The following is a 72089-nucleotide window of genomic DNA, read 5'->3' as shown; positions in this document are numbered from 1 at the left end:
CCCCTTGACTACTCACAAACTTCAGCTTAGCCTTCCTCAGTTTTTTCACAGTCTGCAGAATTCAAACAAAATACTCGGGGTCTGAAAGATTCACAAATAATAACCCTTACTCTGAGACAACTTATTCCTTAAACTGTTCTAAACAATCGCCTTTTCTGGAGAGACTGTGCTTAATTCTGAAGTCAATGCTTAACAAACAGAGCTTGCAGTACAGAAACAGGCTCATGATGTTATCTATGTTTCACACAAGACTCTTTCTACCCCTTTTTAACCCTACCATCCCCTTTACCTCATGTGCTCCTCTGGCTTCCTCTTAAAAGTATCTGTGCTATCATTTCAGCCACTCTTCCTGGTTCAAATTTTAACCACTTTCTGGGCAAAGTTGCTTCTCCTGAGTTTCCTGTTAGATTTATTAGTGGCTATGTAGCATCTATATTAATAAAACATTCTTCTATCTGGTCTCAAGAATGAAGCTCCAATAATAGAATTACGAGGTGTGAAGATTTGATAAGAGTATAAAACTTGTGCTCTTTCCCCAACATTTTCCACTGAGGAATGAACAAGGAGAGTTCAAGAGCATCCCTGTTACATCCATTGATCAGGAGACTAAAATATCCATTGAACATTCAGTCGGCATTCCACAGCAGTAACACTGATCATATTGTAGTATTCCTCAGAGAGTTTCATGACTGATTCACTGAGAAGCAATCTTGGCTGAGGTTTCTCAGTGGATATTATTCAGAATAAAGCAACATGTTGCCTTCGGCTGTATTGGAAAGCTGCTGGTAATGGAACTGTTGAAAGCATTCACACCTTTTCTGGATCCATCTTTTATTCCTGTACTTATCTCATTGCTACACTTTTTGTGCTTTACAAAAGCATTTCCTTTGTCATTTAAAACAATGCAGTCTCTGTCTCTGTAACTTCTATCTCTGTCTAATTTTACATTGTTGCATTTTTCTTGATTCATTCACAAGATGAGGGCGTCACGGGTCAGGCAGCATTTATTGCCCATCCCTTATTGCCCGGAGGGCACTTAAGAGTCAACCACATTGCTGTGGGTCTGGAGTCACATGTAGGGCAGACCAGGTAAGGAATGCAGTTTTCTTTCCTAAAGGACATCAGTGAACCTAGACAGGTTTTTCCAACAATCGACAATGGATTCACGGCCATCATTAGATTGTTAATTCCAAATATTTATTGAATTCAAATTCTACCATCTGCCGTGGTGGGTTTCGAACCCAGGTCCCCAAAACATTACTTGGGTTTCTGGATTAACAGTCCAGCGATAATATCACTAGACCATCACCCCTCCTCCAACTTTTAGCTGCCTAGGCCCGAATCTCTGGAATTCCCTTCCCATGCCCCTCCATTTTCACTCTTTCCTCCTGAAAGCTGCCTTTTTGGCAATACTTTATGTCACTTGTCCTAATAACTACCGATTTGTAATTAAATACACTCAGTGTGGATTTGTTCACGGGTGATCACGTCTGGGTAGTACAACAGCAAAATACTGCAAATGCTGGCAATCTAAAGTAAGACCAAAACACGCTGGAAATATTCAGCACAATGGACCTATCTTTGGACTTCTGATGGCAGGTTAATGAAACATTAATTCTGTTTCTCTGTCCACAGACGCTGCCAGACCTTCTGAGCAGTTCTGGGATTTTCTGATTTCATTTGTGTCTGATGAACTTGATTCTATATTTGAATTTCATGATTCATAGAATCCCTACAGGGTGCAAGCAGGCGATTCATCCCATCAAGTCAACACCAACCCTCCAAACAGCGTCCCAGCCAACACATCCCCTATCCTATCCCTGTAACCCTTCATCTCCAATGGCTAATCCACCTAATCTACACGTCCCTGCACACTATGGGTAATTTCGCATAGGCAATTTAGCATGGCCAATCCACCTACCCTCCACATCTTTGGACTGTGGAAGGAAGCCAGAGCACCTGGAGGAAGCCCACACAGACATGGTGAGAGTGTGCAAACTCCGCACAGACAGTCTCCTGAGGCTGGAATCAAACCCTGATCCCTGGTGCTGTGAGTCAGCAGTTCTAACCACAGAGTCACTATGCCGCACCAATTTGAATTGGTGTTAAAGAGGGTCAAGGAGAGTAGAGCATTTGATGCAGCTTACGGAGGTTTCAAGGTGGCTTTGGACTAGTTCACACATGATGAATTGGTCAAAACAGAAGGTGGTGATGGAATCTGAGGGAAAGTAGCAAATGGAACAAAATAAACTCAGTGACTGCAGACAAAGGGTAATGCTCACTGTAGTTGTAGTTGAAAGGTCATTTCTATTGGGATTCCACAGGGTTCAGTATTGGGTCCTTTCCCTTTCATGGTAGATAGCAAAGAAGCAAACTTAAGTGCAGGGGGCACCATTAAAAATTTGCAGATGATAGACTAAAAATGAGTGCATGGTTGATAAAGAGGAAGAAAGCTGCAGACTTGGAATAAAGTAACAATGGGCTGATCGGTTAACAGAAAGGGACAAATAGAATTTAATCTGCCGGAATGTGCAGTAAGGCATTTGGGGAGGGCAAACTAGTCAATAGGATACACAATAAATGATACAATAGTGATCAGCTTAGAGGCACAGCGTATGTTTCCAGATACTGGGGGGGAGCAATGAGCAGCACATGGTTTGCAACTCTATCAGCTACAAGTTTCCCCTCCAAGTCATACTCTCAACTCAACTGGGGTCAGAACCAAGTATAATCTATCCTAGAAATGGAGACTGTTCAGAGGGGCTAAGGAAATAAGCTATTTTTGTGGAAGGGTGTAGTTAGTGAAACTTCCAGAGCTGGAATGTCTGGGGAGAACCGTGTGGATTAGTAAAACACTGAGGAAGTCTAAACTCTCAGTTGTGTGAATGGTGAAGGAGGAAGACCCCACAATTTGAGGGACAGAAACTGAGCAGAAGCAGTTAAATCTAACATGCAGATTTGATAGAGAAAGAAAACCGCTCCAGATTGTTAAGTAACTGTAAAGTGACTGTTTTAGGGAGTACATGGGATGCTGTTTTGTTGTGTTTTGCAACCTTTCAAACTGTGTTATATAGTTAGTTTGGTTTGCTTTATTGTATTTTACTTTCTTTAGTGTAATGAACTGTTTTATTGTTAAAACCAAATGTGCAGCTTTGTGTGCTTATGTTTCAGTGAAAGGCTGCCACACTAAATTGAAGAAAAATTGATAATCAAGTCAGATTTCATTCTCGGATGTGGCCTGGCTTGTAACAACAGCAGCTGGAATCATAGCACCAGCAAAAGAAGAATAAATGAAAAAACTTTGTTGGGAGCAGACTGTATAGTTTTCGACATTGTAGAAGAGAAAGAGGACTAACAGAGGTGCTTCTGATCCGGAAGGGAAACAACCAATGATTCTGTTGTGCACATTATTTGCCCAAAGACAAGCATTGAATACAAGTTAATTGTGCCCTTGGACACAGCACTGTTTTAGTAGGATATGAAATTTCACTTTAGAATCCATTTTCACTCGCAAATATTGATGGGGAGCACTATTTAATAAAGTGAGTTTCTTCAACATCTTCAGAGCTGCATGTTTATCATTCGTATACATGGGAAATCTCAAATTCATTTTGCAGTTACATGAAAATAATGTACAAGGAAAGGAGTTTAAACTCAGTATTTTGCACTTCAATTGAGCACAGGCCTTACTCATAAAAATCTCATCTCCTGAATCCCTCTCCAGAATTGATTAACAATGGATACTATATTCATTACAGACAGTATAGGAGATTTTCCGTGTTGTAGCCCATTCCGAAATCTAGGCAAAGCTTCTTGGCGCCTCGCTGCAGGGGTTAAAGATCTGGGGAAATTGCTACATCTTACATCCCTGCCTAGGGGATGCTTCAACATCATTTCCTAAGATAACCACATGTCCATATACATGTTTTCATATTGGGGAGGTCTAAACAGGACACAAACACCTCCAAGGGTATGCCAGCTGACGCCTACATTGAAAGCGTAATACTGAGAATGCTGGAAATCTGAAATAACAGCAAGCGCTGGAGAAACTCAACAGGCCTGGCAGAATTTATGGAGAGAAAAAGGCCAAATTTTACTGTCAGCTATACATCAGTGACTAATACTATTTATTTCAGAGGAAAGGTGACCGGACCTGAAGCCTTAACTTTGATTTCTCTTCACAAATGCTGCCCAGACCGGCTGAGCTTTTTCAGCAACTTCTGTTTTTTGTCTCTTATTTACAGCATCCACAGTTCTTTTGGTTTTTAACACTATTTATTTCTTGAGTTGTAAGGTTTTTGGATTTAAGTTCTTGCCCACTGAGGTGAAAGCTATATCTAGCCCATGTAGTATGGTAGTAAAGGGATGGTGCACTGACTGTGGGGCTGCCTTATGGATGTGTGGTTAAACATTAAACATTCAGTCGGCATTCCACAGCAGTAACACTGATCATATTGTAGTATTCCTCAGAGTTTCATGACTGATTCACGGAGAAGCAATCTTGGCTGAGGTTTCAGAATAAAGCAACATGTTGCCTTCGGCTGTATTGGAAAGCTGCTGGTAATGGAACTGTTGAAAGCATTCACACCTTTTCTGGATCCATCTTTTATTCCTGTACTTATCTCATTGCTACACTTTTTGCGCTTTACAAAAGCATTTCCTTTGTCATTTAAAACAATGCAGTCTCTGTCTCTGTAACTTCTATCTCTTGTTTAGAACAGTTAAAGTATTTTGTTAGAATTCTGCAGACTATGAAAATACTGAGGAAGGCTAAGCTTTAAGTTTGAGAGTAGTCAAGGGGAAAGTTCTCATGGGTAACTTTCTTTTGCAATGTGTTCTGAAATTTTTGAAACTGCTATATTTGATATTTTGGTTTATTTTATTTCTTCAATGTAATAAACTTCTGTTTTATTGGTAAAATCTAATCTGTAGTCTGATGTGCTTATGTTTCAGTGAAAGACCACAAGGTTTGACAAAGGGGAAAAAGATCTAGCGAGGCAGGTTTTATTCTGGGGTTTGACTATTCCACTTGCTGAAGCAGCTGGAATCGTAACAATTCTCATTTCTTGTCCTGCTGTGCTGCATTGGTGATAAATCTGTACCTTTGTTTGCTCTCCCAGGTGGAAGTAAAAAAAATCACATGGTATTCTTTAGAGGAAAAACAGGTGAGATCTCACTGGAATCAACATTGCTAAAAGTGATTATCAGGTCATTATCACATTACAGTTTGTGGGAGCTCATGCAAGTAAATTTACTGTTTGTAGGAACTTATGTAAATACATTCTCTATGTTACAGCAGTGACTACACTTTGTCTGTTTCAAAGCACTTTGGTTTGTCCTTATTGGGGAATATCAATCAAGTCTGAATCCTATTTATGTGTGTTTGGAACTAGGTCAGTGAGTTATAAATGTTCAGTTTAATTTTATGCTTAAAGCAATAATTAATTAACTACCGGATTATCCATTCCCCTTTCCCAATTTAACATAGAAACAGAGAAAATTGGACTGGGAGTAGGCCATTCAGTTCTTGAGCCTGCTCCACCATAAAATATGAGCATGCCTGCTCATTGCTGTTCCTGCTTTCTCCCCATATTCTTTGATCTCTTTAGCTCGAAGAACAATATCTAACTCTGTCTTAAAAATATTCAATGATAGAAAATTCCACTGGCTCACCATTCTCTTGGCGAAGACATTTCTCCTCATCTTCGTTCTACTGTGCATCCTTAGTCTGTGACCTTTGGTTCTGCAATCTCCAGTCATGAGGAACACCCTTCTTCACTTACCCTCTCTGATACTCTCCAGCTGTGTGACTTGAATCCACAACCTTTTGACTCAATGGTGATATTTCTACTAAGCCAATACAGTAACAATGGAATCTGTCATGTACCTTCACATCACAGCTATTTCTTTTCTCCATGACTTCATCTTGATTGGCAGCTTGTAAACAGTCAGCACCATACAATACTAGCATAGTAAGTGGCTCCTTACACTCAGAATAGAGAATCTCGAATGAGGATGCAAGTAGATGCCTTAAAGTGGATGCTCCAACTGGAAGCTACAAGATACAGTGCAGTAACGCAACAACATTTCTTCAAAGGTTTCTCCAGAACCCACAACATCTACCAACCAGCAGGGCAAGGACAGCAGGCACATGGGGGCATCACTTCTCAGTTTCCCTCCAATCTTCGGATGTACACACAATCCTGACATGAAAATGTTGCCATTCCATCATCTTTACTGATTGAGAATTCTGCAGCTCCCTCCTTATCATCGCTTTGGGAATACTGTGGTTTTGGAAGGCAGCTCAGGAGCATCTGCTCATGAGCAATTAATGCTGGCCCCGTATCAGTGATGCCCACATTCAATAAATAAATAATATTTTAAAAAGAGGCATTCAGAATGAATCACCTCTCTTGCCACCCACTTTGCCAATTGTGTTTCTAGGCCAACCCAAGCAGCACAATGAAAGCAAGATGCTCTGAGGCAGGAGGAATGAAGTAGTTTAAAATGGGAAATATTTGCAGTGGTGCAGAGAAAAGACTGGCAAGTGGGGCAGATCAGAAATCTCTTTCCGCCAGTCAACCCAGGCATAATGGATTGAATGGACTCATTCTGTGCTGTACAATTTTATGATTTTAACCATTGTGGAAAGTGGATGGCAAAGCACAAAGCCATCTATACAAAGTCTAAGTGCTTCAACAAGCAGCTAGGCTGCCACGTTACTTTCTGATTTATTGTGCAATTCCATTTCTTTGGTTTAATAGCTTTTTAAAAAAATAAATCTGTATGTACTTACAATGTGTTCTGCAAAACCCACAGCAATTGCTATTCGCCTTCCTTGAAGTTATAAGCAGTTTTACGACAAGGTACGAGAGGCAAGCAAAATCAATAAGGCCATACAAAGCAACCAATTCTGTTCAGGCCAGCATTCATTTCCTCAATCTGAATACACCTTTTACTTTCCCTCACCATGATACAGTACATTCCACATGCACCCACAAAAAAACTATTCATTTCCTGAGTTAGATGCTATAACACTTAAAAGACACTTAGAATCGTACATGAACAGGAAAGATTTGGAGAGTTATGGACCAGGAGCAGGCAGGTGGGACTAGTTTAGCTCGAAAATATGTTTGGCACGGGCTGGTTTGACTGAAGAATCTGTTTCCATGCTGTATGATTCTATGACTCTGTTTCTCAAGCAGTTCTCAGAAATATTATAAAAAGATTGAATCTAAAATGAGAAGAACAAAAGGTACTCATATACTCCTTTTTCCTCTCTCCAAGTTGAATAAGTGACACCCAGAAAAAGAGAGTCACAATTTTGGCTATTTGATCTGAGCTTACAAGCTAAGAGATTCTGGACAGCAGCAGGAAGAGGGGTCAACCTATGTGCAGTTGGATGATGGATGTTAGAACGGAATATAGGAACATGTCATTTGAGAGCAACAGAAAGCCATTCAGCCCTTTAACTCTGCTCCACCATCCAGTGGCTGATCTGCTTGTGGACTCAAGCCCCTCTGTCCCTTTTCCCCAAGCCCTCGTCTCCCACATCTATCAAAAAACCATCTAACTCAACCTAGAATAAAGTCAATGGTACAGCCGCCAATACTTTTTGGGGAAGAGAATTCCACAGACCCATACCCCTCTGATGGAAATCCTCCTTGTCTCCATCATAGAAAGAAGACCTCCTGTTCTTAAATTGTACCCCCTTTTTTGAGATTCCCTCACGAGAGGAAACATTTTCCCTGTACACAATGTATCAAGTCCCCTCAGGATTTTATATATTGCCATAGGATCAATTCTCATTCTTCTAAGTTCCAACTGGTACAGATCCAACCTTTCCTCACAGGAGAACCCTATCTTCCCAGGAACAGGTCACAGAGTGGTGTCACAGAATGGCTGCCAACAAACCACAACCGATGTATGAGGGTGGCATAAGACAGACAGAATTGGCACACCATGACAGCAGGTCTCCTGGCAGGAGCGGCTACAAGCAGCAGCTTAATAAGAAGGTGCACTCACTATCTACTGGCAAGTTTCTGAAAATTTGCTCCGAGTGAGTGAATGAGAGCAGGCTGCACAGTGTGGTGTTTACACCATTTTCCTTTCACTCACTATACAGATCAATCATTGGATATGAACCCTTTGAAGAGCAGGTGTGCATGCTGGAATGGATAGAGATAGAGGAAGCTGATGTGCTGAAAATTTTGTCAAACATTAACATTGACAAGTCGCCAGGCCAGGACCAGATTTGTCCTCGGCTGCTTTGGGAAGCGAGAAATGCAATTGCCACTAGAATAAAGTCAATGGTACAAATGCCACTTGTGAAGATCTTTGCATCCTCGCTCTCCACTGGAGTCGTACCTGAGGACTGGAGAGAGGCAAATGTAATTCCTCTCTTCAAGAAAGGAAATAGGGAAATCCCCGGCAATTATAGACCAGTAAGTCTCACGTCTGTCGTCTGCAAGGTGTTAGAAAGGATTCTGAGGGATAAGATTTATGACCATCTGGAAGAGCATGGCTTGATCAAATACAGTCAACACGGCTTTGTGAGGGGTAGGTCATGCCTTACAAACCTTATCGAGTTTTTTGGGGATGTGACTAGAAAAGTTGATGAGGGTCGAGCTGTGGATGTGGTGTATATGGATTTCAGTAAGGCATTTGATAAGGTTCCCCATGGTAGGCTCATTCAGAAGGTCAGGAGGAATGGGATACAGGGGAACTTAGCTGCTTGGATACAGAATTGGCTGGCCAACAGAAGACAGCGAGTGGTAGTAGAAGGAAAAGATTCTGCCTGGAAGTCAGTGGTGAGTGGGGTTCCACAGGGCTCTGTCCTTGGGCCTCTACTGTTTGTAATTTTTATTCATGACTTGGATGAGGGGATTGAAGGATGGGTCAGCAAGTTTGCAGATGACACAAAGGTCGGAGGTGTCGTTGACAGTGTAGAGGGCTGTTGTAGGCTGCAGCGGGACATTGACAGGATGCAGAGATGGGCTGAGAGGTGGCAGATGGAGTTCAACCTGGATAAATGCGAGGTGATGCATTTTGGAAGGTCGAATTTGAAAGCTGAGTACAGGATTAACGATAGGATTCTTGGCAGTGTGGAGGAACAGAGGGATCTTGGTGTGCAGATACATAGATCCCTTAAAATGGCCACCCAAGTGGACAGGGTTGTGAAGAAAGCATATGGTGTTTTGGCTTTCATTAACAGGGGGATTGAGTTTAAGAGTCGTGAGATCTTGTTGCAGCTCTATAAAACTTTGGTTAGACCGCACTTGGAATACTGCGTCCAGTTCTGGGCGCCCTATTATAGGAAAGATGTGGACGCTTTGGAGAGGGTTCAGAGGAGGTTTACCAGGATGCTGCCTGGACTGGAGGGCTTATCTTATGAAGAGAGGTTGACTGAGCTCGGTCTCTTTTCATTGGAGAAAAGGAGGAGGAGAGGAGATCTAATTGAGGTATGCAAGATAATGAGAGGCATAGATAGAGTTGATAGCCAGAGGCTATTTCCCAGGGCAGAAATGGCTAGCACGAGGGGTCATAGTTTTAAGCTGGTTGGTGGAAAGTATAGAGGGGATGTCAGAGGCAGGTTCTTTCCGCAGAGAGTTGTGAGAGCATGGAATGCGTTGCCAGCAGCAGTTGTGGAAGCAAGGTCATTGGGGTCATTTAAGAGACTGCTGGACATGTATATGGTCACAGAAATTTGAGGGTGCATACATGAGGATCAATGGTCGGCACAACATTGTGGGCTGAAGGGCCTGTTCTGTGCTGTACTGTTCTATGTTCTATGTTCTATGTTCTATATTAGCTGCAGCTCAGTGGGTTTCACTCCAACCGTTAAGACAGAATGTCATTGTTCAAGTCAGGATCTATAGACCTGAGAAGAAAATCTAGGCTAACATACCCAGTGGTCCATTGTTGGAGGTGCTGACCTTTGGATGATACCATTCGAACCAACACTCTACCCATTGAAATTGTGGCTTCAGGTGTCTAGTTGTTAAATACTCGTATTCCCTCTCAGGTAATGTAATGCCTCTGTTGTCAAGCAGAGTTATCCTGGTGTTTTGGTCAATACTAAGCTCTGAACTGATATTACTGAAGGGGTTTTCTGGTCACTGTGATGTTGCCGTTTGTGAGATCTCACTGTGCACAAATGGACTGCCGTGTTTCCACATTACGACAGTGACTCCAATTCTCAACTATTCTCTTGGCCAGAAGTTGTTTGGGATATCCTAAAGCTGTGAAATGCACAATGTTAAGAAAGAAAGCCTTCTCTTTCTTCCCTTTCATGGCCTCAGGACATTCCAAAGCACTTTACAGCCAATGAAGTATTTTGGCAGTCATCAGTTGGTAATACAGAACTTGAAAAATATACATTTTGTTTATCCTTTTCATCTTGCACTTATTGGGGCAATTTGCAAGAAGTGAAGGGAAAAGCTGTACACAAAGAGAGTGCTGATTCATTTGGAAGTGGAACCACATCAATATTTAGGAACAGGTACAGCAAATGGTTGAAGTAAAGATGAATAAAGCAATTACAGTGGACTCTGAGGTGTTTCCACAGGGAAAACACCAGGACTCACTTCTTATTTACTATAATAGTTGATCCTTTTACATTGTATTTGATGTGAATTGTCCTGTTAAGTGCAAGTTGAAAAACTGGAGCAAAATATGCCTTTTCTCAGCAGTATTCATATTTTGGAAGTGTAGTCACTATTGCAATGTCAGGAAATGCAGCAGTCAATTTAGGCACAGCAAGCTGCTACAGTTAACAAAGCAACAGCGAGAAAAATTCATTCCCTCCACCAGTGATGGGAAGTAGCAGCTGTGCACATCATCTACAAAATCCCCTGCATAAATTCACCAAGGCTCTTTAGAAACCAACACTTTCATAAATACTACCATCTAGAAGGATAAGGGCAGCAAATTTATGGGAATACCACCACCTGCAAGTTGCCCTCCAAGCCATGGTTCAAGAAGGCAGCTCACCAACACCTTGTCAAGGGCAGCTATGAGTGGGCAATAAATACTGGCCAGCCAGCAGCAGCTCCATTCTAAGAATGAATACAAAAAAACCCCAGGTAATTTATTCAGTGCCAGTTCTTCCTTTCTTTAATGACTATTTAAAGTCTCTATTGATGGTATAACTAAAGCAGCACAAGCCCTTGTTTCCAACTGCTGCATCAAACACATAGATTTCAAAATGTGCAACCAGAATTAATGACTGAACAGGCAGCCAAGTCAATATTTAGGAATAGGTTAAGCAAGTGGTCAAAGTAAGGATGAATAAACCATTCACTGGAACAGAGTGGGCACATGGGATTAAAACTCATGTCCACGTAGAGGGTAAAATCTTTATACAAAAACGTTGGTTAGAGTGAGTGGCAACTGTTTGCCTTTATTCACGTCTTTAATGGATTCTAAGGCATGTCTCAGAAACTGATACTGCAATAACAAGTAGATAGTAGCAAGGGGAAGAGGTAGGTTTTCATCAGACTGATGCTCTATGTCATTAGCGAAACTTCTGGAAGAGCTTTACATTCTACTTCAATATTCAAAGGGGAGACCAAAACCTCTCCAAAGTAACGCCACTGATTATATCAAATGATTATATCAAATATCACAAGGTCCACACACACACACACACACACACACACACACACACAGTATCCATATTGTAATTTCCACGTCATTTTCATTGTGATTGTGTTGAAGGTCAAAAGGCATGGAATTGTCACAGCAAACCTCAAACTGCTGAAGTCTGGCAGAAATCCAAGAATCATCCCAACTGAAATAAAATGCACCTTTCAATCTGTAAAGACATGTTACAGCACAGGAGTTGACATAGGTGCAGTTGGAATTTTGAGTTTTATCATTAAGAGAATGAAAATGTCTCATCATTTTGATTTGTCATACCAACTTGCAGAGAAATCATGTACTACACATCTGGCACGATAGTAAAATAACAGTGGGACACATAGATGCTCTACAATAGCGATAACAAGGTGTACAGCTGGATGTACACAGCAGGCCAAGCAACATCAGAGGAGCAGGAAGGCTGATGTTTCAAGCCAAAACCCTTCTTCAGAAATCTTTGACATGATTTTGGAGTATCGTGGAAATTTGCAGCAATGGAAGGAGAGCATTTGGCCCAGCGCATCTTTGCCAGCCAAATTAAAACTATCAAGTTGAATCCTGTTTTCCAGCTCTTGGCCCTCTACATTAATGTTAGTTCAAATACAGATCCAAGTTATTTTTAAACTCTAGCAGCTTTTATGTCTTCAGTTGCAAAACTTTATGGACCCTCTCGACACTCTAAATATTTTGTCTCATCCTCTCCTAAAAACACTGCTTCGTGTTTTTGGCTGCCAACTAAGTGACCACAGTCTCAGCCAAGAAACCAATCAGTCAGTACCTTGTATTATCATGGGAGGTGGAGACAGAACACTGGGCTTAGCCAGGATCTGTACTTCCATTAGCATTGCACACACCACACAGAGTTCCCAATTTAATAAAGAAAAGTTCTAATTATGTGGATTATGCTGGCAAAGTCACCATTTTATTGCCCATTTTTATGAACTATTTGCTATACTACTTCAGAAGGCAAGTAAGGGTCAACTGCCTCAGGGCTGAATGACACAAGACTCTGGGTTCCCCACCTCTTTGACTAAAAGCACAGAGGTGGGGAAGTCTGCCAAGCTCTGCAACCATCTGATGGGTTGATTGCTCCGCTTATACATGAAGATGTCCTGCCTCAGAGAGATTCAGGCCAGTAAGAGATTGGCAGCATTCCAGCACTGTACCAGCAGCACCACCAGAAGACGTGATCATTACTGGTATTGCACTTGGGACTTAGACAATTGTTCCAGATTCAGCTCACCAAGTGAGAAGAATTGGTAGGCCCTAGTGAGGATATGTTGGGGAGTTGGGGTGTTGTCAGAATTTTGAAGACTGGTGATAAGCAAGGCATTACATATGATCCTCTAATGGGAGCATGGGCTAATTTAGAAGAGACAGTCACCATCTGCCACCCCACCCTCAAACCCAGCCCCAACACAGCTACCTGCTGGGTATTTGGCGTTAGGCCTCTCCAGCCATTTAAATCCCAATGATACCGCACCCTCCCACCTCGACTTATTGTCTAATAACAACAGCATGTATGCATCTTGCATTGCTAAAAGTAAAATGTCTCACAATATTTCATAGGAGGAATGATCTAATCAAACGTGACACTGGCGATATCAACACAGGTAACCGCTCTGGTATTTTAGAACCAATAATGTAAAGGAGAACATGGTCGGGGGGGGGGGGCGGTGGTAAAGGAGTGGTGAGGTTTATGGAAGAAATTCCAGAGCTTAAGGCATTGTCAGCTGAAGGCATGGTCACCAATTATGGAGCACCAATAGACACGAAGACAGACTTTGTGAAGCATGGAGATTTTCATTATCTGTCCCAAGGAAAATAGCATCACCATCACAGATATGATCATTATTGGTAAACATTGATACAGTGTTGCATTCAGTCAGTGAACTTAGAGAACCAATAGAGAGAAATCCAACAAATGCACAGGCCACGCATTCAAAATCTAAACTCAACAGGGATCATGAGGTCAAAGGGAGAGTCAACCCACAAAGGTTCTCAACACCAGAGAATAAGCCAGAAAATTACAAATCAAAGTACTGTGTGTGACATGATAAATCAGTAAGAAACTATTTTTAAAAGGGACATGGTGTCTTCTCCTGAAAGACTTCCACTGCATCCAACAATTGGAGTCTTGTAGAACACAACTACAGCAGCTCTTCATAACTGGATAGCAGAGCAGCGCATCTCCAGACTATGACAGAATCTCATCCTGGCAAATAATGCTTTTAGTTTATTCCATCATCCTTAATCACAATATGTTTTACTCATGTAGGAGCAAGTCACATCAAAATAAATTAACATTTTCCCACGATTTACTCACAGTGTACCCTTCAAATCCCATTATTCTTTTATTTTTAACAAAATATCTGGAGTGAAGCTTTAGGCAAATATAGAACTGAATAAGATTCCCCCTCCCACATTGTGGCGTACATTATCAAGTTTCCAGTTAAGCGATACATAAATGTTTCAGAAATCCTCACTGTGCCTTGTTCGGAAAGGGTTGCCTTTTCCTCCTCCTTGCAGCCAGGATAGCTGGGAGAGACATCACTCCTGCGTCTCAGACAATCTTTCCGAAAATACTGTTATTACTACATCATAGATCAGCCAGCTCGAGGTCTCCCCCGTTTAATCCTGGTTAATTTTAGAATTGAAATCTATCAATTAAAGCGTCTCCCAGCAAAACTGCTTCTAATTACCAGATCTGCAGCATCTATTGCTTTGTCATCAACAGGCACTTGTCAGCCCATCAATCAAGGGGTTAAATTTAAAATAGCCCCGGTTGTTTGGGGCGTGCGAGCCAGTGAGCATCCGGCAGTAAGGGAACAGCGTCAGAGGGCTGCAAGCTAACGGGGTCCGAATCATGTTGCCAAACCACTGCCCGGGTGTGGAGTCACTGCATTTGTCACATCCGAGTCCCCCCTCACGTCTCTAGGCTCTCTTTGCAACACAGCAACAACAACATGCACAGAGTGGGTCAAACAAGATCTCCAGTTTGCACTTCCTCAGAAGCGAGACTCTGAGCTATTACCTTCTTGACAGCTTTCCACTAGAATTAGCTGTTTAACCATCTTAGTCACTGGCCTGATATTCTCTGGTCGGGCACTTTTTTTGCCGAAACAGAACAGTGCAAACCTCCAGAACCACCTTTCCCCTTATACGAACTGATTCTGTGCGTTGTATCTCAACCGTGGATTCGCTACAAACCATCTGCAATCTCTTGCCCGGTTGATAGGGAATCTAGGATTCCCAGTATTGACCTTATCCTCAACGTCCAATCTGCGCTGTTAGGAGCAGAAAGCGCCGGCTTGTGAAGCTAAGGGATGCAGGGGAGCTGTCTGAGGGAGAGAGAACGCACTATTCAGGCTAATGCTACATTCCCACCGATTGCACTGTATCAAGAGTCACTAACAGCATCGGTCAAGATAGGAGAGCCCATATTGAACAACAGACCAAACTCCCTCCCCTCCTACTCCACAATAACAGGACATTTGCAAAACACACACACACAAAAAAACGCAGGCACATTCACATCAGCCAATGGAACGGTGTGTAAAGGGTACTCACTCGCTTTGCCTTGTTTCGGCCTTTGCAACAGCTTCTGCATTGCAGCTACATCTTCGGTTTTGACAGCTTGCAGTAATTCCTGATCTTTCTCCATGGCTTGTTGATGTGTGTGTGTGTGTTTATGTGCGTGTTTTTATATCCGATGCATCTTAGGTTTTAGGAGCTGAAGCGAGAGAGACACACACACACACACACACACACACACACACACACAGAGGGAGGAAGACTATGCCTGGCAGAGTGTGTGCATAGAGGCAGGGACAGGAGGAGAGCTACCGATGGGTGAAAGGCATAGACAGCCTCGTCTCTTGTATCACAAACCAAAACAGCTCTCTCTCTCCTAAAATAATAAAATGTGAGGCTGGATGAGCACAGCAGGCCAAGCAGCATTTCAGGAGCACAAAAGCTGACGTTTCGGGCCTAGACCCTTCATCAGAGAGGGGGACGGGGAGAGGGAACTGGAATAAATAGGGAGAGAGGGGGAGGCGGACCGAAGGTGGAGAGGAGAGAAAAGGTCAGTCCAGGGAAGACGGACAGGTCAAGGAGGTGGGATGAGGTTAGTAGGTAGCTGGGGGTGCGGCTTGGGGTGGGAGGAAGGGATGGCTGAGAGGAAGAACAGGTTAGGGAGGCAGAGACAGGTTGGACTGGTTTTGGGATGCAGTGGGTGGAGGGGAAGAGCTGGGCTGGTTGTGTGGTGCAGTGGGGGGAGGGGACGAACTGGGCTGGTTTAGGGATGCGGTGGGGGAAGGGGAGATTTAGCATCCCTAAACCAGCCCAGTTCGTCCCCTCCCCCCACTGCACCTCACAACCAGCCCAGCTCTTCCCCCCCACCCACTGCATCCCAAAACCAGTCCAACCTGTCTCTGCCTCCCTAACCGGTTCTTCCTCTCACCCATCCCTTCCTCCCCCCGACAAGCCGCACCTCCATCGACCTACTAACCTCATCCCACCTCCTTGACCTGTCCGTCTTCCCTGGACTGACCTATCCCCTCCCTACCTCCCCACCTATACTCTCCTCCCCACCTATCTTCTTTACTCTCCATCTTCGGTCCGCCTCCCCCTCTCTCCCTGTTTATTCCAGTTCCCTCTCCCCATCCCCCTCTCTGATGAAGGGTCTAGGCCCGAAACGTCAGCTTTTGTGCTCCTGAGATGCTGCTTGGCCTGCTGTGTTCATCCAGCCTCACATTTTATTATCTTGGAATTCTCCAGCATCTGCAGTTCCCATTATCTCAGCTCTCTCTCCCCTTCCCCACCCCGGATTATTGCAAATAAAAAGGACAACACAAAATTCTCCTTGCTGTCCTCCCCCGAGAGCCTGGTGGCTGCACTAAGTACACAGCGGCGATGCCATGGTTCTTCAGTCCGTCCTCACCCCCATCGCGTTTCGCAGCCGCTGCCTCACGCTCTCTCTCTCTCCACAAGAGCTGAGATCTGCTTTCAATGCTCCGACCCTGCCGCATGGCGGAGGAAGATTGTACAGGAGCCAAATCATCACATCCCTCTCATACCAAATAGGACAGATCCTGGGCCAAGGCAGGTTTATTTCTGGAAGCGCTCTTAAAGGAAACCCCTACCAAAGAGTGCGTGTTGGGAGTGGGGTGGGGTGGGAAAGGGGTGGAACTAATCCTTTTAAAATCTCTGGTTTGTAACCATTTTCTGAAAATAACACCGCTTTGCTTTCTAACATCCCGCTAATCCTTCCCACCATTGCAATATCTGTATTTATTGGTCGATAGACAAGAATTGAACAGGTGAAACTGCACATTTAAACATTATGCTCGTCACAATATTAACTGATGGAAATGGATGCTGTAACTTCAACTTGGCCGGGACTGTTCCAAACTCTCTATCATCCTGGATTAAGAACTGCAAGGTGATGCAGCGTTGGTACCTGGTCCCTTTTCACTGGGGGTTGCCAACCTGCTGTCTCAGGAGTCAGCATAACATTTGGCGATTGCAATTTTACGCTGCAAATAGCGCCAATTTGAAAATAATACCGGCGTCTCCGGAAGTGAATTAAACTTGGACAAGAAGCAAATGCGGCTTCCATCAATCATTCCACCCGCCACCACAGCCCTCTCCCACTTCTTACGCCCCTTCAATTATACTTAACACACAAATACAGCTCAATTCCGATTAGCACGTCTCGTTATTTTTTCACTCCCTTCCCCGCCATGTTAACCAGTTATCACTGAGCACCCTGGCTGGTTCCTTATCTGGTCAATCCATAATTGTACATCCCATCTATGGTCTGGGATCAAGCTAGTTATTTGGGAATTATCTCCACACCTGTCTGAAAGGCAGTGTCTTGTTCTCCCTGGGTTATTTTTAATCTGGAAGCAATGCTAATGATGCTGTCTGACTTGGGGTCATGCTTGTCATCAAGATTTGTATGTGCACTCTGCGCAGGGTGGCAATTAACTCGGAAATGTTTTCACCTAGCGGCTGAATGGCTCTAAGTGTCTGCACCCCTCTCATGTGCGTAAATTATCACCGACATGTAAATCTCTGATGGTTCTAATTTGGGATACCACATTATCAATGAGTTATTTTCCGTGTCTTAAGATCCAATAACGTCAGTATCCACTTGCCCACATCATTTGGATGCTTGAGATAGTCGCAGGTAACAGAGAAGGTTGAAAAGGACAAAGATGCTGTTGTGCTGTGCATGGGCTATCCAAAAGCATTTTGTACAATTTTTGAAGAAAATCTCAGAATGAAAGGGATCCAAAATTGTCTGAGGGATAAGAAAGAGAGTGTAATATAACAAAGTGTGTAGCTGGATGAACACAGCAGGCCAAGCAGCATCTCAGGAGCACCAAAGCTGACGTCAGCTGCTGTGCTCCTGAGATGCTGCTCAGCCTGCTGTGTTCATCCAGCTACACACTTTGTTATCCTGGATTCTCCAGCATCTGCAGTTCCCATTATCTCTGATCACAAGAAAGAGAGTGTGATGGGTGTTTTTCTGATTGAGAGGATGTTTGTTGTGGAGTTCCCCTGAGGCTGGTATTGAGACCCTTGCTTTCCTGATACGGACATAAATGATCTAGGCTTGGGTGTGCAGGGGACAACATTGTACTGTGCAGATGACACAAAACTCCAATGTACTGCGACCTGTTATGAGACATAGAGTCATAGAAATGTACAGCACAGTCGTTGGTCCATTTCATGGGCGCCATTAGACTTTCATTCCTGGGTGTTGTTTTTAAATTGAAATTGGATTCAAACATGCGTCATGGTGAAAGTTGATTCTGATTACCTGAATCTCCGGATTACTAGTCCAGTGATGTTGTCACAACGCCTCCATTTATGAGAATGATTCTCAGGGATGAGAAACTCAATTATGAGGATTTTTTCAAGGTACTGGGACTGCTTTCCTTGGAAACTTGATAGAAACTTTCCAAAACCATGAGTGCTCAGGAGAAAGCAGATAGGAATAAAATGCTTCAGAGATAGTAGGAACTGCAGATGCTGGGGAATCTGAGATAACAAGGTGCTGAGCTGGATGAACGCAGCAGGCCCAGCTGCATCAGAGGAGCAGGAAGGCTGACATTTCAGGCCTAGACCCTTCTTCATTTTTCTGACGAAAGTTCAGAAAGCTCTTCATCCAGTTCTACACCTTGTTATCTAGGAATAAAATGTTCCCACTCCTAAAATGAATCTAGAACCAGAGGGCACAGTTTCAAAGATGCTAACAAAAGAAGCAAATGGGCAGTGAGAAAAAATACTTTATTCAGCCAGTGAGTGATCTGGGCCTGGAATCCACTGCCCGGAAATGTGGTGGTGGCAGATTTGGCGAAGGCACGCAAGAGGGATGGTTACTTAAACAGAAAAAAAAATACATGCAGGGTTTTTGGAAAAAGGTAGAAGATTGGCCTTAAATTAGAGTGCTCAGAGAGCTTGGCAAGTATGATGGGCTGAATGTCTTCCTTCTGCGTTGTAGCAATTCTGCGTTTCTGCCAGGTTCACTCTTCTGTTGTGGGCAGTGATGGATGGCATTTTTGCAGGCAATCACGTAGGTGCTGGATTTTGTACATGACGGGTAGAATTTAACACCCCTCTCTTTATGCGGGGTTTGAGCTGGAGAGTGTAAGTACGGACCTGACTGTCTTTCAAGTTTTACCCTGATGCAGTCTCGATTGGGAAGGCTGGTAAATGGTCTTTACTCCCCTGAGTGGGCAATTAATAACTGAGGCTGAACAAATATCACACAGAAAGTTTGAGAAGTAAAACTCTTAATTATAGAATCCCTACAGTGTACAATCAGACCCTTTGACCCAACATTGACCTTTGCAGCATTCCACCCACACCCATTCCACTATAACCCACCTAACCCACACATACCTGGACACTCTTAGCAACTTAGCATGGCCAAGCCATCTAACCTGCACATCTTTGGACTGTGGGAGGAAACTGGAGCACCCAGAGGAAACCCATGCAGACATATACAGAATGTGCAAACTCCACACAGACAGTCACCTGAGGTTGGAATTGAACCTGGGTCCCTGGAGCTGTGAGGCAGCAGTGCTAACCATTGATCCGCCATGCCATATTAGTAGCGATGGCAAACAGATAGCACCTGACTACCTTTTCTTACAACCTCCTGATTCCCTGGCCAGAAAACCTCTCCCACGACCCCAATTTGTTCATGACTCACTAATAGCATTGGATTAATTGCAGTACCAGCATCAGCCACCCTTCCTGGTGGCACCACCTGCAATGGCGAGACACTAGTCTCTGTTTGGCCAGCATCTCTCAGTGAGTGGGGTTTTAGCCACAGACTGCCCCCGAATGGTAAGTGCTCGGTTGGCACTTCATTCACTGGAACTTTCCTGACACGGTAACCTGGGGTTTCTGTCAGTTCTCCAAGTGCTAGGTATAATCCCTGTCATCTGATTCACATTCTGATGGAAGTATGCGTAATGCTGCTTGGATGCTAATGGTATATGTTTTGACCTCAGTATTCCAGTTACAATCCTCTCTTAATCCAGTGCAGTGAGGATAGAGATATCACCAACTACTTACAGGTTAGATGCAAGTGGATTTCCGCTGACTCTTGTAAAAGTGTTTCGTGGTTTTCAGAGCTGTTTAAGCCAGCTGAAATCTCTCAGGAATGGGGAAGCATTCCCTGACTGTGAGGATACTGCACAAGTCAACAACAGGGCTACAGTAGTGGCTATCCCCTCAGACAAGCATGACTGAGAGAATGGACAGAAATCACACAGAGCAGGACAGGTGACTGGAATAAGGTGAATGATGAAGGAGACAACGATTCTCAGTGGGATACCTGAATCTCCAGAGTCTGAATGGAGCCATTTTTCCCGTCGTGAAGAACTGTGCGTGAGCTTTCACCTTAGTACAGACATCCTCACTGGAATTGATCACTTCTGAAACTGTAAGTACAACCTCCAAGCAGGGTCACAAGGTCATGGCCAGAGGATGGGAAGATTCCAGGCTGGCCCAAAGATTACTTGCAAAATTTTCCAGCTTGTCATTTTTCCTGTTCCCATAAGGACCTGTAATGGGAATCAAAATTACATGAAAATCAAGTACATTTCAGTTTTCCTTGTCAGAGAGCAGCAGGATACTGAACAGAAGACTTTGTAATAATTCTTCAATATTCTGCCCTGCCATCCTCATTTGAACAACTTGAAGTAATGAGGAGGTGACAAGAGCCTTTGTTTGATGACGTGGTCCATATGGGAGTGTGTATTACACACTCAGAGGGGCTGCATAAAGTACCACAGGAAATGTAATGGTGCAGACCACTGGAGTAGTTCAATGTTGTTTCTGCTGCCTGGAGCACTCTGGGGCAGTCCTGCAGTACAGAGAAGGGCCGGTGTCGTCATGATTCTTGATAGTCTCCAACCTTGGCATCATGAGGGTACGCTGTCGCTGCCAGTGATCGGGCACCAGCTGAGAAAGAGGAGGAGTTGGAAGCAGTGACGAGGTAACCATTGCAGCTTTTTTGTTGCCAGACTTTCTGTGATCCATTCGACCAACTGTAATACAGGTAAATGTAAGATCAAATTCCACTAACAAGGCTGAATCTTCCCTCTCCTTGGCTGTTGACTACCACTGCACCACTTGTCTACAAACAACAGTAAATGCCATCACAATATTGATATTTCAAAACAATAATGTTGAACAATCTATGCCATAATGCATGCAAATATCAACTGCCCTCATTTATTTCCTTCATACCAGTATTATAGGTGCCTTTTTCTTGCTTAATGCTCCCACAGAGTGCGATCCCTGTGACTGTGGCACTGCAGGTGAAAGCTGATGATTTTTATTGTGTTTATCCTGAGTAACTCTAGCTCCAGAAGGGCCCACCCACGACTGTACCACAACAGCTTCTGCTTTTTCTGGAGCAGAGATGCCAATCATGACTCAATCTGTAACTGTTCCCATCAGGTTGGCCACAACTCAGTGCTGGAGTGGATGGGTTCCAAACACTGCGCCAGAATGAAGCCAGAGTCTTTCCTGCTCCGTGACATTAATGGCAGGCTTTCTAACCTGCCAATGCACCAATCCTTCTTCTGTCGGCCACCCCATCCCCATTGCAGTTCTCATCTGAATCCCCTGTAGCTGAAATGGAGTGTGACTTCATCCTCTGGTGAACTGGCACCAATTCCTTGAGACCTCACTGCAGGTCACTCATGCTCAGTGTACGAAATGAGGAATAACTGGTTGAGGGACAGAGTGGTTGAGGAAAGAAATTCCAGTGTTAGTACCTTGGCAGCTCACAGCAATGCCACCTGTGAGCTAACTACAACTGGAAATGTTCAGGAATGAGTTAGTGTAAGACTGTAGATAGCTCTGAAAACTAGGAGACTGGAGGGGATTACAGAGATTAGGGGAGGGATTCAAGACCGTGGAGGGATTTGAAACCGAAACTAGAGTTTATTAATTAATATTAAAATTGAGGATTTGCTGAACTTGGAATTGATGCAGGTCAAGGGGCACAGGATATGCTATGAACGGTTAACATAAACAGCAGAAGACCCTGATTTTATCGAGAATAGAAAGCGGGAGGTGCGCAGGGTGCATTGGAATAATTAAGTGCAAAGGGACCAATTGCAAGAAAGTCTGTTTCAGCAACAAATAAACTGGGATTGGAACAAAGTAAGATGTTACAACAGCATTCGTTTGATCGTTCTTTGTGAAAGGGGTGGGGAGCGGTTGTGAGGAAAGAAGGGGTGAGGGCAGGACATTTCCATAATTCTTCTTTCTTTCAATTAGAGTTTCTTTATTTAGTTTTACTGTCTTCTGTCCCTGTAGAGTGCACTGGGTTAATGGCAGGAAATGTACAAGGAGAAGTCCCCTCAGTGACAGCCAACTGTGTGAGAGCTATTAAAAGAGGAATTTACTAAATCTGGAGAACTATGATTTTGTTTACTAATGAGATTTATCAGCTCTGGTTTCTTTCAGTTGACAGCAAGAGGTTTGTTGATGAATCTCTAACATTCACAGCTTTGACTTTCAACCAACTTTCCACAAGGGGTGGGGGGGGTGGGGTTCGTGAATGGAAGGAGCTGCCAACAGATTTGGTCGAGGCAGATAAAATTGCTGTATTTAAAAGACATTTGGACAGGTACACAATTAGGAAAGGTTTAGACGGATACCAAACACAGGCAAATGGGACCGGTTAAGTTTGGGACACCTGATCAGTACAGATGATTGGGACTGAAGGTCCTCATTCTGTGCTGTATGACTCTATGAATCTATGATTGAAGAGCTAACTAGGTGTGTGCATGAGGGCAATGCATTTGATACAGTCTACTTGGGCATCAGCAAAGCTTTTGACAAGATCCCCCATTTGAAGACTGTTAGAACAGGAAACAGTCCATGGGATCCGAGGACACATGTGCACAGGAAATCATAACTCATGTAATTTGATTGAGTTTTTTAAAGTAGTAATCAAGAGCATTGACTAAGGCAGAAAGATGGACGCATACGGGCTTCAGTAAGGCGTTCAAGAAGGTTCCTCACGGTACTCCAAGAGGGAAGTTAAATCACACGGAGCACAGGGAGAGCTAGCCATAGAACAAAGAACATTACAGCACAGGCCCTTCGGCCCTCGATCTTGTGCCGACCTGTCATGCCGATCTCAAGCCCATCTAACCTGCACTATTCCATGTACGCCCATATGCTTATCCAATGGCGACTTAAATATACCTAAAGTTGGCAAATCTACGACCGTTGCAGGCAAAGCGTTCCATTCCCTTACTACTCTCTGAGTAAACAAACTACCTCTGACATCTGTCCTATATCTTTCACCCCTCAATTTAAAGCTATACCCCCTCGTGTTCGCCGTCACCATCCGAGGAAAAAGGCTCTCCCTATCCACCCTATCTAACCCTCTGATTATTTTATATGTCTCAATTAAGTCACCTCTCAACCTTCTTCTCTCGAATGAAAACAGCCTCAAGTCCCTCAGCCATTCATTCTCAGACCTTCCCTCTTTCCCTGGCAACATCCTAGTAAATCTCCTCTGCACCCTTTTCAAAGCTTCCACATCCTTCTTATAATGCGGTGACCAGAACTGTACACAATACTCCAAGTGCGGCCGCACCAGAGTTTTGTACAGCTTCACCATAACCTCTTGGTTCTGGAACTCGATCCCTCTATTAATCAAAGCTAAAACACTGTATGCCTTCTTAACAGCCCTGTCACCCTGGGTGGCAACTTTCAAGGATCTGTGTTCATGGACACCAAGATCTCTCTGCTCATCTATACTACGAAGCATCTTACCATTAGCCCTGTACTTTGCCTTCTGGTTACTCCTACCGAAGTGCATCACCTCACACTTGTCTGCATTAAACTCCATTTGTCACCTCTCAGACCAGCTCTGCAGCTTATCTATGTCCCTCTGCAACCAATCCTTTGTCACTATCCACAACTCCACCTATCTCAGTGTCGTCTGCAAATTTACTAACCCATCCTTCTACGCCCTCATCCAGGTCATTTATAAAAATGACAAACAGCAGTGGACCCAACACCCACCCTTGCGGTACACCACCAGTAACTGGTCTCCAGGATGAACGTTTCCCATCAACTACCACCCTCTGTCTTCTTTCAGCAAGCTAATTTCCGATCCAAACTGCTATATCTCCCACAATTCCATTCCTCTGCATTTTGTACAATAGTCTGTTATGCGGAACCTTATCGAACGCCTTGCTGAAATCCATATACTCCACATCAACCGGTTTACTCTCATCCACCTGTTTGGTCACCTTCTCAAAGAACTCAATAAGGTTTGTGAAGCACGACCTTCCCTTCACAAAACCGTGCTGACTATCCCGAATCAATTTATTCTTTTCTAGATGATTGTAAATCCTGTCCCATATAACCTTTTCCAACACTTTACCGACAACTGAGGTAAGGCTCACTGGCCGATAATTACCAGGGTTGTCTCTACTCCCCTTCTTGAACAGGGGAACCACAATTGCTATCCTCCAGTCATCTGGCACTATTCCTGTAGACAATGATGAGTTAAAGATCAATGCCAAAGGCTCGGCAATCTCCTCCCTGGATTCTCAGAGGATCCGAAGATAAATCCCATCCGGCCCAGGGGACATAGCTATCTTCACCCTCTGTAGGATTTCAAAAACCTCTTCCTTGTGAACCTCAATCCCACTTAGTCCAGTAGCCTGTCTGTCTGTATTCTCCTCGACAACATTGTGGTTTTCTAGAGTGAATACTGTTGAAAAATATTCATTTAGCGCTTCCCCTATCTCATCTGACTCCACACACAACTTACCACTACTATCCTTGATTGGGCCTCATCTTACTTTTGTCATTCTTTTATTCCTTAAATACCGAGAGAAAGCCTGAGGGTTTACCCTGATCCTATCCGCCAACAACTTCTCATGTCTCCTCCTGGATCTTCTGAGCTCTCTCTTTCGGTCTTTCCTGGCTACCTTGTAACCCTCAATCACCCTAACTGAGCCTTCACATCTGAAAGTAACAGAAGCATTCTTCTTCCTCTTGACCAGAGATTCCACTTCCTTCGTAAACCACGGCTCCCGCACCCTACAGCTTCCTCCCTGCCTGACAGGTACATACTTACCTGGGACACACAGGAGCTTTTCCTTGAATAAGCTCCACATTTCTATTGTGCCCATCCACTGCAGTTTCCTTCCCCATCCTATGCTCCCTAAATCTTGCATAATCTCTTCGTAATTGCCTTTCCGCCAGCTATAACTCTTGCACAGTGGTGTACACCTATCCCTTTCCATCACTGAAGTAAACATAACAGAATTGTGATCGCTATCACCAAGGTGATCAACGACTTTGAAATCTAACACCTGGCCAGGACCATCACCCAGTACTGATGTGGTCACTGCACCCCAATTCCATCAGTCACTGTATCCCGTTTCTCACTGAGGCTGCATTCAATTTCCGTCAATCACTGCATCCCATTTCCGTCAGTCAAGGCATCCCATTTCCCATAGTCACTGCATCCCATTTCACTCAGTCACTGCATCTCCTTCACCATAGTCACTGCATTCCATTTCCATCAGTCACTGTTTCCCGTATCTCACAGGCGCTGCATTCAATTTCCCACACGCGCTGCATTCAATTTCCCACACTCACTGCATCCCATTTCCCATAGTCACAGCATCTCCTTTCCCTCAGTCTCTGCATCGCATTTCACTCAGTCAATGCTTCCCATGTCCCACAGTCACTGCATCCCATTTCTCTCTGTCACTGCATCTCATTTCACTCAGTCACTGCATCCCATTTCCCTCAGTCACTGCATCTCATTTCACTCAGGCACTGTATCCCATTTCCCTCACTCACTGGACCCCAAGTCCGCTTGGGCACTGCATCCCCATGAACTCAGTCACTCCTTCCCAGTACCTCAGTCACTGCATCCCATTTCCATCAGGTACTGCATCACATTTCCATCAGACACTACAGCTCATGTCACTCTGTCACTGCATCCCATTTCCCTCAGTCACTGCATGTCCTTCACCACAGTCACTGCATCCCATTTCACGCAGTCACTGCATCACATTTCACTCAGTCACTGCATCGTATTTTACTCAGTCACTGCATCCCATTTCACTCAATCACTGCGTCTCCTTCACCACAGTCACTGCGTCCAATTTCCATCAGTCACTGTTTCCCGTATCTCACAGACGCTGCATTCAATTTCACACCCTCACTGCATCCCATTTCCCATCGTCACAGCATCACCTTTCCCTCAGTCTTTGCATTGCAATTCACTCAGTGATTGCATCCCATTTCCCTCAGTCACTGCATCCCATTTCCGTCAGTCACTGCATTCCATTTCACTCAGCCACTGCATCCCATTTCACTCGGTGACTGCATCACAGTTTTCTCAGTGACTGAATCACAGTACACTCAGTGAGTGCATCATATTTCACTCAGTGATGGAATCACATTTCACTCAGTGACTGAATCACATTTCACTGAGTCACTGTGTCCCATTTCACGCAGTCACTGCATCCCATTTCACGCAGTCACTGCATCGCAGTTCATGCAGTCACTGCATCGCAATTCACGCAGTCACTGCATCACATTTCACTCAGTCACTGCATCCCAATTCACTCCATCACTGCATCTCCTTCACCACAGTCACAGCATCCCATTTCCATCAGTCACTGGTTCCCGTATCTCACAGACGCTGCATTCAATTTCCGACACTCAATGTATCCCATTTCCCATAGACACAGCATCTCCTTTCCCACAGTCTCTGCATCTCATTTCAATCAGTGATTGCATCCTACTTCCCAAAAATAGTGCATCCCATTTTGCTCAGTCACTGCATCTCATTTCACTCGGTCACTGCATCCCATTTCCCTCAGTCACTGCATCCAATTTCCCTCAGTCACTGCATCTCATTTCCGTCAGTTACTGCAGACCATTTCCATCAAACAATGCATCTCATTTCACTCAGTGACTGCAGCTCATGTCACTCTGTCACTGCATCCAATTTCCATCAGTCAGTTCATCTCATTTCACTCATTAACTGCATCCCATTTCACTCAGTCGCTGCATCCCCTTCACCACAGTCACTGCATCCCATTTCCATCAGTCACTGTTTCCCGTATCTCACAGACAGTGCAATCAATGCTTCTCATTTCACTCAGTGACTGCAGCTCATGTCACTCTGTCACTGCATCGCATTTCACTCAGTCACTACTTCCCAGTACCTCAGTCACTGCATCACATTTCAATCAGACGCTGCATCTCATTTCACTCAGTCACTGCACCTCATGTCACTCTGTCACTGCATCCAATTTCCATCAGTCACTGCATCCCATTTCACTCAGTGATGCATCCCATTTCACTCAGTGACTGCATCCCAATTCACTCAGTGACTGAATCACATTTCACTCAGTCACTGCATCGCATTTCATGCAGTCACTGCATCCAATTTCACTCAGTCACTGCATCCCATTTCCTCAGTCACTGCATCTCCTTTCCACAGTCACGGCAATTCCATTTCACTCAGTCACTGTGTCCCATTTCACTCAGTCACTGCATCCCATTTCCATCAGTCACTGCATCCCATTTCCCAGTCACTGCATCCCATTTCCCTCAGTCACTGCATCCCATTTCCATCAGTCACTGCATCCCATTTCCCACTGTCACTGCATCCCATTTCCCAGTCACTGCATCCCATTTCCCTCAGTCACTGCATCCCATTTCCCTCAGTCACTGCATGCCATTTCCTCAGTCACTGCATCTCCTTTCCACAGTCACGGCAATTATATTTCACTCAGTCACTGCGTCCCATTTCACTCAGTCACTGCGTCCAATTTCCATCAGTCACAGCATCCCATTGCCGTCAGTCACTGCATCCCATTGTCCTCAGTCACAGCATCCCATTTCCCTCAGTCACTGCATCCCATTTCCCTCAGTCACTGCATCCCAATTCGCTAAGACACTGCATCCCATTTCCGTCAGTCACGCCATCCCATTTCCCTCAGTCGCAGCATCCTATACCGCTCAGACATTGCATTTCCTTTCCTTAAGACACTGCATCGCATTTCACTCAGTCACTGCATCCCATTTCACTCAGTCACTGCATCCATTTCCATCAGTCACTGCATCCCATTACCCTCAGTCACTGCATCCCATTACCCTCAGTCGCAGCATCCCATTTCAAACAGACACTGCATTTCCTTTCCCTGAGTCACTGCATCTCATTTCCACCAGTCACTGCATCACATTTCACTCCCCACTGCATCCCATTTCACTCAGCCACTGCATCCCATTTCACTCAGCCACTGCATCCCAGTTCACATAGTCACCGCATCCCACTTCACACAGTCACCACATCCCAGTTCACAAAGTCACCGCATCCCAGTTCCGTCAGTCACTGCATCCCAGTTCCATCAGTCACTGTATCCGATTTCTATCAGTCACTGCGCGCATTTCACTCAGTCACTGCATCTCATTTTACTCATTCACTGCATCTCATTTCACTCATTCACTGCATCCCATTTCACTCAGTCACTGCATCCCATTTCACTCAGTCACTGCATCCCATTTCACTCAGTCACTGCATCCCATTTCACTCAGTCACTGCATCCCATTCCACTCAGTCACTGCATCCCATTCCACTCAGTCACTGCATCCCATTCCACTCAGTCACTGCTTCCATTTCCATCAGTCATTGCATCCCATTCCACTCAGTCACTGCATCCCATTTCACTCAGTCACTGCATCACATTTCCCTCAGTCACTGCATCACATTTCCCTCAGTCACTGCATCACATTTTATTAACCACTGGATCTCATTTCACGCAGTCACTGCATCGCATTTCACTCAGTCACAGCATCCCATTCCACTCAGTCACTGCATCCGATTTCACTCAGTCACTGCATCCCATTCCACTCAGTCACTGCATCCCATTTCCCTCAGTCACTGCATCACATTTCCCTCAGTCACTGCATCACATTTCCTCAGTCACTGCATCTCCTTTGCACAGTCACGGCAATTCAATTTCACTCAGTCACTGTGTTCCCATTTCACTCAGTCACAGCATCCCATTTCACTCAGTCACTGCATCCCATTCCACTCAGTCACTGCATCCGATTCCACTCAGTCACTGCATCCGATTCCACTCAGTCACTGCATCCGATTTCACTCAGTCAGCGCGTCACATTTCACTCAGGCACTGTATCCCATTTCCCTCACTCACTGCACCCAAAGTCCGCTTGGGCACTGCATCCCCATGAACTCAGTCACTCCTTCCCTGTACCTCAGTCACCGCATCCCATTTCCCTCTGGTACTGCATCACATTTCCATCAGACACTGCAGCTCATGTCACTCTGTCACTGCATCCAATTTCCCTAAGTCACTGCATCTCATTTAACTCAGTCACTTCATCCCATGTCCCTCAGTCACTGCATCCCATGTCCCTCAGTCACTGCATCCCATGTCCCTCAGTCACTGCATCCCATTTCACTCAGTCACTGCATCCCATTTCACACAATCACTGCATCTCCTTCACCACAGTCACTGCATCCCATTCCCCACAGACACGGCATCCCATTCACTTGAGTCTCAGAATCCCAGTTCACACAGCCACTGCATCCCATTTCACACAGTGACTGCATCCCATTTCACACAGCCAGTGCATCCCATTTCACACAGCCAGTGCATCCCATTTCACACAGCCACTGCATCCCATTTCACACAGCCACTGCATCCCATTTCACTCAATGCTTCACTTTACACACAGTCAAGGCATCCCTTTCCATCAGTCACTGCGTCCCATTTCCTCAGTCACTGCATCTCCTTTCCACAGTCACGGCAATCCCATTTCACTCAGTCACTGCATCCCATTTCACAGAGTCACTGCATCTCCTTTCCATCAGTCACTGCGTCCCATTTCACTCAGTCACTGCGTCCCATTTCCATCAGTCACTGCATCCTATTTCACTCAGTAACTGCATCCTATTACCCTCAGTCACTGCATCCCATTTCACTCAGTCACTGCATTCCATTTCACTCAGTCACTGCATTCCATTTCACTCAGTCACTGCATTCCATTTCACTCAGTCACTGCATTCCATTTCACTCAGTCACTGCAGCCCATTACCCTCAGTCACTGTATCCCATTAACTTCAGTCGCAGGATCCCATTTCAAACAGACACTGCATCCCATTTCCGTCAGTCACTGCATACCATTTCCATCAGTCACTGCATCCCAGTTCACTCAGTCTCGGCATCTCATTTCCCTCAGTCACTGCATCCCCTTTCCACAGTCACGGCAATCCCATTTCACTCAGTCACTGCATCCCATTTCACAGAGTCACTGCATCTCCTTTCCATCAGTCACTGCATCCCATTTCCTTCAGTCACTGCATACCATTTCCATCAGTCACTGCATCTCATTTCACTCAGTCACTGCATCCCATTTCCCTCAGTCACTGCATCCCATTTCCCTCAGTCACTGCATCCCATTTCCCTCAGTCACTACATCCCATTTCACTCAGTCACTGCATCCCATTTCACTCAGTCACTGCATCCCATTACCCTCAGTCACTGCATCCCATTAACTTCAGTCGCAGGATCCAATTTCAAACAGACACTGCATCCCATTTCCGTCAGACACTGCATGCCATTTCTATCAGTCACTGCATCCCATTTCCCTCAGTCACTGCAACCCATTTCCCTCAGTCAATGTATCCCATTTGCATCAGTCACTGCATCCCATTTCACACAATCACTGCATCCCATTTCACTCAGACACTGCATCTCATTTCCTTCAGTCACTGCATCCCATTTCTCTCAGTCACTGCGTCCCATTTCCATCAGTCACTGCATCACATTTCCGTCAATCACTGCATCCCATTCCCGTCAGTCAAGGCATCCCATTTCCGTGTGTCACTGCATTCCAATTCACTCAGTCACTGCATCGCATTTCCCACAGTCACTGTATCCCATTTCCATCAGTCACTATATCCCATTTCCATCAGTCATTGCAACCCATTTTCCCTCAGTCACTGCATCCCATTTCACACAATCAGTGCATCCCATTTCGTTCAGTGACTGCATCACATTTCCGTCAGTCACTGCATCACATTTCCGTCAGTCACTGCATCACATTTCCGTCAGTCACTGCATCACATTTCCGTCAGTCACTGCATCACATTTCCGTCAGTCACTGCATCCCATTTCACTCAGTCACTGCATCCCATTTGCATCCGTCACTGCATCCCATTTCACTCAGTCACTGCATCCCCTTTCACTCTGTCACTGCATCCCATTTCACGCAGTCACTGCATCCCATTTCACTCAGTCGCTGCATCCCATTCACCATAGTCACGGCATCCCATTTCCATCAGTCACTGTTTCCCGTATCTCACAGACAGTGCAATCAATGCTTCTCATTTTACTCAGTCTCTGCACCTCATGTTGCTCTGTCACTGCATCCAATTTCCATCAGTCAGTGCATCGCATTTCACTCAGTCACTGCATCGCATTTCACTCAGTCACTGCATCGCATTTCACTCAGTCACTACTTCCCAGTACCTCAGTCAATGCATCCCATTTCCCTCAGTCACTGCATCACATTTCAATCAGACACTGCATCTCATTTCACTCAGTCACTGCACCTCATGTCACTCTGTCACTGCATCCAATTTCCATCAGTCACTGCATCCCATTTCACTCAGTGATGCATCCCATTTCACTCAGTGACTGCATCCCAATTCACTCAGTGACTGCATCACATTTCACTCAGTCACTGCATCGCATTTCACGCAGTCACTGCATCCATTTTCACTCAGTCACTGCATCTCCTTCAACACAGTTACTGCATCCCATTTCCATCAGTCACTGTTTCCCGTATCTCACAGACGCTGCATTCAATTTCCCACACTCAGTGCATCCCATTTCCCATAGTCACAGCATCTCCTTGCCCTCAGTCTCATCATCTCATTTCACTCAGTGATTGCATCCTTCTTCCCACAAATAATGCACCCCATTTCCCTCAGTCACTGCATCCCATTTCCGTCAGTCACTGCATCTCATTTCACTCGGTCAGTGCATCCCATTTCCCTCAGTCACTGCATCCGATTTCACTCAGTCACTGCATCCCATTTCACCCAGTCACTGCATCCCATTGTACTCAGACACTGCATCCCATTTCACTCAGTGATGCATCCCGTTTCACTGAGCGACTGCATCCAATTTCACTCAGTGACGAAATCACATTTCCGTCAGTCACTGCATCCGATTTCACTCAGTCACTGCATCACATTTCCCTCAGTTACTGCATCCCATTTCAAGCAGTCACTGCATCACATTTCACTCAGTCACTGCATCCCATTTCACTCAATCACTGCATCTCCTTCACCACAGTCACTGGATCACATTCCCATCAGTCACTGTTTCCCGTATCTCACAGACGATGCATTCCATTTCCCACACTCACTGCATCCCTTTTCCCATAGTCAGAGCATCTCCTTTCCCTCAGACTCTGCATCGCATTTCACTCAGTGATTGCATCCTCCTTCCTACAAATACTGCATCCCATTTCCCTCAGTCACTGCATCGCATTTCACTCAGTCACTGCATCGCATTTCACTCAGTCACTGCATCGCATTTCACTCAGTCACTGCATCCCATTTCACTCAGTGACTGAATCACATTTCACTCAGTCAGTGCATCACATTTCACTCAGTCAGTGCATCACATTTCACTCAGTCAGTGCATCCCATTTCCCTCAGTCACTGCATCCTACGTCCGTGTGTCACTGCATCCTACGTCCGTGTGTCACTGCATCCCATGTCCGTGTGTCACTGCATCCCATGTCTCTCAGTCACTGCATCTCATGTCCCTCAGTCACTGCATCCCATGTCCCTCAGTCACTGCATCCCATTTCATTCAGTCAGTGCGTCCCTTTTCGGTCAGGCACTGTATCCCATTTCCCTCAGTCACTGTGCCCCAAGCCCGCTCGGGCACTGATTCCCTATTAACTCAGTCACTCCTTCCCAGTACCTCTGTCACTGCAGCTCATGACACTCTGTCACTGCATCCCATTTCCATCATACAGTGCATCTCATTTCACTCAGTCACTGCATCCCATTTCACGCAGTCACTGCCTCCCATTTCACTCAATCACTGCATCCCATTTCACTCAATCACTGCGTCCCATTTCCCTCAGTCACTGCGTCCCATTTCACACAATCAGTGCATCCCATTTCATTCAGTGACTGCATCCCATTTCCCTCAGTCACTGCATCCCATTTCCGTCAGTCACTGCATCCCAATTCACTCAGTCACTGCATCCCATTTGCATCCGTCACTGCATCCCATTTCACTCAGTCACTGCATCCCATTTCACTCAGTCACTGCATCCCCTTTCACTCAGTCACTGCATCCCCTTTCACTCTGTCACTGCATCCCCTTTCACTCTGTCACTGCATCCCCTTTCACTCTGTCACTGCATCCCCTTTCACTCTGTCACTGCATCCCCTTTCACTCTGTCACTGCATCCCCTTTCACTCTGTCACTGCATCCCATTTCACTCAGTCACTGCATCCCATTTCACTCAGTCGCTGCATCCCCTTCACCATAGTCACTGCATCCCATTTCCATCAGTCACTGTTTCCCGTATCTCACAGACAGTGCATTCAATGCTTCTCATTTTACTCAGTCTCTGCACCTCATGTCGCTCTGTCGCTGCATCCAATTTCCATCAGTCAGTGCATCTCATTTCCATCAGTCAGTGCATCTCATTTCCATCAGTCAGTGCATCTCATTTCACTCAGTCACTGCATCGCATTTCACTCAGTCACTGCATCGCATTTCACTCAGTCACTACTTCCCAGTACCTCAGTCACTGCATCCCATTTCCCTCAGTCACTGCATCACATTTCAATCAGACACTGCATCTCATTTCACTCAGTCACTGCACCTCATGTCACTCTGTCACTGCATCCAATTTCCATCAGTCACTGCATCCCATTTCACTCAGTCATTGCATCCCATTTCAGTCAGCCACTGCATCCCCGTTCACATAGCCACTGCATCCCCGTTCACATAGTCACCGCATCCCAGTTCACACAGTCACCACATCCCAGTTCACAAAGTCACCGCATCCCATTTCCGTCAGTCACTGCATCACAGTTCCATCAGTCACTGTATCCGATTTCTATCAGTCACTGCGCGCATTTCACGCAGTCACTGCATCCCATTTCACTCAGTCACTGCATCCCATTTCACTCAGTCACTGCATCCCATTCCACTCAGTCACTGCATCCCATTCCACTCAGTCACTGCATCCCATTCCACTCAGTCACTGCATCCCATTTCACTCAGTCAGTGCGTCACATTTCACTCAGGCACTGTATCCCATTTCCCTAAGTCACTGCACCCCAAGCCCGCTCGGGCACTGCATCCCGATTAACTCAGTCACTCCTTCCCAGTACCTCCGACACTGCATCCCATTTCACTCAGTCACTGCTTCCATTTCCATCAGTCACTGCATCCCATGACCCTCAGTCCCAGCATCCCATTTCCCACAGACACTGCATTTCATTTCCCAAAGACACTGCATCTTATTTCCACCAGTCACTGCTTCCCGTTTCATTCCCCAATGCATCTCATTTCACGCAGTCACTGCATCCCATTTCACTCAGTCACTGCATCCCATTCCACTCAGTCACTGCATCCCATTCCACTCAGTCACTGCAGCCCATTCAACTCAGTCACTGCATACCATTTCACTCAGTGAGTGCATCACATTTGCCTCAGTCACTGCATCCTATTTCCTCAGTCACTGCATCTCCTTTCCACAGTCACGGCAATTCCATTTCACTCAGTCACTGCATCCCATTTCACTCAGTCACTGCATCCCATTTCACTCAGTCACTGCATCCCATTTCACTCAGTCACTGCATCACATTTCCCTCAGTCACTGCATCACATTTCCCTCAGTCACTGCATCACATTTTATTAACCACTGGATCTCATTTCACGCAGTCACTGCATCGCATTTCACTCAGTCACAGCATCCCATTCCACTCAGTCACTGCATCCGATTTCACTCAGTCACTGCATCCCATTCCACTCAGTCACTGCATCCCATTTCCCTCAGTCACTGCATCACATTTCCTCAGTCACTGCATCTCCTTTGCACAGTCACGGCAATTCAATTTCACTCAGTCACTGTGTTCCCATTTCACTCAGTCACAGCATCCCATTTCACTCAGTCACTGCATCCCATTCCACTCAGTCACTGCATCCGATTTCACTCAGTCAGCGCGTCACATTTCACTCAGGCACTGTATCCCATTTCCCTCACTCACTGCACCCAAAGTCCGCTTGGGCACTGCATCCCCATGAACTCAGTCACTCCTTCCCTGTACCTCAGTCACCGCATCCCATTTCCCTCTGGTACTGCATCACATTTCCATCAGACACTGCAGCTCATGTCACTCTGTCACTGCATCCAATTTCCCTAAGTCACTGCATCTCATTTAACTCAGTCACTTCATCCCATGTCCCTCAGTCACTGCATCCCATGTCCCTCAGTCACTGCATCCCATGTCCCTCAGTCACTGCATCCCATTTCACTCAGTCACTGCATCCCATTTCACTCAGTCACTGCATCCCATTTCACACAATCACTGCATCTCCTTCACCACAGTCACTGCATCCCATTCCCCACAGACACGGCATCCCATTCACTTGAGTCTCAGAATCCCAGTTCACACAGCCACTGCATCCCATTTCACACAGTGACTGCATCCCATTTCACACAGCCAGTGCATCCCATTTCACACAGCCAGTGCATCCCATTTCACACAGCCACTGCATCCCATTTCACACAGCCACTGCATCCCATTTCACTCAATGCTTCACTTTACACACAGTCAAGGCATCCCTTTCCATCAGTCACTGCGTCCCATTTCCTCAGTCACTGCATCTCCTTTCCACAGTCACGGCAATCCCATTTCACTCAGTCACTGCATCCCATTTCACAGAGTCACTGCATCTCCTTTCCATCAGTCACTGCGTCCCATTTCACTCAGTCACTGCGTCCCATTTCCATCAGTCACTGCATCCTATTTCACTCAGTAACTGCATCCTATTACCCTCAGTCACTGCATCCCATTTCACTCAGTCACTGCATTCCATTTCACTCAGTCACTGCATTCCATTTCACTCAGTCACTGCATTCCATTTCACTCAGTCACTGCAGCCCATTACCCTCAGTCACTGTATCCCATTAACTTCAGTCGCAGGATCCCATTTCAAACAGACACTGCATCCCATTTCCGTCAGTCACTGCATACCATTTCCATCAGTCACTGCATCCCAGTTCACTCAGTCTCGGCATCTCATTTCCCTCAGTCACTGCATCCCCTTTCCACAGTCACGGCAATCCCATTTCACTCAGTCACTGCATCCCATTTCACAGAGTCACTGCATCTCCTTTCCATCAGTCACTGCATCCCATTTCCTTCAGTCACTGCATACCATTTCCATCAGTCACTGCATCCCAGTTCACTCAGTCTCGGCATCTCATTTCCCTCAGTCACTGCATCCCCTTTCCACAGTCACGGCAATCCCATTTCACTCAGTCACTGCATCCCATTTCACTCAGTCACTGCATCCCATTACCCTCAGTCACTGCATCCCATTAACTTCAGTCGCAGGATCCAATTTCAAACAGACACTGCATCCCATTTCCGTCAGACACTGCATGCCATTTCTATCAGTCACTGCATCCCATTTCCCTCAGTCACTGCAACCCATTTCCCTCAGTCAATGTATCCCATTTGCATCAGTCACTGCATCCCATTTCACACAATCACTGCATCCCATTTCACTCAGACACTGCATCTCATTTCCTTCAGTCACTGCATCCCATTTCTCTCAGTCACTGCGTCCCATTTCCATCAGTCACTGCATCACATTTCCGTCAATCACTGCATCCCATTCCCGTCAGTCAAGGCATCCCATTTCCGTGTGTCACTGCATTCCAATTCACTCAGTCACTGCATCGCATTTCCCACAGTCACTGTATCCCATTTCCATCAGTCACTATATCCCATTTCCATCAGTCATTGCAACCCATTTTCCCTCAGTCACTGCATCCCATTTCACACAATCAGTGCATCCCATTTCGTTCAGTGACTGCATCACATTTCCGTCAGTCACTGCATCACATTTCCGTCAGTCACTGCATCACATTTCCGTCAGTCACTGCATCACATTTCCGTCAGTCACTGCATCACATTTCCGTCAGTCACTGCATCCCATTTCACTCAGTCACTGCATCCCATTTGCATCCGTCACTGCATCCCATTTCACTCAGTCACTGCATCCCATTTCACTCAGTCACTGCATCCCATTTCACTCAGTCGCTGCATCCCATTCACCATAGTCACGGCATCCCATTTCCATCAGTCACTGTTTCCCGTATCTCACAGACAGTGCATTCAATGCTTCTCATTTTACTCAGTCTCTGCACCTCATGTTGCTCTGTCACTGCATCCAATTTCCATCAGTCAGTGCATCTCATTTCACTCAGTCAGTGCATCGCATTTCACTCAGTCACTGCATCGCATTTCACTCAGTCACTACTTCCCAGTACCTCAGTCACTGCATCCCATTTCCCTCAGTCACTGCATCACATTTCAATCAGACACTGCATCTCATTTCACTCAGTCACTGCACCTCATGTCACTCTGTCACTGCATCCAATTTCCATCAGTCACTGCATCCCATTTCACTCAGTGATGCATCCCATTTCACTCAGTGACTGCATCCCAATTCACTCAGTGACTGCATCACATTTCACTCAGTCACTGCATCGCATTTCACGCAGTCACTGCATCCATTTTCACTCAGTCACTGCATCTCCTTCAACACAGTTACTGCATCCCATTTTCATCAGTCACTGTTTCCCGTATCTCACAGACGCTGCATTCAATTTCCCACACTCAGTGCATCCCATTTCCCATAGTCACAGCATCTCCTTGCCCTCAGTCTCATCATCTCATTTCACTCAGTGATTGCATCCTTCTTCCCACAAATAATGCACCCCATTTCCCTCAGTCACTGCATCCCATTTCCGTCAGTCACTGCATCTCATTTCACTCGGTCAGTGCATCCCATTTCCCTCAGTCACTGCATCCGATTTCACTCAGTCACTGCATCCCATTTCACCCAGTCACTGCATCCCATTGTACTCAGACACTGCATCCCATTTCACTCAGTGATGCATCCCGTTTCACTGAGCGACTGCATCCAATTTCACTCAGTGACGAAATCACATTTCCGTCAGTCACTGCATCCGATTTCACTCAGTCACTGCATCACATTTCCCTCAGTTACTGCATCCCATTTCAAGCAGTCACTGCATCCCATTTCACTCAATCACTGCATCTCCTTCACCACAGTCACTGCATCACATTCCCATCAGTCACTGTTTCCCGTATCTCACAGACGATGCATTCCATTTCCCACACTCACTGCATCCCTTTTCCCATAGTCAGAGCATCTCCTTTCCCTCAGACTCTGCATCGCATTTCACTCAGTGATTGCATCCTCCTTCCTACAAATACTGCATCCCATTTCCCTCAGTCACTGCATCGCATTTCACTCAGTCACTGCATCGCATTTCACTCAGTCACTGCATCCCATTTCACTCAGTGACTGAATCACATTTCACTCAGTCAGTGCATCACATTTCACTCAGTCAGTGCATCCCATTTCCCTCAGTCACTGCATCCTACGTCCGTGTGTCACTGCATCCTACGTCCGTGTGTCACTGCATCCCATGTCCGTGTGTCACTGCATCCCATGTCTCTCAGTCACTGCATCTCATGTCCCTCAGTCACTGCATCCCATGTCCCTCAGTCACTGCATCCCATTTCATTCAGTCAGTGCGTCCCTTTTCGGTCAGGCACTGTATCCCATTTCCCTCAGTCACTGTGCCCCAAGCCCGCTCGGGCACTGATTCCCTATTAACTCAGTCACTCCTTCCCAGTACCTCTGTCACTGCAGCTCATGTCACTCTGTCACTGCATCCCATTTCCATCATACAGTGCATCTCATTTCACTCAGTCACTGCATCCCATTTCACGCAGTCACTGCCTCCCATTTCACTCAATCACTGCATCCCATTTCACTCAATCACTGCATCCCATTTCCCTCAGTCACTGCATCCCATTTCACACAATCAGTGCATCCCATTTCATTCAGTGACTGCATCCCATTTCCCTCAGTCACTGCATCCCATTTCCGTCAGTCACTGCATCCCAATTCACTCAGTCACTGCATCCCATTTGCATCCGTCACTGCATCCCATTTCACTCAGTCACTGCATCCCCTTTCACTCTGTCACTGCATCCCCTTTCACTCTGTCACTGCATCCCCTTTCACTCTGTCACTGCATCCCCTTTCACTCTGTCACTGCATCCCCTTTCACTCTGTCACTGCATCCCCTTTCACTCTGTCACTGCATCCCCTTTCACTCTGTCACTGCATCCCATTTCACTCAGTCACTGCATCCCATTTCACTCAGTCGCTGCATCCCCTTCACCATAGTCACTGCATCCCATTTCCATCAGTCACTGTTTCCCGTATCTCACAGACAGTGCATTCAATGCTTCTCATTTTACTCAGTCTCTGCACCTCATGTCGCTCTGTCGCTGCATCCAATTTCCATCAGTCAGTGCATCTCATTTCCATCAGTCAGTGCATCTCATTTCCATCAGTCAGTGCATCTCATTTCACTCAGTCACTGCATCGCATTTCACTCAGTCACTGCATCGCATTTCACTCAGTCACTACTTCCCAGTACCTCAGTCACTGCATCCCATTTCCCTCAGTCACTGCATCACATTTCAATCAGACACTGCATCTCATTTCACTCAGTCACTGCACCTCATGTCACTCTGTCACTGCATCCAATTTCCATCAGTCACTGCATCCCATTTCACTCAGTCATGGCATCCCATTTCAGTCAGCCACTGCATCCCCGTTCACATAGCCACTGCATCCCCGTTCACATCGTCACCGCATCCCAGTTCACACAGTCACCACATCCCAGTTCACAAAGTCACCGCATCCCATTTCCGTCAGTCACTGCATCACAGTTCCATCAGTCACTGTGTCCGATTTCTATCAGTCACTGCGCGCATTTCACGCAGTCACTGCATCCCATTCCACTCAGTCACTGCATCCCATTCCACTCAGTCACTGCATCCCATTCCACTCAGTCACTGCATCCCATTCCACTCAGTCACTGCATCCCATTCCACTCAGTCACTGCATCCCATTTCACTCAGTCAGTGCGTCACATTTCACTCAGGCACTGTATCCCATTTCCCTAAGTCACTGCACCCCAAGCCCGCTCGGGCACTGCATCCCTATTAACTCAGTCACTCCTTCCCAGTACCTCCGACACTGCATCCCATTTCACTCAGTCACTGCTTCCATTTCCATCAGTCACTGCATCCCATGACCCTCAGTCCCAGCATCCCATTTCCCACAGACACTGCATTTCATTTCCCAAAGACACTGCATCTTATTTCCACCAGTCACTGCTTCCCGTTTCATTCCCCAATGCATCTCATTTCACGCAGTCACTGCATCCCATTTCACTCAGTCACTGCATCCCATTCCACTCAGTCACTGCATCCCATTCCACTCAGTCACTGCATCCCATTCCACTCAGTCACTGCATACCATTTCACTCAGTGAGTGCATCACATTTGCATCAGTCACTGCATCCTATTTCCTCAGTCACTGCATCTCCTTTCCACAGTCACGGCAATTCCATTTCACTCAGTCACTGCGTCCCATTTCACTCAGTCACTGCGTCCCATTTCCATCAGTCACTGCATCCCATTTCCCACTGTCACTGCATCGAATTTCCCACTGTCACTGCATCGAATTTCCCAGTCACTGCATCCCATTTCCCTCAGTCACTGCATCCCATTTCCCTCAGTCACTGCATCCCATTTCCTCAGTCACTGCATCTCCTTTCCACAGTCACGGCAATTACATTTCACTCAGTCACTGCGTCCCATTTCACTCAGTCACTGCATCCCATTTCACTCAGTCACTGCATCCAGTTCCATCAGTCACTGCATCCCATTACCCTCAGTCACTGCATCCCATTACCCTCAGTCGCAGCATCCCATTTCCCACAGACACTGCATTTCCTTTCCCTTAGTCACTGCATCTCATTTCCACCAGTCACTGCATCCCATTTCACTCCCCACTGCATCCCATTTCACTCAGCCACTGCATCCCATTTCACTCAGCCACTGCATCCCATTTCACTCAGCCACTGCATCCCAGTTCACATAGTCACCGCATCCCACTTCACACAGTCACCACATCCCAGTTCACAAAGTCACCGCATTCCAGTTCCGTCAATCACTGCATCCCAGTTCCATCAGTCACTGTATCCGATTTCTATCAGTCACTGCGCGCATTTCACTCAGTCACTGCATCTCATTTCACTCATTCACTGCATCCCATTTCACTCAGTCACTGCATCCCATTTCACTCAGTCACTGCATCCCATTTCACTCAGTCACTGCATCCCATTCCACATAGTCACTGCATCCCATTTCACTCAGTCAGTGCGTCACATTTCACTCAGGCACTGTATCCCATTTCCCTAAGTCACTGCACCCCAAGCCCGCTCGGGCACTGCATCCCGATTAACTCAGTCACTCCTTCCCAGTACCTCCGACACTGCATCCCATTTCACTCAGTCACTGCTTCCATTTCCATCAGTCACTGCTTCCCATTACCCTCAGTCCCAGCATCCCATTTCCCACAGACACTGCATTTCATTTCCCAAAGACACTGCATCTTATTTCCACCAGTCACTGCTTCCCGTTTCATTCCCCAATGCATCTCATTTCACGCAGTCACTGCATCGCATTTCACTCAGTCACTGCATCCCATTTCACTCAGTCGCTGCATCCCATTCCACTCAGTCACTGCATCCCATTCCACTCAGTCACTGCAGCCCATTCAACTCAGTCACTGCATCCCATTCCACTCAGTCACTGCATGCCATTTCACTCAGTGAGTGCATCACATTTGCCTCAGTCACTGCATCCTATTTCCTCAGTCACTGCATCTCCTTTCCACAGTCACGGCAATTCCATTTCACTCAGTCACTGCGTCCCATTTCACTCAGTCACTGCGTCCCATTTCCATCAGTCACGGCATCCCATTTCCCACTGTCACTGCATCCCATTTCACTCAGTCACTGCATCCCATTTCACACAGTCACTGCATCCCATTTCACTCAGTCACTGCATCCCATTCCACTCAGTCACTGCATCTCATTTCCACCAGTCACTGCATCCCATTTTATTCCACACTGCATCTCATTTCACTCATTCACTGCATCCCATTTCACGCAGTCACTGCATCGCATTTCACTCAGTCACTGCATCCCATTTGACTCAGTCACTGCATCCCATTTCACTCAGTCAGTGCGTCACATTTCACTCAGTCAGTGCGTCACATTTCACTTGGGCACTGTATCCCATTACCCTCAGTCCCAGCATCCCCTTTCCCACAGACACTGCATTTCATTTCCCTAAGACACTGCATCTTATTTCCACCAGTCAATGTATCCCATTTCATTCCCCACTGCATCTTATTTCCACCAGTCACTGCATCCCATTTTATTCCACACTGGATCTCATTTCACGCAGTCACTGCATCGCATTTCACTCAGTCACTGCATCGCATTTCACTCAGTCACAGCATCACATTCCACTCAGTCAATGCATCCCATTTCCCTCAGTCACTGCATCCCATTTCCTCAGTCACTGCATCTCCTTTCCACAGTCACGGCAATTCCATTTCACTCAGTCACTGCGTCCCATTTCCATCAGTCACTGCATCCCATTTCCCACTGTCACTGCATCCCATTCCACTCAGTCACTGCATCACATTTCCCTCAGTCACTGCATCTCATTTCCACCAGTCACTGCATACCATTTCATTCCCCACTGGATCTCATTTAACGCAGTCACTGCATCGCATTTCACTCAGTCACTGCATCCCATTCCACTCAGTCACTGCATCACATTTCCCTCACTCACAGCATCCCATTGCTCTCAGTCACTGCATCCCATTGTCCTCAGTCAGTGCATCCCATTTCACTCAGTCTCTACATCCCATTTCACTCAGTCACTGCATCCCATTACCCTCAGACACTGCATCCCGTTAACTTCAGTCGCAGGATCCCATTTCAATCAGACACTCCACCCCATTTCCGTCAGTCACTGCATCCCATTTCCCTCAGTCACTGCATACCATTTCCATCAGTCACTGCATCTCATTTCACTCAGTCACTGCATCCCATTTCACTCAGTCACTGCGTCCCATTTCACTCAGTCACTGCATCCCATTACCCTCAGTCACTGCATCCCATTAACTTCAGTGGCAGGATCCCATTTCAAACAGACACTGCATCCCATTTCCGTCAGTCACTGCATCCCATTTCCCTCAGTCACTGTCTCCCATTTCCCTCAGTCACTGCATCCCACTTCCCTCAGTCACAGCATCCCATTTCACTCAGCCACTGCATCCCATTTCACTCAGCCACTGCATCCCAGTTCACATAGTCCCGCATCCCAGTTCACACAGTCACCACATCCCAGTTCACAAAGTCACCGCATCCCATTTCCGACAGTCACTGCATCCCAGTTCCATCAGTCACTGTATCCGATTTCTATCAGTCACAGCGCGCATTTCAAGCAGTCACTGCATCGCATTTCACTCAGTCACTGCATCCCATTTCACTCAGTCACTGCATCCCATTCCACTCAGTCACTGCATCCCATTCCACTCAGTCACTGCATCCCATTCCACTCAGTCACTGCATCCCATTTCACTCAGTCACTGCATCCCATTTCACTCAGGCACTGTATCCCATTTCCCTCAGTCATTGCATCCCATTTCACTCAGTCACTGCATCCCATTTCGCTCAGACACTGCATCCCATTTACGTCAGTCACTCCATCCCATTTCCCTCAGTCGCAGCATCCTATACCCCTCAGACACTGCATTTCCTTTCCTTAAGACACTGCATCGCATTTCACTCAGTCACTGCATCACATTTCCCTCAGTCACTGCATCTTATTTCCATCAGTCACTGCATCCCATTACCCTCAGTCACTGCATCCCATTACCCTCAGTCGCAGCATCCCATTTCCAACAGACACTGCATTTCCTTTCCCTTAGTCACTGCATCTCATGTCCACCAGTCACTGCATCCCATTTCACTCCCCACTGCATCCCATTTCACTCTGCCACTGCATCCCAGTTCACATAGTCACCGCATCCCACTTCACACAGTCACCACATCCCAGTTCACAAAGTCACCGCATCCCAGTTCCGTCAGTCACTGCATCCCAGTTCCATCAGTCACTGTATCCGATTTCTATCAGTCACTGCGCGCATTTCACTCAGTCACTGCATCTCATTTCACTCATTCACTGCATCCCATTTCACTCAGTCACTGCATCCCATTCCACTCAGTCACTGCATCCCATTTCACTCAGTCAGTGCGTCGCATTTCACTCAGGCACTGTATCCCATTTCCCTAAGTCAGTGCACCACAAGCCCGCTCAGGGACAGCATCACTATTAACTCAGTCACTCCTTCCCAGTACCTCCGTCACTGCATCCCATTTGACTCAGTCACTGCTTCCATTTCCATCAGTCACTGCATCCCATTACCCTCAGTCACTGCATCCCATTCCACTCAGTCACTGCATCACATTTCCCTCAGTCACTGCATCTCATTTCCACCAGTCACTGCATCCCATTTTATTCCCCACTGGATCTCATTTCACGCAGTCACTGCATCGCATTTCACTCAGTCACAGCATCACATTCCACTCAGTCACTGCATCCCATTTCACTCAGTCACTGCATCGCATTTCACGCAGTCACTGCATCGCATTTCACGCAGTCACTGCATCGCATTTCACTCAGTCACTGCATCGCATTTCACTCAGTCACTGCATCGCATTCCACTCAGTCACTGAATCCCATTCCACTCAGTCACTGCATCCCATTTCACTCAGTCAGTGCGTCACATTTCACTAAGGCACTGTATCCCATTTCCCTAAGTCACTGCACCCCAAGCCCGCTCGGGCACTGCATCCCGATTAACTCAGTCACTCATTCCCAGTACCTCCGTCACTGCATCCCATTTCACTCAGTCACTGCTTCCATTTCCATCAGTCACTGCATCCCGTTACCCTCAGTCCCAGCATCCAATTTCCCACAAACACTGCATTTCATTTCCCTAAGACACTGCATTTCATTTCCCTCAGTCACTGCATCCCATTTCCCACTGTCACTGCATCCCATTTCCCACTGTCACTGCATCCCGTTTCCCTCAGTCACTGCATCCCGTTTCCCTCAGTCACTGCGTCCCATTTCACTCAGTCACTGCGTCCCATTTCACTCAGTCACTGCGTCCCATTTCCCATTGTCACTGCAACCCATTTTCCACTGTCACTGCATCCCATTTCCCACTGTCACTGCATCCCATTTCCCACTGTCACTGCATCCCATTTCCCACTGTCACTGCATCCCATTTCCCAGTCACTGCATCCCATTTCCCTCAGTCACTGCATCCCATTTCCCTCAGTCACTGCATCCCATTGCCCTCAGTCACTACATCCCATTGTCCTCAGTCACTGCATCCCATTTCACTCAGTCACTGCATCCCATTGCCCTCAGTCACTGCATCCCATTAACTTCAGTCGCAGGATCCCATTTCAAACAGACACTGCATCCCATTTCCGTCAGTCACTGCATCCCATTTCCTTCAGTCACTGCATCCCATTTCCATCAGTCACTGCATCCCATTTCCCTCAGTCACTGCATCCCACTTCACTCAGTCACTGCATCCCATTTCGCTCAGTCACTGCATCCCATTTCACTCAGTCACTGCATCCCATTTCCGTCAGTCACTGCATCCCATTTCCCTCAGTCACTGCATACCATTTCCATCAGACACTGCATTTCCTTTCCCTTAGTCACTGCATCTCATTTCCACCAGTCACTGCATCCCATTTCACTCCCCACTGCATCCCATTTCACTCAGCCACTGCATCCCATTTCATTCAGCCACGGCATCTCAGTTCACATAGTCACCGCATCCCAGTTCACACAGGCACCACATCCCAGTTCACAAAGTCACCGCATCCCAGTTCCGTCAGTCACTGCATCCCAGTTCCATCAGTCACTGTATCCGATTTCTATCAGTCACTGCGTGCATTTCACTCAGTCACTGCATCCCATTACCCTCAGTCACTGCATCCCATTGCCCTCAGTCACTGCATCCCATTGCCCTCAGTCACTGCATCCCATTGCCCTCAGTCACTGCATCCCATTGCCCTCAGTCACTGCATCCCATTGCCCTCAGTCACTGCATCCCATTGCCCTCAGTCACTACATCCCATTGTCCTCAGTCACTGCATCCCATTTCACTCAGTCACTGCATCCCATTACCCTCAGTAACTGCATCCCATTACCCTCAGTAACTGCATCCCATTAACTTCAGTCACAGGATCCCATTTCAAACAGACACTGCATCCCATTTCCGTCAGTCACTGCATCCCATTTCCCTCAGTCACTGCATACCATTTCAATCAGTCACTGCATACCATTTCCATCAGTCACTGCATACCATTTCCATCAGTCACTGCATACCATTTCCATCAGTCACTGCACCCCATTTCGCTCAGACACTGCATCCCATTTCCGTCAGTCACTCCATCCCATTTCCCTCAGTCGCAGCATCCCATTTCCCACAGACACTGCATTTCCATTCCATAAGTCACTGCAGCCCATTTCACTCAGTCACTGCTCCCATTTCACTCAGTCACTGCTCCCATTTCCCTCAGTCACTGCATCCCATTTCACTCAGTCACTGCATCCCATTACCCTCAGTCACTGCATCCCATTACTTTCAGTCGCAGCATCCCATTTTCCACAGACACTGCATTTCCTTTCCCTGAGTCACTGCATCACATTTCCACCAGTCACTGCATCCCATTTCACTTCCCACTGCATCCCATTTCACTCAGCCACTGCATCCCATTTCATTCAGCCACCGCATCTCAGTTCACATAGTCACCGCATCCCAGTTCACACAGGCACCACATCCCAGTTCACAAAGTCACCGCATCCCAGTTCCGTCAGTCACTGCATCCCAGTTCCATCAGTCACTGTATCCGATTTCTATCAGTCACTGCATCTCATTTCACTCAGTCACTGCATCCCATTTCACTCAGTCAGTACGTCACATTTCACTCAGGCACTGTATCCCATTTCCCTAAGACACTGCACCCCAAGCCCGCTCGGGCACTGCATCCCTATTAACTCAGTCACTCCGTCCCAGTACCTCCGTCACTGCAGCCCATTTCAATCAGTCACTGCTTCCATTTCCATCAGTCACTGCATCCCATTTCACTCAGCCACTGCATCCCATTTCACTCAGCCACTGCATCCCTCGCTCAGTCACTGCATCCCACATCACTCAATCACTGCCGGCCATTTCACTCATTGACTGCATCCTATTTCACTCTGACACTGCGTCCCGTTTCCCTCAGTCACTGCATCCCATTACCGTCCGTCACTCCATCCAATTACTGTCAGTCACTGCATCCCATTTTGATCAGTCACTGCATCCCATTTTGATCAGTCACTGGATCCCATTTCCACCAGTTACTGCATCCCATTTCTCTCAGCCACTGTACTCCAAGCCCGCTCGGGCACTGCCTCCCCATTAACTCAGTCACTCCTTCCCAGGACCTCAGTCACTGCATCTCATTTCACTCATTAACTGCTTCCCATTTCAATCAGACACTGCATCCCATTCCACTCAGTCACTGCATCCCATTCCATTCAGTCACTGCATCCCATTTCACTCAGTCAGTGCATCACATTTCACTCACGCACTGTATCCAATTTCCCTCAGTCACTGCACACCAAGCCCGCTCGGGCGCTGCATCCCTGTTAACGCAGTCACTCCTTCCCAGTACCTCAGTCACTGCATCGCATTTCACTCAGTCACTGCATCCATTTTCACTCAGTCACTGCATTGGTTTCCATCAGTCACTGCATCCCATTACCCTCAGTCGCAGCATCCCATTTCCATTAGACACTGCATTTCCTTTCCCTAAGTCACTGCATCTCATTTCCAACAGTCACTGCATCCCATTTCACTCCCCACTGCATCCCATTTCACTCAGCCACTGCATCCCATTTCACTCAGCCACAGCATCCCATTTCACTCGGCCACTGCATCCCATTTCACTCGGCCACTGCATCCCATTTCACACAGTCACCGTATCCCAGTTCACACAGTCACCACATCCCAGTTCACACAGTCACCACATCCCAGTTCACACAGTCACCGCATCCCAGTTCCGTCGGTCACTGCATCCCAGTCACTGCATCCCATTTCCACCAGTCACTGCATCCCATTTCACTCAGTCACTGCATCCAATTTCACTCAGCCACTGCATCCCAGTTCACATAGTCACCGCATCCCAGTTCACACAGTCACCACATCCCAGTTCACACAGTCACCGCATCCCAGTTCAGTCAGTCACTGCATCCCATGTCCATCAGTCACTGCAGCCCATTTCCCACAGTCACTGCATCTCCTTTCCTCAGTCATTGCATCCCATTTCACTCAGTCACTGCAGGCCATTTCCCTCAGTCATTGCATCCCATTACCATCAGTCACTGCATCTCATTTCCACCAGTCACTGCATCCCATTTCACTCCCCACTGCATCCCATTTCACTCAGCCACTGCATCCCATTTCACTCGGCCTCTGCATCCCAGTTCACATAGTCACCGCATCCCAGTTCTGTCAGTCACTTATCCCAGTCACTGCATCCCATTTCCATCAGTCACCGCATCCCAGTTCACACAGTCACCGCATCCCAGTTCCGTCAGTCACTGCATCCCATGTCCATCACTCACTGCATCCCATTTCCCACAGTCACTGCATCTCCTTTCCTCAGTCAGTGCATCCCATTTCCCTCAGTCACTGCATCCCATTTCCCTCAGTCAGTGCATCCCATTTCACTCAGTCACTGCATCCCATTTCGTTCAGTCACTGCATCCCATTTCCGTCAGTCACTGCATCCCATTTCCCTCAGTCGCAGCATCCCATTTCCCCCAGACACTGCATTTCCTTTCCTTAAGTCACTGCATCCCATTTCACTCAGTCACTGCACCCCAAGTCCGCTTGGGCACTGCATCCCCATGAACTCAGTCACTCCTTCCCTGTACCTCAGTCACCGCATCCCATTTCCCTCTGGTACTGCATCACATTTCCATCAGACACTGCAGCTCATGTCACTCTGTCACTGCATCCAATTTCCCTAAGTCACTGCATCTCATTTAACTCATTCACTGCATCAAATTTCCCTCAATCACTGCATCCCATTTCCCTCAGTCACTTCATCCCATGTCCCTCAGTCACTGCATCCCATGTCCCTCAGTCACTGCATCCCATTTCACTCAGTCACTGCATCCCATTTCACTCAGTCACTGCATCCCATTTCACTCAGTCAGTGCGTCGCATTTCACTCAGGCACTTTATCCCATTTCCCTAAGTCAGTGCACCCCAAGCCCGCTCAGGGACTGCATCACTATTAACTCAGTCACTCCTTCCCAGTACCTCCGTCACTGCATCCCATTTCACTCAGTCACTGCTTCCATTTCCATCAGTACACTGCATCCCATTACTCTCAGTCACTGCATCCCATTCCACTCAGTCACTGCATCCCATTTCACTCAGTCACTGCATCACATTTCCCTCAGTCAGTGCATCTCATTTCCACCAGTCACTGCATCCCATTTTATTCCCCACTGGATCTCATTTCACGCAGTCACTGCATCGCATTTCACTCAGTCACAGCATCACATTCCACTCAGTCACTGCATCCCATTTCACTCAGTCACTGCATCCCATTTCACTCAGTCACTGCATCCCACTCCACTCAGTCACTGCATCCCACTCCACTCAGTCACTGCATCCCATTTCCTCAGTCACTGCATCTCCTTTCCACAGTCACGGCAATTGCATTTCACTCAGTCACTGTGTCCCATTTCACACAGTCACTGTATCCCATTTCCATCAGTCACTGCGTCCCATTTCCCACTGTCACTGCATCCCATTTCCAAGTCACTGCATCCCATTTCCCTCAGTCACTGCATCCCATTTCCCTCAGTCACTGCATCCCATTGTCCTCAGTCAGTGCATCCCATTTCACTCAGTCTCTACATCCCATTTCACTCATTCACTGCATCCCATTACCCTCAGTCACTGCATCCCATTAACTTCAGTCGCAGGATCCCATTTCAAACAGACACTGCATACCATTTCCATCAGTCACTGCATCTCATGTCACTCAGTCACTGCATCCCATTTCACACAGTCACTGCATCCCATTTCACTCAGTCATTGCATCCCATTTCAGTCAGCCACTGCATCCCCGTTCACATAGTCACCGCATCCCAGTTCACACAGTCACCACATCCCAGTTCACAAAGTCACCGCATCCCATTTCCGTCAGTCACTGCATCACAGTTCCATCAGTCACTGTATCCGATTTCTATCAGTCACTGCGCGCATTTCAAGCAGTCACTGCATCGCATTTCACTCAGTCACTGCATCCCATTCCACTCAGTCACTGCATCCCATTCCACTCAGTCAGTGCGTCACATTTCACTCAGGCACTGTATCCCATTTCCCTAAGTCACTGCACCCCAAGCCCGCTCGGGCACTGCATCCCTATTAACTCAGTCACTCCTTCCCAGTAACTCCGACACTGCATCCCATTTCACTCAGTCACTGCTTCCATTTCCATCAGTCACTACATCCCATTACCCTCAGTCCCAGCATCCCATTTCCCACAGACACTGCATTTCATTTCCCAAAGACACTGCATCTTATTTCCACCAGTCACTGCTTCCCGTTTCATTCCCCAATGCATCTCATTTCACGCAGTCACTGCATCGCATTTCACTCAGTCACTGCATCCCATTCCACTCAGTCACTGCAGCCCATGCAACTCAGTCACTGCATACCATTTCACTCAGTGAGTGCATCACATTTGCCTCAGTCACTGCATCCTATTTCCTCAGTCACTGCATCTCCTTTCCACAGTCACGGCAATTGCATTTCACTCAGTCACTGCGTCCCATTTCACTCAGTCACTGCGTCCCATTTCCATCAGTCACTGCATCCCATTTCCCAGTCACTGCATCCCATTTCCCTCAGTCACTGCATCCCATTTCCCTCAGTCACTGCATCCCATTTCCCTCAGTCACTGCATCCCATTTCCCTCAGTCACTGCATCCCATTTCCTCAGTCACTGCATCTCCTTTCCACAGTCACGGCAATTGCATTTCACCCAGTCACTGCGTCCCATTTCACTCAGTCACTGCGTCCCATTTCCATCAGTCACTGCATCCCATTTCCCACTGTCAGTGCATCCCATTTCCCAGTCACTGCATCCCATTTCCCAGTCACTGCATCCCATTTCCCAGTCACTGCATCCCATTTCCCTCAGTCACTGCATCCCATTTCCCTCAGTCACTGCATCCCATTTCCCACTGTCACTGCATCGCATTTCCCAGTCACTGCATCCCATTTCCCCCAGTCACTGCGTCCCATTTCACTCAGTCACTGCATCCCATTTCACTCAGTCACTGCATCCATTTCCATCAGTCACTGCATCCCATTTCCGTCAGTCACTGCATCCCATTACCCTCAGTCGCAGCATCCCATTTCCCACAGACACTGCATTTCCTTTCCCTTAGTCACTGCATCTCATTTCCACCAGTCACTGCATCCCATTTCACTCCCCACTGCATCCCATTTCACTCAGCCACTGCATCCAATTTCACTCAGCCACTGCATCCCAGTTCACATAGTCACCGCATCCCACTTCACACAGTCACCGCATCCCACTTCACACAGTCACCGCATCCCACTTCACACAGTCACCGCATCCCACTTCACACAGTCACCGCATCCCAGTCCACAAAGTCACCGCATCCCAGTTCCGTCAGTCACTGCATCCCAGTTCCATCAGTCACTGTATCCGATTTCTATCAGTCACTGCGCGCATTTCACTCAGTCACTGCATCTCATTTCACTCATTCACTGCATCCCATTTCACTCAGTGACTGCATCTTATTTCCACCAGTCAATGCATCCCATTTCATTCCCCACTGCATCTCATTTCCACCAGTCACTGCATCCCATTTTATTCCACACTGGATCTCATTTCACGCAGTCACTGCATCGCATTTCACTCAGTCACTGCATCGCATTTCACTCAGTCACTGCATCGCATTTCACTCAGTCACTGCATCGCATTTCACTCAGTCACAGCATCACATTCCACTCAGTCAATGCATCCCATTTCACTCAGTCACTGCATCCCATTCCACTCAGTCACTGCATCCCATTTCACTCAGTCACTGCATCCCATTTCCTCAGTCACTGCATCTCCTTTCCACAGTCACGGCAATTCCATTTCACTTAGTCACTGCGTCCCATTTCCATCAGTCACTGCATCCCATTTCCCACTGTCACTGCTTCCCATTTCACTCAGTCACTGCATCACATTTCCCTCAGTCACTGCATCACATTTCCACCAGTCACTGCATCCCATTTCATTCCCCACTGGATCTCATTTAACGCAGTCACTGCATTGCATTTCACTCAGTCACTGCATCCCATTTCACTCAGTCACTGCATCCCATTCCACTCAGTCACTGCATCACATTTCCCTCAGTCACAGCATCCCATTGCTCTCAGTCACTGCATCCCATTGTCCTCAGTCACTGCATCCCGTTGTCCTCAGTCAGTGCATCCCATTTCACTCAGTCTCTACATCCCATTTCACTCAGTCACTGCATCCCATTACCCTCAGACACAGCATCCCATTGCTCTCAGTCACTGCATCCCATTGTCCTCAGTCAGTGCATCCCATTTCACTCAGTCTCTACATCCCATTTCACTCAGTCACTGCATCCCATTACCCTCAGACACTGCATCCCGTTAACTTCAGTCGCAGGATCCCATTTCAAACAGACACTCCATCCCATTTCCGTCAGTCACTGCATCCCATTTCCCTCAGTCACTGCATACCATTTCCATCAGTCACAGCATCTCATTTCACTCAGTCACTGCATCCCATTTCACTAGGTCACTGCATCCCATTTCACTCAGCCACTGCATCCCATTTCACTCAGCCACTGCATCCCAGTTCACAAAGTCACCGCATCCCAGTTCACACAGTCACCACATCCCAGTTCACAAAGTCATCGCATCCCATTTCCGTCAGTCACTGCATCCCCGTTCCATCAATCACTGTATCCGATTTCTATCAGTCACCACGCATTTCACTCAGTCACTGCATCTCATTTCACTCATTCACTGCATCCCATTTCACGCAGTCACTGCATCGCATTTCACTCAGTCACTGCATCCCATTTCCCTCAGTCACTGCACCCCAAGCCCGCTCGGGCACTGCATCCCTATTAACTCAGTCACTCCTTCCCAGTAACTCCGACACTGCATCCCATTTCACTCATTCACTGCTTCCATTTCCATCAGTCACTGCATCCCATTACCCTCAGTCCCAGCATCCCATTTCCCACAGACACTGCATTTCATTTCCCAAAGACACTGCATCTTATTTCCACCAGTCACTGCTTCCCGTTTCATTCCCCAATGCATCTCATTTCACGCAGTCACTGCATCGCATTTCCACCAGTCACTGCATCCCATTTCACTCCCCACTGCATCCCATTTCACTCAGCCACTGCATCCCATTTCACTCAGCCACTGCATCCCAGTTCACATAGTCACCGCATCCCACTTCACACAGTCACCACATCCCAGTTCACAAAGTCACCGCATCCCAGTTCCGTCAGTCACTGCATCCCAGTTCCATCAGTCACTGTATCCGATTTCTATCAGTCACTGCACGCATTTCACTCAGTCACTGCATCTCATTTCACTCATTCACTACATCCCATTTCACTCAGTCACTGCATCCCATTTCACTCAGTCACTGCATCCCATTCCACTCAGTCACTGCATCCCATTCCACTCAGTCACTGCATCCCATTCCACTCAGTCACTGAATCCCATTTCACTCAGTCAGTGCGTCGCATTTCACTCAGGCACTGTATCCCATTTCCCTAAGTCAGTGCACCCCAAGCCCGCTCAGGGACTGCATCACTATTAACTCAGTCACTCCTTCCCAGTACCTCCGTCACTGCATCCCATTTCACTCAGTCACTGCTTCCATTTCCATCAGTACACTGCATCCCATTACTCTCAGTCACTGCATCCCATTCCACTCAGTCACTGCATCCCATTCCACTCAGTCACTGCATCCCATTTCACTCAGTCACTGCATCCCATTTCACTCAGTCACTGCATCCCATTTCCCTCAGTCACTGCATCTCATTTCCACCAGTCACTGCATCCCATTTCATTCCCCACTGGATCTCATTTAACGCAGTCACTGCATTGCAATTCACTCAGTCACTGCATCCCATTTCACTCAGTCACTGCATCGCATTCCACTCAGTCACTGCATCACATTTCCCTCACTCACAGCATCCCATTTCACTCAGTCACTACATCCCATTATCCTCAGACACTGCATCCCGTTAACTTCAGTCGCAGGATCCCATTTCAAACAGACACTCCATCCCATTTCCGTCAGTCACTGCATCCCATTTCCCTCAGTCACTGCGTACCATTTCCATCAGTACACTGCATCCCATTACTCTCAGTCACTGCATCCCATTTCACTCAGTCGCTGCATCCCATTCCACTCAGTCGCTGCATCCCATTCCACTCAGTCACTGCAGCCCATGCAACTCAGTCACTGCATACCATTTCACTCAGTGAGTGCATCACATTTGCCTCAGTCACTGCATCCTATTTCCTCAGTCACTGCATCTCCTTTCCACAGTCACGGCAATTGCATTTCACTCAGTCACTGCGTCCCATTTCACTCAGTCACTGCATCCCATTTCCCACTGTCACTGCATCCCATTTCCCAGTCACTGCATCCCATTTCCCTCAGTCACTGCATCCCATTTCCCTCAGTCACTGCATCCCATTTCCTCCGTCACTGCATCTCCTTTCCACAGTCACGGCAATTGCATTTCACTCAGTCACTGCGTCCCATTTCACTCAGTCACTGCGTCCCATTTCCATCAGTCACTGCATCCCATTTCCCACTGTCAGTGCATCCCATTTCCCAGTCACTGCATCCCATTTCCCAGTCACTGCATCCCATTTCCCAGTCACTGCATCCCATTTCCCTCAGTCACTGCATCCCATTTCCCACTGTCACTGCATCCCATTTCACAGTTTCTGCATCCCATTTCCCTCAGTCACTGTGTCCCATTTCACTCAGTCACTGCATCCCATTTCACTCAGTCACTGCATCCATTTCCATCAGTCACTGCATCCCATTTCCGTCAGTCACTGCATCCCATTACCCTCAGTCGCAGCATCCCATTTCCCACAGACACTGCATTTCCTTTCCCTTCGTCACTGCATCTCATTTCCACCAGTCACTGCATCCCATTTCACTCCCCACTGCATCCCATTTCACTCAGCCACTGCATCCCATTTCACTCAGCCACTGCATCCCAGTTCACATAGTCACCGCATCCCACTTCACACAGTCACCGCATCCCACTTCACACAGTCACCGCATCGCACTTCACACAGTCACCGCATCCCACTTCACACAGTCACCGCATCCCACTTCACACAGTCACCGCATCCCACTTCACACAGTCACCGCATCCCACTTCACACAGTCAACACATCCTAGTCCACAAAGTCACCGCATCCCATTTCCGTCAGTCACTGCATCCCAGTTCCATCAGTCACTGTATCCGATTTCTATCAGTCACTGCGCGCATTTCACTCAGTCACTGCATCTCATTTCACTCATTCACTGCATCCCATTTCAATCAGTCACTGCATCTTTTTTCCACCAGTCAATGCATCCCATTTCATTCCCCACTGCATCTCATTTCCACCAGTCACTGCATCCCATTTTATTCCACACTGGATCTCATTTCACGCAGTCACTGAATCGCATTTCACTCAGTCACTGCATCGCATTTCACTCAGTCACAGCATCACATTCCACTCAGTCAATGCATCCCATTTCACTCAGTCACTGCATCCCATTCCACTCAGTCACTGCATCCCATTTCCCTCAGTCACTGCATCCCATTTCCTCAGTCACTGCATCTCCTTTCCACAGTCACGGCAATTCCATTTCACTTAGTCACTGCGTCCCATTTCCATCAGTCACTGCATCCCATTTCCCACTGTCACTGCATCCCATTCCACTCAGTCACTGCATCCCATTTCACTCAGTCACTGCATCACATTTCCCTCAGTCACTGCATCACATTTCCCTCAGTCACTGCATCACATTTCCACCAGTCACTGCATACCATTTCATTCCCCACTGGATCTCATTTAACGCAGTCACTGCATCCCATTTCACTCAGTCACTGCATCCCATTCCACTCAGTCACTGCATCACATTTCCCTCAGTCACAGCATCCCATTGCTCTCAGTCACTGCATCCCATTGTCCGCAGTCAGTGCATCCCATTTCACTCAGTCTCTACATCCCATTTCACTCAGTCACTGCATCCCATTACCCTCAGACACTGCATCCCGTTAACTTCAGTCGCAGGATCCCATTTCAAACAGACACTCCATCCCATTTCCGTCAGTCACTGCATCCCATTTCCCTCAGTCACTGCATACCATTTCCATCAGTCACTGCATCTCATTTCACTCAGTCACTGCATCCCATTTCACTCAGTCACTGCATCCCATTTCACTCAGCCACTGCATCCCAGTTCACAAAGTCACCGCATCCCAGTTCACAAAGTCATCGCATCCCATTTCCGTCAGTCACTGCATCTCATTTCACTCAGTCACTGCATCTCATTTCACTCATTCACTGCATCCCATTTCACGCAGTCACTGCATCGCATTTCACTCAGTCACTGCATCCCATTCGACTCAGTCACTGCATCCCATTTCACATTGGCACTGTATCCCATTTCCCTAAGTCAGTGCATCCAAAGCCCACTCAGGCACTGCATCCCTATTAACTCAGTCACTCCTTCCCAGTACCTCCGTCACTGCGTCCCATTTCACTCAGTCACTGCGTCCCATTTCCATCAGTCACTGCATCCCATTTCCTACAGTCACTGCATCCCATTTCCCAGTCACTGCATCCCATTTCCCTCAGACACTGCATCCCATTTCCCTCAGTCACTGCATCCCATTGCCCTCAGTCACTGCATCCCATTGTCCTCAGTCACTGCATCCCATTGTCCTCAGTCACTGCATCCCATTTCCCTCAGTCACTGCATCCCATTTCACTCAGTCACTGCATCCCATTTCACTCAGTCACTGCATCCCATTTCACTCAGTCACTGCATCCCATTTCACTCAGTCACTGCATCCCATTTCGCTCAGACACTGCATCCCTTTTCCGTCAGTCACTCCATCCCATTTCCCTCAGTCGCAGCATCCTATACCCCTCAGACACTGCATTTCCTTTCCTTAAGACACTGCATCGCATTTCACGCAGTCACTGCATCCCATTTCACTCAGTCACTGCATCCATTTCCATCAGTCACTGCATCCCATTACCCGGACACTGCATCCCATCACCCTCAGTCGCAGCATCCCATTTCCCACAGACACTGCATTTCCTTTCCCTTAGTCACTGCATCTCATTTCCACCAGTCACTGCATCCCATTTCACTCCCCACTGCATCCCATTTCACTCAGCCACTGCATCCCATTTCACTCAGCCACTGCATCCCAGTTCACATAGTCACCGCATCCCACTTCACACAGTCACCACATCCCAGTTCACAAAGTCACCGCATCCCAGTTCCGTCAGTCACTGCATCCCAGTTCCATCAGTCACTGTATCCGATTTCTATCAGTCACTGCACGCATTTCACTCAGTCACTGCATCTCATTTCACTCATTCACTACATCCCATTTCACTCAGTCACTGCATCCCATTCCACTCAGTCACTGCATCCCATTCCACTCAGTCACTGCATCCCATTCCACTCAGTCACTGCATCCCATTCCACTCAGTCAGTGCGTCGCATTTCACTCAGGCACTGTATCCCATTTCCCTAAGTCAGTGCACCCCAAGCCCGCTCAGGGACTGCATCACTATTAACTCAGTCACTCCTTCCCAGTACCTCCGTCACTGCATCCCATTTCACTCAGTCACTGCATCCCATTTCCCTCAGTCACTGCATCCCATTTCACTCAGTCACTGCATCCCATTTCACTCAGTCACTGCATCACATTACCCTCAGTCACTGCATCCCATTATCCTCAGTCACTGCATCCCATTGTCCTCAGTCACTGCATCCCATTTCACTCAGTCACTGCATCCCATTTCACTCAGTCACTGCATCCCATTTCACTCAGTCACTGCATCCCATTAACTTCAGTCGCAGGATCCCATTTCAAACAGACACTGCATCTCATTTCCCTCAGTCACTGCATCCCATTTCCCTCAGTCACTGCATCCCATTTCCCTCAGTCACTGCATCCCATTTCCCTCAGTCACTGCATCCCATTTCACTCAGTGACTGAATCACATTTCACTCAGTCACTGCATCCCATTTCAAGCAGTCACTGCATCCCATTTCATTCAGCCTCTGCATCACATTTAACTCAGTCACTGCATCCCATTTCCCTCAGTCACTGCATCCCACTTCACTCAATCACTGCAGGCCATTTAACTCATTGACTGCATCCTATTTCACTCTGACGCTGCGTCCCGTTTCCCTCAGTAACTGCATCCCATTACCGTCCGTCACTCCATCCAATTTCTGTCAGTCACTGCATCCCATTTTGATCAGTCACTGCATCCCATTACACTCAGTCACTGCATCCATTTGACACAGTCACTGCATCCCATTTCCCTCAGTCACTGCATCCCATTTCCACCAATGACTGCATCCCATTTCACTCAGCCACTGCATCCCATTTCACTCAGTCATTGCATCCCAATTCTCTCAGTCACTGCATCCCAATTCTCTCAGTCACTACATCCCATGTCCGTATGTCAGTGCATCCCATGTCCCTCAGTCACTGCATCCCATGTCCCTCAGACACTGCATCTCATTTCACTCAGTCACTGCATCCCATTTCCCTCAGTCACTGCATCCCTTGTCCCTCAGTCACTGCATCCCATGTCGCTCAGTCACTGCATCCCATTTCACTCAGTCACTGCATCCCATTGCACTCAGTCACTGCATCCCATTTGAAGCAGTCACTGCATCCCATTTCACGCAGTCGCTGCAACGCATTTCACGCAGTCACTGCAACGCATTTCACGCAGTCACTGCACCGCATTTCACGCAGTCACTGCACCGCATTTCACGCAGACACTGCACCGCATTTCACGCAGACACTGCATCCCATTTCACTCAATCACTGCATCTCCTTCACCACAGTCACTGCATCCCATTTCCCTCAGTCACTGCAGCCCATTTCACTCAGTCACTGCATCGCATTTCACTCAGTCACTGCATCCCATTGTCCTCAGTCACTGCATCCCATTGCCCTCAGTCACTGCATCCCATTGCCCTCAGTCACTGCATCCCATTGCCCTCAGTCACTGCATCCCATTGCCCTCAGTCACTGCATCCCATTGCCCTCAGTCACTGCATCCCATTTCCCTCAGTCACTGCATCCCATTTCCCTCAGTCACTGCATCCCATTTCCTCAGTCAATGCATCTCCTTTCCACAGTCATGGCAATCCCATTTCACTCAGTCACTGCATCCCAGTTCAGTCAGTCACTGCATCCCATTTCACTCAGTCACTGCGTCCCATTTCACGCAGTCACTGCATCCCATTTAAGGCGGTCACTGCTTCGCATTTCACTCAGTCACTGCATCCCATTTCACTCAATCACTGCATCTCCTTCACCACAGTCACTGCATCCCATTTCCCTCAGTCACTGCACCTCATTTCACTCAGTCACTGCATCCCATTTCACTCAATCACTGCATCTCCTTCACCACAGTCACTGCATCCCATTTCCAACAGTCACTGCAGCCCATTTCACTCAGTCACTGCATCGCATTTCACTCAGTCAGTGCATCGCATTTCACTCAGTCACTGCATCCCATGTCCCACAGTCACTGCATCCCATTTCCATCAGTCACTGCATCCCATTACCCTGAGTCACAGTATGCCATTTCCCACAGTCACTGCATCTTCTTTCCCTCAGTCACTGCATCCCATTTCCATCAGTCACTGCATCCCATCTCCCTCAGTCACTGCATCCCATCTCCCTCAGTCACTGCACCCCATGTCCCTCAGTCACTGCACCCCATGTCCCTCAGTCACTGCACCCCATGTCCCTCAGTCACTGCATCCCATGTCCCTCAGTCACTGCATCCCATGTCCCTCAGTCACTGCATCCCATTGCCCTCAGTCGCTGCATCCCACTTCACTCAGTCACTGCATCCCATTTCACTCATCTGGATAGTACTCACTTATTACCATCCCACCTACCTTCCCCAGCACCTCCTCCCCCTCCACGCTATTTGTTTCTGAGCTCCCTTCCACCCTCCATTTCTCAGGAAGGGTCCTGATCCAAAACCTCAACTTTCTTGAGCCTCTGATGCTGCCTGCCCTGCTGTGTTCCTCCAGCTCCACAATGTGTTATCTCAGACACCAACATTGGCAGGTCTTACCATCTGGATAACTCATTCTCACCTTGCAACAAGTGATTTCTCGTCATTTTCTTTTCAGATTACGCATGTACATGTATATACATAAATATACATATAACACTTTTATGCCTGAACCACTAACCTAGAGGATATTTTAAAAGAGTCTCTTCATATCTGCATGCAAGAAAAATCATCAAGGTCATGACTTTCATTTTAGGAATAACTCGAACATTCAAAGTACTCACAGTCAGTGTCCCATTTCCTTGACCAGTCAATTTGATGTGAATCTTTCTTCCAAGTGGAAACTATAACAGCAATTATATTTGACAATCAAACTCTTCATTGCATCACCAATATTTCCTTGTCTGTTTGAAACGTAAGATAATGAAATCATCATGGACAGATTGGCCAACAATGTAATTTAATGTGTGTTATGGCAACTCAAAATCACAACCATTGAAGTGATCTTTAAAAAGCTGTTGTCATACAACAGAGCACTTTTTGAGGTGCAGTGATGAACATACTTCCTGAGATGCAAAAATATATGCCCAATTAATTCCAAAGAATAACTTGACAATTAAAAAGAAGCGAAAAATCTCTTTACATTGCGATGCTTGTCAGATTGCTATTAGTCAATGGAAATCGTTCAGAACAATTATTTATTCCCAGATGAAAAGGAAGTGTATACATTTCATTTTCACATTTCATTCAAGAGAGAAAAAAAACACCCTTATGAATGCATTGTCAAACAAGAAGACTCACTAAAAAAGTTACTTGGCCCATTGAATTTCCTCCATCATTCTGTGAGGTCATTGTTGATCTCATTGCATTTATCATGATACAACATTTCTACTAAACCCTCCTTGTAGCTAATACATTCCAACCCAAGTAACATCCTGGTAAATCTCTGTTTCTCTGTCATGCCTTGTCTTTCGAAATATTTTTGAGTCATCTACAAATTTTGCCACAGCACATGCACCTCTTTCCTCCAAGTTATTAATAAACAAGCACAAGAGCTGTGGTTCCTTCAGCGCGACCTCATTTCTTACTGACAAGCCAACCCTGGCATCTCTGTCCATTTGTATCAGACAGAATGGGAACTGAAGATGCTTCAGAATCCAAGGTAACAAAGTGTGGAGCTGGATGAACACAGTAGGATGAACACACAGAAGTAGAAGGGTCTAGGCCCGAAACGTCAGCTTTTGTGCTCCTGAGATGCTGCTTGGCCTGCTCTGCTCATCCAGTTCCACACTTTCTTATCTCTGTCCATTTGCCTGTTCTTTCTATCGGACATGAATCATTGGATATTTCGTTCCTAACACTTACCCCTAACAACCTTGTCTCTGTGATACCCAGAGTGATGTATCTGTCAATTTCAATGCGCACCACAAACTCATTCACTTTGTTTCATACACTCCCTGCATTAAATACAACATCTTCAGTCTGGCATTTACAGCCACCCTTCTTATCTGCTGCACCTGAAGTGAGAGTCATGAACATTTCCAAACTTTTTGTCCTATTACTTGCTCTGGAAACTTTGCTGAGGACTTACCAGCTTCTAACTTTTTCCATAATTTTCCATGCAACTGCGCTCACCCACTCCAGGCATTTTATTTTAGCGCCCTACCCCGAGACCTTGCTCTGTATTTTGCCAGGAGACTTGTCCCAATATGATTCTCGTCGAGCCGATACCACCAGAACAACTCCCTCCTTCCCCGTACCGATGCCAATGTCCCATGAATTCAAACACATTTCTGCCATGCCACCATTTGAACAATGCATTTACATCTATAAATTATGCTCACACCGTGCCAAATTGCTCAGATAGTAATCCAGAGATTATTACCATTCTGGTTCTGCTTTCTCACCTCAGCACCTTGGCGCTCATAATCCCTCAGCAGAACCTCTTTCCTCTTTCTTCCATATCAATGGTACCTGTGTGGACCATGACAGCTGGATTTCTACTCCTCCCACTTCAAGTTCCTTTGTAGCCGAGATGGAATATCCTGAACCTGGGCACCAGGCAGGCAACACTACTTTCGAGACTCTCGATCCTCATCACAACCAACAGTGTTCATTCCCCTAACTATACTACCTCTGATTATAACTACATTTCACTTTTTATCTCCTCTGGAATGTCCCCCTGTACCACAGTGCTACAGTCAGTTTACTCATCTTCCCTATACCCTGCACTCTCATCCACACAGGAAGAAAGAATCTCAAACCTGTTAGATAAGATCAAAGGCCAAGGTTCCTTCTGCACTACATCCTGGATCCTTCCACCTGCCCTGTTCTTTGTCACAGTCTCACGTCTCTGGCCACTGACCAAGTTTCAGCTAGTTAATCTAAGGTGTGTGACTGCCTCCTGAGGCACAGCATTCCCCGGTAACTGTCCCCCACATGATTTGTTGATTGGTAAAAACTGAGATTCCAGTTCATCAACCCTGAGCTGGAGTATGGGGTCTGACCACTACCCCGTCACGTAGGTATAAATCATCGTCTGGCCTGGCATCTCCATTTCAATTACTTCGATCTTAATTTGATTTGAAAACATTCTGGTCTTTTAGTTTGTAGCCTGTAAATATTTCTCCGATTTACTTGCAATCTGAAAGCTACCGATAATAGATTCTTAAACCAGAAGCGATCACCAACGAATGAGCCTGGTTCACCCTCCGGGTCCCTGATTCTGGCTTCAATTTACCCTGTCTCAAAAAAAAATGCTTACAAACTATCAGGCAAAAAAAGCAAGCAAATGGCACCTCTTACACTCTGCACTGACTTACCGCGTTGCCACCAAGTTCCCCAAAATATATATTCACTTGGTGCATTTCACTCGAGATGTCATCTCTCCTTCCAGAACGTGCAAAGCATACTGATCCAAAGCAATATACTTCCTTCAAAACCTCAGCTCTCAGCTTATTACTTTTGAGTACATTCTCAAATGCTTTCTCCAAGTCCAAACACAACACATTTACTGGTTTTCCTCTATTAATTCTCCTTCCAAAACTTCCTCCAAAAACCCAAACAAATTAGCCAGACATAATTTCTCTTTCAGCAGGCTATGGTGATTCTGTTTGATTAGATTCTGATTTTCCAAATGTTCTGCTATTATTTTCTTCATAGTTGATTGCCACATATTTCCAACAATAGATGCCAGGCTGTTTCGATTGTAGTTATCTTCTTTTTGCCTCTCTCCTTTTTAAATAGGGACGTCACATCGGCATTTTTCCAGCCCTCAGATGCTTCTCTAGAATCTAAACCTTTTTGGGAAATTACAATCAATGCATATAATAAAATGTGAGGCTGGATGAACACAGCAGGCCAAGCAGCATCTCAGGAGCACAAAAGCTGACGTTTCAGGCCTAGACCCTTTTCTCATTATCATTGTTTCTTGATTTAAAAATTAACCTGGCCGTTACAACCTAGCATATGATTAATGGCATTACCTCGAAAATCTTCTTGGCTAAAGTGTTCAATAGATTGCTACAACCTGAAAGAAGTAATTCTTCCCTGAATTAATAGGCAACCAATTTGAAAATGTGGCCTCTGGTCGTAAAATCTTTCACAAATGGGAGTAATCTCTACGGATATACACTATCAAGCCTCTTAAGAATCTTAAATGTCGAAAAAATAAGTTTTTTTCAATCTTATAAACTCCAATGAATGTAGCCCAACTTTCCTAAGCATAGCAATCCCCTCCGCCATTTCCGAAATCGACCCAGTCAACATGAGGTGTACGGCCTCCCCAGCACTCGCTCTGTGGCCGTACATGACTTGTGAGTTACCATCCTGCTGCTACGTCTCTACTTCTATTTACGATGCAGTCCTCCGTCCATCCGAACATACTACCCTTGAACGCATGGGCTCTTTTCTTTTGAGACACCTTACGAGCTGTAGCTTATCAAATGCTTTGTTGAAATCTCAATGTCAACTGGTGGTCCTTCATCAGTAATGTTTGTTTCCTTCTCAAAGCACTGTAGCAAGTTTGTCAAGTATTATTTCCCCGTTATGAAAGGATGTTAACTCTGTAGGATGTTATAGCACACTCAGTACCCTGTTATTTCATCTTTCATTGCCGGCATGAACATCTACCCAGGTTGACCTAAATTGGCAACACTTGCTTACTATTTTGTCCAACTATCTTTGTAATAATGGTGTTATGTTCACAATCTTTCAATCCTCTGAGAATTTTCCACAATCTAAGGATTCTTGGAAGATTATCATCAGTGCCTCCATTGTATCTGTAGCTGCATTGTTCAACATGAGAGGATACAACTCATCACACCCCCTGGATATTTTCTCTACTGATTGCAGTCATGTTTGGAATTCTGTGCAGTGACATTCACTTTTAATAGTTTGCTAAATACTACCAGGAACAGAAATTGTGATCCAGCTGCAACTAAGCTAAAGCTTTCAGCACAGAAGAAAGTCTTTCAATTCATTATGACCCAAATAACTCCTGAAAAGGGCAATACAATTTGCCTCAGTCAATAAATGTTCTTTCTCCAACATCCTGAGATGCATTATCTGTATTTCTTCAAATTTACCACAGAATCTGTTTCAATCACCCTTTCAGCAATACGCATGACAACAATTCGGCATTCTTCGTCCCCCTGTAGCCTCTGTTGCACATGTGCATTGTTAGCTGATTATTTGTTTGTGTGCCTGCTTTTTTGCTCAAATGGATAAAGGTAAGTTCGTGTTCTTTTGTCATCAGAACTCTTGCCTCCTCACTCTCATCTTCCTTGTTTTATCCCTCTGCTGGAATATTTAATTTGTCGACATATCTGAAATATGTTGTCGAATGGATTGGGTTTTGTGCCATTGCATTCCCCAAAGCCCATCTACCCATCCTGTTGCTTGTTCTAACAGTTATTATCTTGCAGAGTGGAAAATGCAGTTTGAAAGCAATGGAACATTATTGATGAACAAGTTGATGCATAAATTGCTGCGATCTTCCAAACTACAAACTCACCTTCAATTCTTTCTCGGTCAGAGCATTATGCCGGCGCACATGAATCGTGTTCTCAATGGGACGTCCAAAACCATGGAATTGAATTTGCATGTTGATTTCTTCTTCCCTCTTCAGAAATGCAATGTCGTATCATGATGAAGCTTCCAAGGCAATGATTGTGTCCTTCAATGAAGGGAAAAGTGACTTTTAGATTCATGGAAATATTTCAGTACTTCCACATGCATGAAATGCAAACATTCTCCCTGCATGCTGACCCAACTCCGCAAGACTAGGGCATGACCCAGTCTCATTTTATCGTATCTTTCTGATTTTACATGCCACGGGATAATCATTGCAGTGTAACAGAAATGTTGATCATGGAAATTTATCAGTGTTTTAATAAATAATGGCAAATTTTCAACATCTTGCAAGTGTATGAAGGCTCAATCTCATGACACCTTGCCTGCTGCACAAAGACATTCTTACACTGCTTTGAGTGTCAGGGCTCAAACAAAACACAATCATTACACAAATGCATCAACACGCTACTTTCAATAGGATCTGGCGCAGGCTTGGAGGGCCGAAGCGCCTGTTCCTGTGCTGTAATTTTCTTTGTTCTTTGACCAGATAAAAAGGAAAAGGGAGGTGTATAACAGTCATCAAGGGAACAAGAGTCCCAGGAGACGCACTAACGTCAACCAGGCCAACATCCCCTGCACTGAGGCACTGACCATCCTCGATCAGCTACAATGGGCTGGACACTTCATCTGTATGACTGACACGAGACTCTCCGCATGTTCTCATCCCAGCTTCAAAAAAGCAGGCGAGACCCAGATGTGCAGAGGAAGCACTCGGTGATAAACTCAAGTCCTCAATGGTGAAGTGCGACATTCCTGCAGACACCTGGGAATCGCCGGTCTCAGACGGCCCAAAGCCTGAAGAGCACCTGGGAAGGCATCAAACACTTTGAGGCTTGCCTTTGGAAGCAGCGGAAGCCATGCAGCCACACCAACACCTCCCTCACCCCTTCCCACGACTGCCTTCTGCCCCGAGTGCAACAGAGCCGACGGCAGCTGCATTGGTCTGTACAGCCGGCGATCAATTCAGCCTGAGAGTGGGAGAGTGTCATCCATATCTGCGAGAAACCACCATGATGATGATGTATAGTGTGCAGGGGCATCTCGTCATAGCAATTCAGAGAACAAATACAGGGCAACAGAACGCTGGTGACCAAGATTAGGATGAGGGAGAATCTCAAAATCTTCTACAAGTGTCTCAGAGGGAAAGAGAAAACCCAGGGAAAACCAGGTCTCATTAGGGATGAAGAGGCAAATGAATGGTTTGAACTGGAGGGCAATGTCAGGTGTTAAACGAGAATTTCACATCAGCTTTTACATGTGAGAAGGAGCACACAATTCTCGGACAGAATTAACAGAGACTGGGGAAATGTTAGGTGTTTTGGTGAATTTAAAATTGGACAAATCCCAGGTTTGGATGACGTGTATGCCACGATGCCCAGGGAGATGAGAGAAAACATTCCACTCGCCCTCATACAGAGATTTCAAAAGTACCAAAGGACTGGAGAACAGGTAACATAGTTCCACTTATCAAAATGCGTGACAAACATAAAGCAGAGTATTACAGACCGGTGAGTATCACATCAGTAGAGAGGAAAATATTGGAGAAAATTCTGAACGGCAGACTTAATTTCCATTTCAAGAAGTGGGGTCTGATCAGCGACTGTCAGCATAGCTTTGTCAGAGGGAGGTCACGCCTCACAAACTTAGATGATTCTTTCAAAGAGGTGACGGAGTGTGCAGATGGGAGTTGATGTAATGAAAATAGATTTCAGCAAAGACTTGGACAGGGTCCCAAATGGGAGCGTGGCAAAGAAGGTAAAGCTCGGGGGGTCCAGGAAAATACAGCAAGTTGAATCCAAAGTTACAGATTGGTCAAATGGGCAGGTCAACAGTAGATGGAATGTTAACCCTGATCAATAAGGCAATTTGGACAAACTAACAAGGCAAGGAATCATTCAAAGAAATGCCAGGACACTAGGAAGATCAGAGGAATGGTGTGATCTTGGGGTGCTTGTCCACAGATTCCTGAACATGGAATGGCAGCTTAAAAGGACAGTTCAGAAAGCACATGGCTCAAGAGCTGTACAGGACTTTGGTTAGGCCCCAGCTGAAGTGCTCAGTGCAGTTCTGGTCTCTCCATTATAGAAAGGAGGTGTTTGCATTTGAGCATGTGTGGAGGACATTCATCAGGATGTTCTGAGGGGGTGAAGCATTTTAACTCGATGGAGAGTCTGGATAAGTTTGCGTTAGCAATAACTGCTAATGCTGGAGTCTGAGATCACACAGTGTGGAGCTGGGGGAACACTGCAGGCCAGGCAGCATCACTGTTGCCGATCTCTGATTAAAGGTCTAGGCCTGAAACATCAGCTTTTGTGCTCCCGAGATGCTGCTTGGCCTGTTGCGTTCAGCCAGCTCCACACTGTTCTCATAGATTCTCCAGCATCTGCAGTTCCCATTGTATCTAGCATCACTGTTTTATCTGGATAAGGTTGGCTTGTTTTCTTTCGAGTAGAGAAGGTTGAAGGAGGTCCTGAAAAAATTGTTTCGATTAATATGGGTAGGGGCGAGGTAAAAAGAAGGTCCATAATGGGGTCGGTCGGGGGGCGGTGGTGGTAGAGGAAGAGATACATACATTTAAGCTAAAAGCTCAGAAGGAATTTCAGGAAAGAAAAGACACCCAGAAGGTGCTGGGGGGTTGGAATTCATTGTCTGGGACTTCAGTTGAGGTGGATAATCTTTTCACATGAAAGAAAAAGGGTTGGTACAGCACTTAAAATGAAATAACATTCAAGGCAACGGGCCTATTGCTAGAACATGAGCCGAATGTCAACTTAGTGTGGCTTCAGTGGTTACAGACACAATGGAATGAAGTGCTTGTTCAATTCTGTACAATTCTCTGATTCTATGATTCTGGAGCAGGGGACAGTGAGTGGACAGCACGGGACAGTTCACCTATCTTCTCTTTTATCCATCTTCTATCTGCCTCCGCACTTCTCCCTATTTTTTACAGAATCCCCTTCTCCTCCCCCATTTTTGAAGAAGGGTCTCGATCTGAAACGTCAGCTTTCTTGCTTCTCTGATGCTGCTCGGCCCGCTGTGTTCATCCAGTTCGACACCTTGCTCTCTCAGATTCTCCAGCATTGGCAAGTTCCTACTATCTCTTGAGGAAACTTACTTGTTTTTGCACCCAAACTGTGGTGAGAATGTGGAACGCACCGACTGTGTGGGTGGTAGAGGCAGAAAGCATGATAACATTTAACAAGTCTGTGATTGGGCATTTGCGATGCCAAGGCAAACAAGGCTCTGGGTCGAGTGCTGGGAAATGTGATGAGAATAGTTCGGGACTTGCATCTTGTGAGGGCACATACAATTTGCTGAAGGGTCTGTTCCATTGCCATGGCACTCTATTATGCTGTCCCTCAATGATCCTGTGACAAGCAAGTGAAGGTTTACAGAAACAGGTACTTTTCAAGGACAATGCCAAAAGGAAAAGTGATGCACAGTCAAAGTGCATGTAAGAATTTAACCAAGGATTAACACCATTGAAGAACTGGTATTTGTGCCAATGCACCAAACCTGCAGATGAAAATGCAGTGTCCAGTTTGATTGCAAACTGCAACAACCACCAGTTAGTAACATGATCAATGGAAATATCTGAATGCCTGCTGTTGTGATCTCAAGCATTTACCTGCATCGAGTGAAATCCACCACCATAGTTCTGTTGCATCGTTGGCCACCTCGCAATCGGTGTTGCATAGTCAACATCATTCCTTGACAATGCTTGAAGCAAGGCATAAGCAGTGGTTTCCACAGTCATCGCAGAAGCCTATGCTGCTTCAATTGGATATGGCTTCTCGTCCTCCAACAATGGAGGCTTTCCAGTTACCGACATCAGAATCTGTCATTTGAGAAAGGGATTAGCTGAGAATAAAGTTTACATCATATAGATTTTTGTTTGCATTTCACCAACACAAGAATGGTTTTCTGGTCAAGATCCACCATTGTCTCACCACTGATGTCTATAACATTCTCCATACTTCCCGCTCAGTGATGGGTCCTTTTGTTTGGGAAAAATAGGCACCTTCGAATGCAAATGAATCAAGGTGAGCTTTAGTTTCTCATCAGGCTACATGGCAGTTATTACAAGATGTTACGAACAAAAGGTGAAGAGGCAGATGAAACCATTCATCGCATCAGTCTGGATGATCTTCTTGCCCTCATCCTGAGGAGGCATCACAGATCTTTACTTACACGCAATTCAAGTTATTTCATGCAATGACAAGACTGAATGTTCTGGATACTGCAAATGCCATGGCACCTGGCAGCATCCGACAAACTGTATTGGAACAATGTGCCCCAAGGTCAGCACACCAACAGTAAATGTTATCCAGTACATTTTTAAACACTTGCGACACTCACATTTCAGAGAAAGATGACCTATCATGTAATAGTCAGACAAATTGTGCTGACCAATTATGGCCTCAATGTATTCTCAATCATCAGCAAAGTAATGCAACATCTGGATGACAGTGCTGTCAAACAGCTGCACACTAAGGTTCAGTTTACTTTTCGTCATGCCACACTTCTCGTAACCTCATTCAGGAGTTACCACAAATATGATCAGCGATCCTGAGCTTGAAAAGGAAGGAAAGTGCAATCTGTCATTTCCACCAAGCCAACTTCTGATTGAATGTGGTGTGAAGCAGAGGAATAGAAAATTGAGTCAGTGGCATTCATTGGATACCTGCACTGGTTGAAGTCATGTCTTCATTTGAACCAAATTGGAGACATGAATGTTCATTGAATATTGTCCAGGTGTCCAGCAGAATTCATGACTTTTCCAACAGTGAAATCAACAATGAGAAAATACAGTGAGACTTGGACAACGATCAGGCTGGGCCTGATAAACGATAAGTAACATTTGCACCACACAAGTGCTAAGCAGCAATCAGCTCCAACAAGAGAGAATATGACCATATCACAAAATTCCATGTCCTTACCTGAACATCATCCTTACATTTATTTTTAAATGTACAAGTGCTATCCAAGCCATGCAAGGCTATGCGCCAGGTGTTGGAAATGAGGTTAGAAAAATTCACTGCTTCTCTTTGACTGTCACAGAATCCGTGAGCTTAAGAATTTCATTCTCCTGTATTGTGGACTACTGAGGTGCTTGGCTATCCACTTCATCAAGGTTAACACTGATCTAAAACTAAACTGGGTCAGTTATCTAATCAGCAGGAGCCAGGTCCGTGGTACAAACCGCCCTGCTGTGGAACAGGGTCAGGCAAATCCAAGTGAGTGATTGTGGTTGGAGGCTCATTCGTTGGGGGCATGGTGTCTGTCGCCACATTTGAGACAGCAGGGCTGTGTGTTGCTTCCCTGGTGCAAAGGTCAAGGACATCTCTGAGTGGTTGCAACAAATTCTTAAGGGGGAGGGTGAGCAGCCAGAGGCCATTGTCCACATTGGTACCAATGACGTAGGAAGAAAGAGGGATGTGATCCTGTGGACTGTGTACAAGGAGTTAGCAAAGAGGCTGAAAGGCAGGACCTAGAGGGTAATAGTTACTGGGTTACTACCAGAGCCACATGTTCGTGAGCTAAATTATACAAAGATAGGTGAGATGAATGCATGGTTAAGGAGCTGGTACAGGGGCCAGGGTTTCAAGTTCATGGATAACTGGGTCCACTTCTTCGGCAAGGGGTGACCTGTGTAAGAGGAATGGGTTGCACCTGAACTGAACGGGAACAAATATCTTCACACGGAGGTTTGCTAGTGCTACTTAGGATGATTTAAAGGCTGGCAGGCAGCTGGAAACGAGAGCAGCAGGTCAGCAAGTCGATGAATTGATAGCAGGTACATGTTAGGACCAATAAATCAGAAAAGAATGGCAGTCAGACACAGGTACATGAACATGATGGCACAAACAAGCTGACCTATGTTTCTTTCACTGCAAGGAGTATTATAGCTCAGGCAAATGAGCTTAGAGCCTGGAT

At 46.4% G+C, this 72089-nt stretch overlaps 2 long non-coding RNA genes across 2 annotated transcripts in view; both read right to left on the bottom strand.

Moving 5' to 3' along the window:
• Positions 1 to 18929: 18929 nt before the first annotated feature.
• Positions 18930 to 66190, bottom strand: LOC132207688 (uncharacterized). The gene is made up of 3 exons (XR_009443705.1): positions 66034 to 66190; positions 61304 to 61363; positions 18930 to 21212 (listed from the first exon to the last, which is right to left on the bottom strand). It is a non-coding gene; the product is annotated as an uncharacterized LOC132207688 (long non-coding RNA).
• Positions 66191 to 69822: 3632 nt separating this feature from the next.
• LOC132207689 (uncharacterized) overlaps positions 69823 to 72089 on the bottom strand; it is a 53715-nt gene continuing 51448 nt past the window's right edge. Inside the window, exon 3 of the long non-coding RNA XR_009443706.1 lies at positions 69823 to 69990. This is a non-coding gene — a long non-coding RNA (uncharacterized LOC132207689). The remainder of the gene's footprint in view (positions 69991 to 72089) is intronic.

The sequence above is a fragment of the Stegostoma tigrinum genome, unplaced genomic scaffold (genome assembly GCF_030684315.1).
Source record: "Stegostoma tigrinum isolate sSteTig4 unplaced genomic scaffold, sSteTig4.hap1 scaffold_123, whole genome shotgun sequence".
NCBI classification, from domain to species: Eukaryota; Metazoa; Chordata; class Chondrichthyes; order Orectolobiformes; family Stegostomatidae; genus Stegostoma; species Stegostoma tigrinum.
This window is presented reverse-complemented; position numbering and strand designations above follow the sequence as displayed.